Source organism: Triturus cristatus, chromosome 5_2, assembly GCF_964204655.1.
Source record: "Triturus cristatus chromosome 5_2, aTriCri1.1, whole genome shotgun sequence".
NCBI lineage: Eukaryota > Metazoa > Chordata > Amphibia > Caudata > Salamandridae > Triturus > Triturus cristatus.
This window is the reverse complement of record NC_140588.1, coordinates 578,074,509-578,146,597: the sequence shown is the minus strand read 5'-3', so window position 1 is coordinate 578,146,597 and position 72,089 is coordinate 578,074,509. Positions and strand designations below refer to the sequence as shown.

Genomic DNA, 72,089 nt, shown 5'->3' with positions numbered 1-72,089 from the left:
AAACATTTCTGAAAGTTCCCACATTTAAATGTCAGATACCTCGCTGCGATTGGTTGAGGCTTGTCAGCAGGCAGGGGGTGATTGACAAGGACTCGGGACTACCAAATCCGCAAGAAGCAGGCACACAACGTCAGTACTTTCCAAGTGGGCGGTGTCTGCTTCGTCCCTCTACCCGCCTGGATCTCACTGTGGAAACAACGATTTCCAGGACCTTCATCTCGCCGCAGAAACTCCCGTGATGTCCCTGGAAGCGTCACTTAGGAAAGCGCGCTACCTCTGTCTAATTCACAGTCCAAACATTATCAGCAGGATCAAATTACAGGGTTGTGGCGGTTCGGCGTTACCAAAACGTTTTTAGTTAACCAGCAGTGCCACTACACACGCCGAACAGCTTCGAGATGGAGGCTCTAGTGTGCTTGTGGCTGCACACAACATAACCAACCACACTCCTTCCTCTTCTGGAAAAAGTCGAGCCCACACATGTCCTTAAGGATAACCAAAACTTCGGGACGTACCCCTCTTTGAGGATGCCCTCCTCCCCTCATGTGCGGAAGAACTTTGGGGCTCGAACGGAGGACACTCATAACCTGCTTGGTACATCGCTCCCAACACTCCCTTCGAAGCGAGTTCCCATCCCTTTCTCCTTTCTCTCCCCTGCTCTAGGGCCTTTTTGTCTTCATAGACCAGTATATAGCTTCTGTATTAAACCGATCAATTTAGCCATATGGTTTAAAAGTTTTAGACCACATACAGTGTGCTTATTACTTACCAACAGTGTGGAATGTGGTATTGTCAAATTGACCAGACACATAACAAATGCACATTTTGGATTACAAAGCTGCGATCGATTGGGCTTTTTTGATTTGCCTTCACTCTCGCCACTCTTTTTTATGTTTATTACCGTTTTTTATAATACAATTTCAATAAAAAGATTTGAAAGAAAACCACCGCTCGCACACTGTACTGTGCATGATGACATCGAAAAGTATCAATGCCTGAGACGTGCATTCGCCTGCTCCGTCAAATGTGTTTTAGAGGAGACCGGGACAGGAGTGTACACATGTTCAATGATATTGGATTTGAGGTCATGGAACCTGAAGTGTTAGCCCACAAACTTAATTTATACAAATACATCTCCGCCTGCTCGCAGAACTCTGAATACTTTGGTGGAGAGTCAGTAACTAGGCGGAATTCCGTGGAGTGACACTACATAAGCTCTGCCAAGGCCTACAGGAAAGGCAAGGTACTTGTGATCTTCAAAGGCCTCTTTGATGTCTCCCCCACTTCAAAGGCACCTTTTGGTAGAAGTACTAGACTCCTGACATCATCAAATCAGAACTTTGGTGGAATCAATGACATTCTGCCTGGACGAAGAGCTGCTGTGCTGTAGGAAGAACTTCCACTTTGCTACCTGCATTGCCTGGTTGGCCTGCTGCCTGCTTATTGCTGTGCTAGGGAAGGGACTGTCACTTTGCAACTTGATCTGCTGTGTTGCCTGCTGGCTGCTGCTTCTTGCCTGGGAGTGAGAGGGACTGGACCTGCTCTCTACATCCTTGGACCCAAGATTCTCCAAGGGCTTGCTGGCTTGCCTTTCGTTTTCTAAACTCTCAGGGACACAAACGACTTCTTGCAACTCTGCTGGTCTCTGCCATTTGTGAGTTCTACACTTTCCTGAAGTGCCTTCTCCAGTCCTCTACCTCATAACTGGGTTCTGCAGCTATTTTCCTGCAAAAACCGACGCATCGACCCGACTGCGTGAGAAAAACGGAATCACCGCCGACTTCAAAGCACTGTTTTCACATTTAATATTTAAAAATGTATGTCTCGAGTTCTACTTATAGAATCTTCGTTTTGGTATTGTTTTACTCAGGTAACTATTCTCTATTTTCCTAAACTGGTGAGGGGTCTTTTGTGGTGTTTTCACTGTGTTATTGTAATTAAAGTGTTCACAAATACTTTGCACATTGCCTCTTAAGTTAATCCTGACTGCTCTGTGCCAAGCGACCAGAGGGTGAGCACAGGTTAATTTAGGTTGTGTATCTGACTTACCCTGACTAAGATTGTCGCTCCTGCTTGGACAGGGTGTATACTCTGCCATCCAGAGGCCTCAATTTCTAACATTAGCCAATGGAGGATACAATATCAGAGTCCAGGATTGTGAGACACCTGGCACATCTGGCACCCACGGCCCAAATGTACTAAGAGGGATCTTGGACCACCATTAATGCTTTGTCTCTTAGCACAGAGAGAGGGTAGTCGCCCAATGTGGCAACGTAATCATCGTGCCTATTTAACAACAACTGCAAAACAGTTCTTGTTACAGATGTGAAAGCTTACCTAGGCTACCAGGAAGGCCTGCATAAGGGGGATTGCCAAGACCTATCTGAGAGCCCGGTAGAGAGATAAAAGCAGCTGCACATAACACCATAGAATCCCAAATCCTCATGCTTGAACATGAGATTGTGAAGGTACAGATGATCAAGTGAACTGACAATTAGCAATCCATAGGGCTTCCCTGCCACAACTCTGCCTCATGAAGCACAACAATGTTGGATCGCTTCTACCAGGCGGTTATATGAGTGGGCGGACAAGCCCGGGAAATTACTATACTGCTTGGTGATACAAGATGCTGCCTCTAGGGTGATACCTGAACTAACTGACTTCTTGGGCTGAGGTGTCACTGGTTCCCTTGCCATAGCAGCCACATTTGCGGAATACTACCAATCCCTATACACAAAATGTGAGAGACCTTTGACGGAGTCTACTATGCCTCTTATCTTGGATTTAACTCTGCCCTGAAGTGCTTAAAGCATTGTAAGACCTGGGTCCCGATAAGTTTCCCGTTGAATATTATTATTATTTGCTTTTTTATTTTACAAACAGTAAAGGCCAATATAGGGCCGTAACGATAAATGTTACATTTGGGTGAGACTGGATGAAAAACAGTTACGATTTAACAAATGTGGATTAAAATAAACAAAACTTGGAGAAGATTGGATGAATTGGTGGCATTTTTTGATGTGCCCATTTGAACGCTGTGCGACCGTAGTGGGGTGGAGTTCCGCCCGACATATCTTTACATTTGGGTGAGAACCACGACAAAGTGCAAAGATGTATATGCAGTAAATGATCGCTGCCAGCTTAAACCGTTATCTAACAAGCTTAAGCTCATCATGAAAGCTTCAGGATAACATCACTCATCTCCTGCAGTTGAACATCCACTAGTATCTGAGTAATGCCGATCACTTGAGATCACCTGAGGATTCAAGAAACCTCTGCATAGCTCCCTCCCAATTCCAAGGTCCTTATCTAGCTTCTAATCTCTTATGCTAGACTTCATATGTACTTCCTCACCAGGGACCACTCCTGCACATCTCTCAACCATGCATCCAGGGAGGGGGAAAGCTTCCCCCATCCAAGTTATCGCCACCCTGCGCTTTGCTAGGACCAGGAGGCGTTGTAGTAGCTCTTACTCTATCTTGCACTTCTTGGGCTTTGGAACATGCCCAAGTAAACAGTGCAGCGGGTTAACCTGTACCCTGAATCCTCTACCCCCTTTATCCAACTCCACCACCCGGGTTCAGAAACGGAGCACCTCAGGGCAGTTCCACGCGAGGTGCAGAAAGTGTGCACCTACAGCTCCGCATCGAGGGCACGCATCGGTGCGGTCCGGGTCAAAGTGGCAAAGCCTCTTTGGAGTCATATATGTGCGGTGTAAGTAATCAAAGTGAATCAGCTTGAAGCGTGCATTGCAGGACACTGTGCGCGTAAGTGTATTTATCGCTTTCCATTTCAACTCAGTCAGAGGCTCTGTCAGGTCCCCGTCTCAAGCTGCTCCGGCCCTAGGGATGGGACCCGCTGAATCGACCCTCATGGCACTGTACAGGAGAGATATAAGCCGACAGCCGGAGCCACCGGTAAGCATTATGTCCAATGTTTGCATTGTTAGTGTGGCATTTGGGTATGTGAGCCAATTTGCCCTAGTTAAGTCCAAGAGTACGGCATACTGGAGAAACTGTCCCTGTCCAAAACAGGCGGAAGCCTGCTCATAGGAAATTAAGGTTTCGTTTGGAAACAAGTTGGCCAGTACATGACAACCTCCCTCCATGCCCGAAAAGACATCACATCCATCATTTTTCTCACTGGGGCGAGAATCCATATCAGGAGCTACCTGCGTAACATCAGTATGCGTTCTAGAAATGCTTGCCAGATTTTTGCGGTCTGTTGGACCACATAATGCATGTTTCCCAATATACCCGCAAACTCAACCAAAGCCGTTTGGAGCCCACCCGGTTGGACACTACACCTCAAAAGACTTTTTTCCCAGTTGTCTCTATCATCCAACCACTGGGCCGTATGCCGCAGATGGGCCGAATAGTAGTATAAGTCTATCCTGAGGGCTTCAAGCTCCCCCCTCCACATACCTCCTTGTCAATGTATGGATCACAACCCTACTATGACAACCCGCCCAAAACGGAGACACCAACACTGAGTTCAGTTGCTTAAAGACCAACCTGGCAATATCACACATCGAGTTCTGGAGCACATACAAGCAGCATGGTAGTACCACCATCTTAGAGACCGCCAGCCTACCCATAAGGGAGCGCGGCAGAGAACTCCAGAAAGCCACCGAGCCCTTAAGCACTTCTACCACCCTAGAGACGTTGAAGCAATATTATTACGTTCCTGTTGAATATTATCAGAAATTTCAAAAGGTCCTCCTGCCACCCTTGCTATCCATCTATAATAAGGCTATCAAGAAGGGCTGCTTCCCACATAACTTGGACTTAGCCACTATTGTTGTCTTATTCAAATAGGGCCGTCCTCCAGACTGCTGTTCATCCTACGGACCTATTACCCTTAAAACAAGCATTTGCAACGCAATCCTTTCGCATTTGGGACCTTATATGTTTTTAGCTATGCAGCTCATTAGCCTGGGTGCTGAAACATCTACTGTTCTTTAACATGGAGGGAAAGTAAGCACCAAACTGCGTGACACGCCAGGTATGGGAACACATGGAGAGAAATATTGTCTTTCTGCCGCAAATGGTATAGTCCAAAGCTCTGTTTTTTAATATAAAATCAAGGCCTTCGGTGGTCAGATCACTGAAAATACAAGATTTGATAAAAATATTATTGTCTACGGTGCTCGTGGAAGACAATTTCTATGGACAAGAATCTAAAGAATGCTAAAGTGATTCTGATATTTTACTGACCTCTGCTGGTCGTTTTCTATCAAGAAAGTTAAATAGAGGCAGCTGAACAGAAAAAAACGTCTCTAAGCAGAAGGAGACACGTCCTAGGGCTGATCTCCAGAGCCCACAAAGTACGTACACATATAAGTATATACTAAAGTATATAAAAGAGGTCACTAATGTTCGACTTAAAAAGGGCTTCTGTTTCATAACCTTAAATCTAACGGTTTTGCATCATTATATTGTCTGTCAGCGCATTTCTTTCTAGATGGATTTTGATGCCTTACCCCTTGTTGCCCAATAAGTTGGGGGCCTTGATTGGCATTGAGCTAATTATTTTTTAAATACATTTTTGTGCATCGCCCATGAACATGGTTATGACCTGTAGTGTTTGTGGACCATTCTATGACCTGCATTGCAATTCTTTTTATTTTCTGGAGCACAGCCAATTCTAAGATGTTGTGCCTCTTTTACTGTTTACTTCATTAGCAGTAACAACTAACTCACTTCAGTACAACTGGTAAATTAACTGTCAATTTTAACAGCCACAAACGGACCAGCCTAAGATTAAATTTCCAGTGTTAAGAGCAATGTTTCTGGTGCAGCAGTTCTTTCTTCCTTTCTGTAGGCTGGTTTGTGACCAAGGCCAGTTAACAGTGTACACAGTTTGCTTTCCATCTTGTAACATGGGAGTATTTTATAGGGAATTATTTACTATATTGGTCATGGACATTCTTCTAAGCATTTCTTCCAAATCACCTGATACACAGAACTGTCAAATTAAAGAGTTCCAAAACAGAGATATCTATAGCTCTATTTTAATCTCTGCCAATTTCTTTGAGATTATCCTGTCCTCCACCAACTTGTAGATCTTCCTCTGGTCCCCTGGTTCAGCTAGTTGGGCAAGTTTTCAGATGCTTTACTCTAGCCAACCTTATAAGCCCTGACAAAGTACCTTATGCTAACTTGGCATTGTGGAAAAGTGGATCACCGCAAAGGATGCCATTTAGCATTGATGTAGGAGGCTGCCTTAGTATGTGGTGCACACTTATTTAATTGAAGCATCTTGCACTAATACAGACAATCCTTAGGGTGATTTTTGGGTTAGAACAACCATAGAAAGCTCTCTAAGTGGTAGCTGTGGAGAGCAGCCTCCAGGGTTACTCTGGAAGGAGTGTTAAGCAGCTTGTTTTACCAGAACTAATATAGTGTAGGTTAATCGAAAAAGAACCACGTAGTGTAGTTATAAAAATAGTTAAAATTATACACACTCACTAACACATTAGTAAATCTCTTACCCGGAGATATCAACACAATACACACACTACTTTAAATGTAAACAGGTAAGTAAGCACAAATACATAGTGGTCTCCAGGGGGAGACCAAACCATGTGCTGAAGAAGTGGAATGCAAACTGTGAGTGAAGTCGGGACTTGGACCAGAAGATATAGAAGAGCTGGGGACACAAGCAACCACCCAAGGTAAGTACCCAGGAACCCCACAGACTCTGTGTGCAGAGTGGAAACAGTCACGTACTTAATGCAAGTTGCAGTTTTTAAGAAGGACCCTTCCCAGTGGCCTCTGAAAAAACCATGTGGAAGATTGGAGAGTCACCGCAAGTAGAGGGGACAGTCTATGCCACTCAGAAGTGACCAGGAGGTACGAGAGACCAATGACCACCGATGATGGACGATGCAGGAGTGATGACGGTTACCTTGTCGCAGCAGCTGTGAGGTCCAAACCAACTCAACATATGCCATCTTGTGACCATGACCTCACCTATGGTGCTCTCTACCCAGTTCACATTTTGACTGATAAGTCGGTAGTCTCTTGCATATCCCAAAAATAGGAGTTTAGAGTTCATACTGCCCCATGCCTTCATGCTCTCCTACCTGTGCAAAGGTGGCCTCCGTGGCTTCCCAGCAGTATGTGTGATTTGCCGAGATATTTGAAAGGCAACTAGTCTGGCTACCCTGCATGCCTTTGTAAGGACTGTCCCCTAAATGGCTCTCATAAATATGCAGGTTTTAGCTGAGGTAATTTTGTCAATTAATTTGTACGAAGTCTAGTTGGGCACGTGCAGTCTCTCCCTTCCTAGCGTTTTTTGGGCCTATGTTAAGATTGTTCTAGCGGGGATCCTTTTCCACCTTCTTAAAAGGGTGGATTACTAAATCCTTCTAAGTATTGAGCAGGTTTGGGAAGTCTCTGCTAAAAGGCCAGTGTTCTTCTTAATGTATGCATGGGGGCATCATCTCTCAAACATGGCTCTTTAGTTTGATTGCAACACGTATGACATCCCTTGGAAACATTACAATATAATTTCTAAACTTCTGCCTAGAGAACATTGAGATCAACATTGATGCGATCCATAAAGCTCGTTAATAACCGCCCCCCTCCTCTTGAATTTCAGCATTTGGGTGTTCGTTGTTTGGTAGAGAGAGACTAAGCACCAATCCATCACACTTTTCTGGGGAAATTAAACCAATAGATAAATCACTTCTAGGTGGACTAAGTCTTTATATAACATTAACAAGTTCTTGAGTGTAACCATGAGCACTGTCAATGAGGCCATAAACAAAATTAGCTGCCATTGTTGTCTTTTTGAATAGATATGAGAATGCTTTTTGCAGGCTTACACCTCGGAATCAGACTTAGATTTGCACCAGCACCTTTCCAGCTGACGGCTCTTTGGCTTTAAATTAGTAAACGCTGCAACTAATAGGCATGCGTTATAAGTAATACATACGTAAATAAACGTCAGGCAATATATTTTATGAAGCAACAATGTGCCTCATGGTCAACGGAGGGTGTGTGGAGATCTCGTACACTTGTACGTGGACACCCACACTCTTGTACACCTATTGGAGCCAAACCTCACGGACCGCATATGAGTATACTTATAACGCATGCCTATTAGTTGCAGCGTCTCACTTTTGCACCTTAATCAGGTCGACTAGGAGTGGTTTTCACACTGGGCTGGTCCCGGTGTAGTCCTGAGGAAGAGCTGGGGGAAGTTCGAAACTAGTTGACTATATGCTAGGTACACCTATCCATTATAGTTAGGGCCTTTAGCATATCACCCCGTTTTTAATCCTATTAGCTAGGAGCAAGAATAAAATGTATTTGGCCCACTAGCTGATTATTTTAATTCACTTTATCCCACTCCACTACACTTTCACTTGCACTACACATAATCTGTACCTTTTAGTGCTCCTACGTAATCCGCAAGTTGCAGCACGCCTCAGCCCGTAGAGGACTGGGAGGACCCCAATGATGAAGCATGTCACCGTGGGGAAACCCTGGTGAGTGAGGGGACTCAAGAAAGAAAAACTCTTTTTCTTTCTCTCTTTTTGGTGGACTTCAGAATCCAATAGATTTCTGACACCTCTCTCTCTCTTAGGTTAGGTTCTTTTACCTGATAAATTCAGGTTGTTTATTATATATGTACTGTTGGAGGGTGAACCTAGCCTTGAACCTCTACTTCCCCCCATTTTTTTGATGACAACTGTTAAGTGACTGGTCCTCACCGCCAGAGTTTGTCTGAACTGAGGAGGCGCTAGTAAAACACGCGCCGCATTAAAGTTTGCGTGGCTGTTGTCTGTCGGCGATCTAGCCAGTGGAGGTTTAAAACTAGGCTACAGGTTATGGTTACTTCATTAATAGAGTGAGCCTTATCTGGGGTGTAGGCGTTACAGTAACACATAAGAATCGAGCTTTAATCTGCAGTTCCAGTGTGTTCTTGGTTTTTCAATGAGCTTTCAGTTTGATTTGCAACTGAAGAGGGCTAGTTGGGGGATGCCTACTGAGGTACTGTAGGGAGGGGCCGGCCGTGGTGCTTAGTATTAAAGAGACTCAGTGTGACCTTGAAGTGGAAGTGGTGCGCTCTGGACGGGAGGGGCTATCCATCATTCAGTGCACATAACCTCAAGCTCTGAGCTGTAGTCTTGGGTTTTGTTGACAAACGCTCCTAGCACCCATTGCTCTTCAAGGGAAGTGTCCATTCGCAGGCTGGCGAGCGGCAGGGTGTGGGCAGGATTATACGCACACTGGATGCTGTATTTGGGCAGGTCAGTAAACCCTTGTTTGTCGTTCTATCTTTACTACAGATCAGAACATTTGCAGCACTAAAATATACAGGAGACACACACACGCACGACTCTCCAGCACGCTTTCCACTTCTTACTACACTGGTTATTTAGAAAGCCTCTCATGCCAGTAGCTTGTAACCGTTCTTGCAAACTAAACAAGCATTGGCAATGCAATAGGACTCGCATTTACGCAAGACCTATAGGATTTGAAACAGAAGTATGGGTGGGAAAGAAGGCACGAATGGGAGTGCGGTGGGGGGATTTTGGACGGCACGGGCTGAGAAGTCACTGACTGCTTGGCAGGGGAAGAAAATAATGTTAGAAGTAAAGAGCCCAGTAACCATGGAAGGATACATATGAGGAGGGACTAACAAGCTTCAAACCAATTGGAAGGCAGCACTTAAGACACAAGCCAATGGAAATGATGGGTGGAGCTTCCACAGAGCTTCATGCCATACTGAATACTGCATGCCTCTCAAAGCGAGCAGCGCATTCGCTGCAACGCTAGGCTTGACCTAAAAATGGAACTCAAACTATATGCCAAGGTCTTATAAACATGCCCGAGCACACATAATACAGTTGTCAATTTTCTTAATTAGAGATTATAAACATCGCACAGTAATGGTTATACAAAAATTCTTGTGATTTATTTTCTTTCTCTGGTTGATCCAGCCAACAGGTGTTTTGCTGTCCGGGAGTAAAACACACGACTTCATCAGGGCTGAACTGCTGCAAAAGAATCGATAAGCCTCTCTGCCGGTTATAATTCCGTCCCGGTCGTTATTAGGCAGGGAAAATAATATTTGCTTCAAGTTTCTAGTCCTCAGTAAGCTCTGCAAACTGACACCCACGTAGAATCGCGTGGTGTCAGTAACCAAGTGTAAGATGAGCATCCGGTATTAGCTAGTTTGTTGTACTTTTTCGTGCACTGACATGATAGCGTCCAACACTGGCTCCTTGTATGGCCACTGCAAGGTCTTGGTAAACAAACTCCTTCGGCTCCTACCCACCTAGGTCTTCCCCAACCAGTGCAGATTGATCTCTCACTGCAGCATCCAGCATTGCATTTGTAGGATTCATACTGCACTGGCACATTTGCATCACCTTCCTGACCCCTGCGCTCTTATGCTTATTGACTTAAAAAAAGCATTCAAATCTATTGATTGGGAATTCTTGATGGAAGTGTTGGGCTGCATAGGGTTTGGGCCTCGTTTCTTTTCGTATGTCCGGATACTTTATGCCCAGCCTTGGTCGCAAGTAAGAGTCAACGGTATCCGTTTGCACCCTTTTCTGAGTCAGATGGGTACTAGGTAGGGGTTATCCCCTATGTCACCTCCCACTTGCCCTGGCTATAGAACCCTTAGCAGTTAGGATACAATGTGATGCCCATGTGTGGTGGTTTCACTGGGGGGGGAGGGAGAAATATGGGGGATCGTATTGCCCTGTACACGGATGACATGCTGTTGTTTCTTTCACGCTCTGCGATCATGGGCCACAGCTTTCTCCGCATATTGGATCTATATGGGCAGGCCTCCAGTATCTAGGTGAACTTGCTTAAATCTTAAATCTCTCCTGGTTCCCCATAAGGGTGATGGAAGGTGGTGGACTGGCAGATCCAACTCCCAATTTGACGTCTTAACTTTCTTCATCTTGGGATACTTTTCTTCTTACTTACTAACCTCATGTGGAGTCTTAAGCTCACCTTCCTTCTACCCAAAATGAAAAAAGACCTTCAGAGATAGTCCACACTGCCACCAATATCTTAGGTAGAGTTTCTCTGTTTAAGATGATTATCCTGCTGTGGTTGCTCTATGTTCTCCAGAACTTTCGCTGATGATCACACATTAGGTATGGGCGCTGCAAGCTAAACTACGCCCAGTCCTATGGGCTAACCAAACGCCTTGCAATATATTTGGAAAATGTGTTCACTCAACCTACGAAGGGGTATGGGAATGGCTGATTTTCTCTAGTATTATTTGGCTTTTCAAGCCTTGGTATTAAATGATTGACTCTCAGGGGGATGGCAAGACCCTGCATTCTGGACTGAGGTTTCCCTTATGAATTTCAGCAGCATGCTGGGGATGCTGTACGGGTCTCCTATTCTGCACTCACTCCCTGAACTCTCTAGGGTGGAGATCTTGGCTTGGAGATTATCACTGAGAAGGATTGGGTGGGACCTAAGATTATTTTGGAGAACCCTCTGTGGTGAGGCTGGTGGCTTGAACAAGTGGCATAGCTGGGGGGCTTTAACACATTAAACTTTATCAGGATCTCAAGATTAGGGGATGTCTGGCAGGGATCCAACATGAAATCCTTTCGGGGGCTACAGGAAGTATTTGAACTGCAAAATTCTCAATTATATAGATACCTACAACTCTGTCATGCTTTACTACCTCACTGGACCTTCCTCCAAGAGCCCCCGTAATATAATCAGATGGACGCTAAAATCCTAATAGGCCCATTGTAGAAAGACAGTATCTCGTGTATTTACAAATCTATAGGCATTAACTCATGGGTAGGCCCCCATAACAACAGCGATTGGATTGACGCAAGAATGGTCCCACGACAACTTGACATATCCTTTTGGCTAATGGTCATACAATTAAAATACTTACACATTACTTACCTGACACCACTAAGGCTCTGGCGAGCACACAAACGTCCAACACCCTCCTGCTTTCGTTTTCCTGAGGAAACTAGTGATTTCTGTCATATGGTAAGGTCATGCCCCATGATCATCTGCTCTTTACAACACCATAGCTCATATACTGGGGATGTCTGGCGACATATCACACCAAAAAGCATTATTGGAACACCTAGAAGAAATGAGAGAAGCAAGGGAAATCTCACCTTGATTGATGTGAACACTGTGATTGCTAAAAGAAGCTGGCACATCATGAAACTCTGATGCCACTTCTTTTTTTTTGTTTGATCTGTTTATTAAAGATTTTGTGGTTCTGAACAAGAATATACAACACTATATCATCAATAATTACATCCTACAGAGCTAGTAGATAAGTCACACATCCAAATCATCTGTACAACGGCATAGATACATCCATCCATTTTTGCGTGACTGGTGTTGATACATGGCGTTTCCCGCTTATCATATGACCCCTCCCCCTGTCAAAAATTGCTGCCCAATCATGTTATAGTACAATAAAAACTGTAACTTTGCATTACTTGTCGATTACAGAAGTACAATGCTTATGGCTTCACTCCGCCACATCACAATAATCTGTTCAGTAAGTCAAACAACTTTATTAAAAATTTTTTTTTAAAAACACAACGTGGGAGGAACTATCAGGAAAGGGGGTGGGAAGGGAAATAGGGGCCGCAAAGAGGTGAGGGAGGGAATACAGATCCCAGCTACCATAGAGGGGGATCCCCATCGACTATCTCATGGGTGCAAAACCGAATTGCTTGAAGAAATGATCAACTCTAATGCCACTTCTTGTTTTGCGGCATGACGCTCTTCTATGGATTGATGTGCAAAGCAGGAGGAACCTATCTATTTGGTATGAGTTTGTCACCTCAAATTTCTCAAGGTAATGGGGAAGTGGTGGAGCAACTATGGATTGGAGTGATTGATGTAATAAAGGGTGTTGTTGATTTCATTTTGATGCAATATAAGGCTTTCACTGTCTTATCTTTGTTACATTACGTTGTGATAAAGCAAAATAAATTGGTGTATAAAAAAGTAGAACATGTAAAAGTTTAATGTTACAGGTCCTTAGAGTGAAAAAAACTTCCAAAAGATATTAATACTATAGCAAGGCTGGCTATTCTATAGGACAGCATTGGGATGCAGTATTTAATTTAATCATGATATGTACAGCTAGGAAATAACTACAAATTTAATTCATGGACTTTTTGTAATATTTATGACTAATTGGATTTGCAGTAAATATTTTGGTATAATTACTTTTAGAAAGTTACCTTTTCCTGCCTCAAGCCTTTGGCAGAGATGCATTTACATGAGCTTCAACTATTAACTGGGAGCTGAATAGCTTCTTTGACACAGTGTGATAGCTGCTTCCAGAGCGGTATGAAGGCCTTAGGTGTGGGAATGTGTTTCTGTCCCTCTGGCAGGATGACCATCAGGGCTGTGTTTAGGAACTTAATTGACCTCAAAGAGGCCTACTGTCAGGGTTTACTATCGTGCCCATGCCCACACTAGTATGTTCTTGTTCAATACCATGCCCGTGACCACACTAGTCTGTTAACTGTTACGGTTCACCATCATGTCCATCCCTATTACATGTACCATACTTTTAGGCCATGGGAAGACAGGAACACCTTGGGATGGGTGTCGCCATTACACTGCACTGTTTTGTTGAAGCTCTTGAAATCTCCTTGTGTCCAATGCCAAGTCCACCTGTATGGCTATTCCTGAAAGAAAAAGAAACACGGTTAGAGAAAACATTTTGCAACGACTTGAAAATCAAGCATAAGATACCTTTTTTTGATAAAATGTTAAAAGCATAGCTGTGCATACAGAAAATAACAATACAAAGGATTACTTAAACCCCTGCCTCACTCGCATGCCCCCATAGCCACCACAGCAGCAGCGGGGGCCGCTCCTTCTCCTACAGTGCCACCAAGGCCTGGAACGCCCACCCCTCCACCTCCGAACAGCTCCTTTCCTGGCGGAGTTCAGAAAGAAGCTCAAGACTTGGCTTTTCAACAGAGTCACAGCACCACAGTGCCCAGAGGCCCTTAGGGGTGACAGTGTGCACTCACCAAATACTGATTGATTACTAATTGTTTGGCAGGCATTGGATTGCATAAAGCCGGTTACTCAAAAAATTGGAAGAAGAAAAGGCAAGAAACTCCTATCTGTGTCATTTAATGGTATAAGGAACTACACCATCAACAGAACTGAGACTTAAGAAACACTACTTGAACTGAATTGTATTAAGTTCTGTAAGGAAGAATAATATTGATGTAACATGCGTATGAGAAGAGATACAAGGTCTATATGTCAAGTGTATTGAATAATATGATATGTATATTTCAAAAGGGAAGACCCAAGAGGTTTTTTGCTGCCGGAAGAAATCATAGTCTAAGACGTTGTATTGAGAACCATTCCCTGCAAAGAATTCCCTGCAAGATCAAGCGATTGCAGGTAATTAGTAACATATCTTTGTTCCTTCCAGTCAGGCAGGCACCACTCCCAGTGGGAGGAGAGCTGCCCCCAGAACTGGTTTGAAGGCACTAAAGGGAAAGACTGCTTATTTTCCTGGACACACGTCTTGGTAGGCACAGGAGCTCCTCACAAGAGAAGATGTGTTCTGGCAACTTGGTTTTAGGTAGAGAGCGGCACTCAGGAAATGCTGCAAAAGTGGGTAGAATTACCTCAGGGAAACTTTACCCCATTGGTTAGGGAGTGGCCAGGAGTTTCCCCCACCCAAACTCTGGTGCCTGGAGTTAATGTGGCATCCCCAGTACTGCCCTCAGAACACTTTCTGGACCTGTGGAAGAACAAAAAAGGACTGGGCCTGCTGTCTGTTATCAAAGAAGAGCCTAATAGACTGGACCTGCACTCCCTCTTGTACCAAGGACAAAGAAGTGGACTCTAAAGGTCGTAAGTCTAAACTCCTGTTAAAGCTACAGGGACACAACAAGCTATAAGAGGCCTTTTTCTGCAACTGCCTAGCTCACCAGTTCCCATTGGACCTATCCTGGACCCTGCTGCTGTCTTCTTCTGGAGTGAATCTTCACCTCTAAGAGCTGTGTCCAAAGCCCTGGACTCTTGGCTGGTGTCAAAGTGTACTCTTAACATATCCTGAAATCTGGGACTTAGAAATGTTTTGGGCCCGGAGACCTCTGGAGGACTGGGATCCCCTTGCGAAGCTAATTTGACCATGGTGCATTGCTTCTGGCCTAAAGATATAGGTTGCTCTTGCTCAAAACCTTACTGCAGCAGCAAATCTGATTTAGCAGGACCCCACAGGGAAGGTATCTAGTCTCATGGAGCCTTCTTAAGTTAAAGTCTGCAGCCTGGCCCCGCTGAAAGTATCCAAGTCCCAGAAAAATGATGATGGGCCTAATTTAGATCTCGCAGGATAGATTACAATGTCACAATGGTGACGGATATCCCATCCACCTAAATATAAATCCCATTATATCCTATGGGAATTTCAGCAGAGGGGATATCCATCACCGTTCTGAGTAAGTAACCTGTCTGCTAAGATCTAAATCACGCCCTAAGTCAGAAAGTAGAAATCTTACAAGGCAAAGGTGAGAAAAATATCCTACTAGCAAGCGACCTTCTCTGGGAGAGAAAGTCAAATTTCTTCTGCTCAAGCAATCCCGCCAAAAGTTAGCGTCTTTACCGAAACCTCATTCAACTGCTATCTGACGAGGTGGAGTTTTCCTCACTGAGGATTTTTAACTTCCATTTAAAAAACTAAGCCCAAAGGTAAAATACGTGATTACTGTATCTGACCTGTGCTTCATCACGGTAATCCCTAACTTGCACCTAGGTACCGGTCAATAGCAATTTCATAAAAGCGATTGGCATTTAACACTTTTTGGCGCAATTTTGAACCTGTATTTTTCTTCTAAATTGGTTTGCGATTATCTTTTTGTTGTGTTTTGAATTTATTTTTGTTATGGTACTGCATAAATAATTTACACATTGCCTCAAGGTTAAGCCTGTCTGTCCGTGCAGTAGCCACCGAGAGGTTGAGTTCAGGTTAATTTAGTGACTTTATTGACTCTCCCTAACAAAGATTGTGTCTATTACTTGAGGTGGGTACTCCCCTCAACTAATAGTCAATTTCTTACAATATTGATGGGGGGCGTGTGTGTCTTAAACTGGAGCACCAAAAACATGAGAACAATCCTATGTGAATACCTTGCATCGGACAGCTATCAGCCTTTGAGAGTAGCACCTAGGTGAGAAATATAGGAACCGGTTTTGCCTGGATGATTCCCTCTGCACAATGAAGGCGACTACTTTGTCAATCCCCCCCACACGCAATCCAGCAAAATGGTAATGCTTAGGAAATTACAATTACCAGCCCTCTGGTGAAACGGTTTCTACTTCTCTACTTCATAATTAAAGCAGCCATGTCTCCATCCTCCCACATCGTACTGGCTGATACTAAACCTAGAGCCTAGAATGCCAGCAATGCACCTTTCCAGATTGGGGTGGCTGTCCCTCTACTTCCATCTTGCATTATGCTTTACCAGTTAAGATCCAGATGGATTCTAACAGCCTCGCAGTCATACACTTGCATTCAACATAGAGTCGCACTACCAGTCACCATACACACACAACTCAGGGATGTCAGCGCTGGATTTGTGCACATCATAGTAGTGGAAATTATGCATGTGAGACTAGTAGGAATCTCAGTCTTCATAAACAGGAAAAGGATCTGTCCTGTACTACAGATAAGAACAATGGTACGCTGCCACAACCACTCCATGATTATGTCCCATGGCATGACAGTAATCCCCTGGTGCACTCCTCCATGCACAGACCCACATTCTGGGTATCAGAACTTTTCACACAGCCTAGGACTCAGCGAGCACGATTGTTTTGCGCTGAGCAACAGCAGCAGGATGCAACGGTGCATGTCTGTAAAATTATGCATGATTGTTTAACAATCGTTTTTGTGGCGCCACAGTACTCCTGCAGGGCCACAAAACAATTGTATTTTTAAAAAGAGCTGGGCACCCTTTTTCATTAAATACCACCCAGGGTGGGCTAGGACCTGAGGGGTCAACACAATATATTTATACATTTGAAATATTTATTTAAATTGGGAGGGGGACATGTGCGTCCCCCTAGCTGAGCCAAGTAATTGCTCCTGGGACCCCATTCCCTGGGGCCCAACGTGAGTGTGAGGCTCACCTGGATTTACTGCAGGGACAAAATGGATGGAATAGATGCTAGGTCCCAACTTCTCTCACCTACCTCCTTCATCCAAATAGGTCAAAGCAAAAGAGGGAAGATGGGGAAGGAGGGAAACAAAACAAGGGAAGGAAGAGGGGGGTGACTTCCATTGGTTCTTCTGTTGGGTGGTCACCAAGAATCCTAAAGGAAAAAACACAAGGTAAGTACTATTCTAGTGTCTCTCGGGCCGACAAGCAATTCCTTGGGACTGCAGTGGCGGTGGCGAAACGTGACATTGCGGCACTCTGGTCTCAGGCCAAGTCCCCTACGGTGCAGCAGTGGAGACGGGGGGTAAAGTGGTGCGGACCTCAAGGGGAACCCCTCTTTGAAGCCCGGGGCTGCCCTGGACTATTCAAAAAGATTTGGGGTAAATGGTTCAATCTATTGTCCTGAGGGGTGTGCGTGTTCATATGAATCATGATAACTTTGCCAAGACTCTATTCTAATGCATGATTTGCAGGTCTCTGTCATATATTACCCAGACACTGTGCCTGATTTTGCAGCCAATGTATATTTGTGATTTGTTTTAAAAATCAATAAACTTGATTATCAAAAAAAAAGTACTATTCTAGTGTACGATTAACTGGCTGTACATTTACACCCTACTTTTAATGAGATACCTGTGAATAAATATGCTAAGCATGTGTGGGGGACAACTCCCGTGGACTGTAGAACACTCACAGTGTCTGAAATAGGAAATACAATGTTAAGTATGTATAAGGACTGCGAGACTTTGGCAACAAACAAGAGATGAACAATAATATACTAACCTATGTTAGAAGCACCATAAGAGTATATTAGACCTTTTAAATAATAATCATCCGTTACACCTGAATTTGGGAAAAAACAAAAACTAATTTCCCAGGACAGGAGAGAGCACGGATAAAAATAGGGCAAAAAGCGCAGGGTCACTTTAAACAAAAAAAAGTGGATTACCTATTAATAGTATAATCTCTCTTTTTCCATTGCAGCAAGAAGAGACTTCACAGAATCAAAAGACCACCAGAGTCACATTTCTAACATTATAGCCATCAGATAAGTGTGACCTTCCTTCTACTTAAATAAGAAAATAAACACTAGAAACTAAGAAACTGCGATTGTTTACAACCCCTGCTTTCTTTGCATTTCAGAGGCAAGCTGCCCGGGAAGCCAAGATTTAGGAACTTTAGGCTCCAAGGAAACAATGTTACCGGCCGGCAAGAAGCTACGTAATGAATTGCTCCGGATGAGCACCAGAGCACCCAGGAAGGAGAAGGTATTACGAAGAGTCTCTGCAATCTAGGACCGGAGCGACGACCAACAGCCAACTACTGCTGAAGGATTCAGGTAAGTGTAGCAGTAAATTGGTGGGAGGCCTGGCGGGATGCCTGCTGGAACGTGAATCGCGTTACTAATGCGGGCTCCTCCCTTAAGTTTGCCTCTGGCACCACCCTCGCTGGCTGACAGAAAACAGTGGGCGGGGCTCGCGTCAGCGTTCTCGAGCAGGAGAAAGAACGCTGCCGCAGGTAGCATGCCCCATAGAGCCTGACAGCCAGTATCGGGTCCCAGAGCCCTATCCCAGGGACACAAAGAGGCTTCTTTTTTACTGCCCACACATAAACAAGCAGGGTACTCTTGTAGGAGCAGAAATAAAAATTCCTCTGGTCAGGAGGGAATGCATTTTATGGCCAGCTCCCACCAGCACTCAAGCATGGGTGCTGGCCAAGGAACTACTGGGGCCTCGGGGCTCCCCTGCAGTCCCCAATAGGGAGCTGATTTGTGGGTTCCCTGCGTGGGACTGGGGACACCAGAAAAATGGCCCAAAAAAGTGCAGCTGGCTCCCATCTGCACCCCCAGGATGGATGCAAGTTTGGGTGCCAGCAAGGCCGTGGGGCCTTTGGACTTCCCGTGGTCCCCAACAGAATGGCAATCTATGTTTGTCCCAGGTGGGACTGGGACAATGAAAAAGGAATGTAAAAGAAATAAAAAATGAGTGACAAGAGCTGTTCATTTTCTATTCACTGCTCCTGGCAAGTAGCCACCCATAATGCCCTTCGTAGGCTAATTTGCTTATGTTTTTCTGCTTTGAGATGCTCCAATCTGGACCGGGACACCACCAACACGTTACAAAAATCTGGGGACTGCAGGGAGTACAGCAGCCCCCCCAAATATCATTTATTATAATTAACCCTATTTTTCCTTGGGTGCATACAGCTTCATCCCCAAGAACTGTTTATGGTGTTGATAAGCTTTCCTGTAGCTGGAACGTTTGATCTTCTGATGAGGATTGCAGGGGCCCCTTGTGGTTGGTTTAATGGTTCCATTATGTGGGCTGAGGAGTGTAAAGGAAAGGCTCTAAAATGTGTTTAATATTGTTGACAAACGGTATCACACATACAAAAAGCTGGTAAGCAACTCTCCGGACTGTCTGGGTTCCCTGCAGAAGGCCTGGGAATCGGACATGGTACTGTTGGAGGATGATGATTGGGCAGAGGCCCTTCAGAGCCCCAGAGAAATAGCTATCAGAGCGCACTTTAGGCTTGTTCAACTTCGCATCCTTCACAGGTCTTATGCCTCGAGGATGGTGCAGTTTCAGATTAATGGGAGTGGTTCCGAGTTATGTGCCAGGGGTTGTGGTGAGCAGGGGTAATTCTTTTATATACTATGGGTGTGTCCCAGGTTTCAGAAGTACTGGAGGGGCATAATTCGCATAATGGAGGCTGTAGTGGGCGAGCAGGTCCCAATGGAGTCCAGGTGGCATATCCTCGGGGTTACAGGAGAGTTCACATGGCCACAGTGGGCCCGGCTGTGGCTGGCCTTAGCTGGGGGGTAGCAAAAAGGAACATTGCACGTGCATGGGGGCGGCGGAGCCTCTGACAGTAGCAGCATGGCTGTGCGATATGGACTGGTGTCATAATGCAGAGCAGGTGGTCTATCAAAGTCGTGGATGCCCTCGCAAGTGGTACGCCTTATAATATTCGGATGGTAGGCCATCTGGTCCAGGCGTTTTCCCAGATGCCATGGACTTGAGAGCCTCCCCGATCTCCTCTAAGGTGAGGGGGCCATCAAGCATCTCTTGATGCTCCTCCGAGGTCGTGGGTAGTTGGACCGAGTCCAAGAATCTCTCCAAAACATGCCCAGGGGCACGTCCCCTGGATCGGTATAGTTGGGCGTAGTGGTCTGTCTTTGCTCTGTGTATCTCACGTTGTATGTACACCAGGGTCCCCTCTGCCGTGCGTATTGCTCCAATCAGGACTTGGCTGCCCTCCTGCCGCAGCAGCCAGGCAAGCAACCGGCCCGCTCTATCGGCCGTAGCATGAGTGCAGGCCGTATGGGCCGTGTAATTGTGGCACCTCAGGCGCTCAAGGAGCTCTGCGTGTTAGGCGCGCAGCTCCTCCAGTCGGCTCGAGTGCCTGCCGCTCCCTTCCCCATAACGCTCATATTGTAACAGCTGGGATTCCAATTGCGTGAGCGAGGTGGATAACTGTTTACGTATGTTCCACGTGGCCCCTAGGCAGTGTCCCCTAATCGCCTCTTTTAGGGCATCCCACTCCCCTAGTGCGTTGCTGGCCGTTCCCTCATTAATGTAAAAATATGTGAGGATTGCCGTCCCTAGTGAGGAGCGAAACTCCGGGTCCTCTAATGGACTCGTTTGGAGTCGCCATGTGGGCACGGGGGGCGGTCTGCTTCCCAGCTAAATAGGAACCACAGAGGGTTATGATCGGAGTGCGTCCGCCCTAAATATTCTGATTTCGCAACCAGTGGGAGCAGTGATTGGGAACCCACCACCCTGTCGAGCCGCACATGGAGATCGTGCACTGCAGAATAATAGTAGGTTCGGTCAATGGGGTTGAGGAAACGCCACATATCCAGCAATGCCCAATTTAAGAGCGCCTGCGCGTTTGACACAGCCGTTGTCTTGCGGAGAGGAGGGAATGCTCTGTCCATGTGAACGTCGAGTACCGAGTTAAGATCCCCGCCCAGCAGCCAGGGGAGCCCAGTTTAGGGGGTCAGGACTTGTGATAGCTGTGCTAGGAATGACAGTTGGTCTACATTTGGGGCATATATCGATCCCAGTAGCATCGTTTGGCCATTTAGCTTCCCACGCACGAAGGTTTACCTGCCCTCTCTGTCTGTTACCACGTCTTCACAGATAAATCGGGTGCCCGCCCGTACCCAGACCAACGTGCCTCTCACATGTGCTGAAAATGTGGTGCCGTAGACCTGCCCTCTCAATCGCCTGCACAGTCTGTCGAGCTCTGAGTTTCCTGTAAGAGGGCGATACCCACCAGGTGTCTCTGGAGGTAGGAGAATATAGAATAGTGCCTCGTGGGTGTATGCATGCCACGTATAGTCCATGTTATTATGTCAGTTTGTGTCATCGCTGGGGTAGTTAATCACCTATAGTGCTGGGTGTAGGGGCCGCATTGGTGGGCGGGTGCCATGGGTAGGTGGGGGTGTATGGGTTTGCTGCAATGAAAACTAGTCAACTGCAAACATCATTACAAGCAGGGCGAATCCCGTGGGGATATCCGTCCAAACGTCTGTAACAGATAATAATTACGAACTAGTCCAGTGAGATGCCTAGCGAGGTTGGGTGCACAAGCGGTGTCTTGTCGTTGCTATCTCAACCTATTGTCCCCGCCTCGTGCTTAGGAGGTGCGCTATCCTGCTGTTTGTGTAGGGCAACATGCAGGTCTGGTGTGGGTTGTGGTGGAGCGACCCCTTATATGCACCTAGTTGCCTCAGTGTTGTACGTGGTGCGGTCAGACCCGTGTGTGGTGGTCGCCTGACTATCTGGCGATGTCTTGTGAGTGCTCGCTGGCGCCTTAGTGGCATCCCTCAGCTATGGTGCGCTCTAATACTATATATAAAACAAGCAAACAAAGCTCTACTTGCGTAAGTTGGCTACGGCGGAGTCCAGCTCGACATTGTGACATCATATGATGCCATCGGCAGTCTGTGAGGTTACCACTGGTAGACTCATGTCTTCAGATTCTGCAATTGACGGAGATGATGGGCCGCTAGCTCCTGGCGAGTCACACATGTAGGCTTCCACGCGCTCTCTGCTATGTGCAGCGCCAAGAGTTGCCACCGCCTCTAAAACCACTTGTCGCTCCAGACTAATTTTCTCCGGGCTGGGTGCTACTGGTCCTGGTTTCGCGTTCCGTGGTGCCCCACGTCTTCTCCGTTGGCGAGTTCTCCGTCCTGTTGGGTTGCCAGTATCCAGGCCCGGATGGAGCGTTGCTGTCCACAGCCCGTCTCTTCCAACCAGTCCCACGTCTCCGCGGGGGAATCAAAGAAGCGGGTCCTCTGTTTCGTCACCACTCTCAGCCTGGCGGGGAATAGCAGGGAGAAGGGCAGCTCCAGCTCCCGAAGTTGGCGTTTCACCACTATTTAATTGCTTCTGCGTTGTTGCATGAGTGCGGTGTAGACCGGAAATAGCATGACTTGGCTGCCGCCCACTGTAAGGTCACCTAACTTCCGGGTTTCGCACAGTACCACATATCTGTCCCTATAATTGAGAAGTTTAAAGAGAAACAGGCGGGGGCCTGGCTCCTGGTTGAGGCTTCTGTGCCAGTACCCGGTGCGCCCACTCTACGAAATATTGCGGTGACAGCGTTCCCTGGGGCAGCAGGTCTCGTAGCCAGTGCTCAACATATTGCTACGGTTCCTACCTTCCTCTCTCTCTGGAAGGCCCACTGCGCAAATGTTGTTGCGCCGGGAGCACCCTTCTGCATCTTCTACTTTGTCTTCGAGCGCATGCACGCGGTCCATCATGTCTTGCAGTGCAGCAGCATGACTCTGGGTGACAGGCTGGAGTTCTTTGAGGGTCTGGCCTTGGGCTGTGACCGCTTCGGCTAATTTACGGTGTTCGGCATGTAGGAGGGTGAAGTCTGAAGTGACTTTATCAGTCCGCGCTTCCAGAGACGTTTTAGTTTGCTCTAGGGTGGTGCCGATTTTTTTCCACCGCTGCGAGCACTGAGTCCATTTTGGCCGCCAGGATCGTTGCCTGTGATTCCATCTCTCCTTCGGTTCTCACGCGGGGCGGGGGGGGGGGTCCAGGCTTCCCATGCGTAGTGATCCTTGCTGCGTCTTATCTCGTCGACGGCCCATTACAAGTTACAAAAACTTGTATTGTGATTGCACCACTATTAATCAGTATATTCAAGAGGTCCACAGTAAGTCAATCAAATGTTTAGTTGTCCATCTTTATTACTGATTTGAAATCTTCTTGTTTTTAGGAAACAAACAGCCAACGCGTTTCGTTCTCGACAGAGAACTTCTTCAGGGCATTCCTGATTTCCACGAAAAAGCCGAGTTAGTGTTTATGACCATGTCGTCCTAGTCCAAAACGTCCTATCTGCCCGTTAGATTTTGGTGAACTTCTAGGTTGAGAGGAATATTATAGCCACATTCCAAATTTTCATTATTTTGACGTCGTCCAAAGCAAGTGTGATATGAAAGTCACCATACATTTCTCATTTCATGATTATGGTAGAAATATCGCGGTATTACCTATCGTAGAAGTAATATAGTGGCATTCGTGAGGAGCTCTTGAAGTGATTCGTCTCGACTGCTGGCGGGCCACTAATCTAGACCTAAGGGTCTCTGGATATGAGGCACTCGTGCTGTGTATCTGGGTTTGTGTGCTGTAGGCAGTCTTGTTTTGTGAGGCGTCTTGGTGCAGAGGCAGGTCCTGCGGCATGTGAGTCTCGTGTCTGTGGGCCATCAGCAGCGGGGAAAGCCTGCGCGCCGTGCGTGGCGGCCGGTGGGAATGTCTCTAGTGGGCTGCGTAGCCATGTCCGCTCCTCTGCTTCCGCGCTGGGAGCCGCTTCTTGCCCTGAGGCGTCACTGTAGATCCGCCCTGTGCTCTAGCCATTCACTGCATCATGGTCGCAGCAGTCATTGCTGCCGTTAACATGCATGGCGCCTGCCTAGTCTGACTTTTGCCACCCTAGCAGTCCCAAATCCTCCGTGGCAGCTTAGCGTCGCTGCTGTGAGAGTTCGCGGTAATTCAGGTCACAATGAGGCCTGCCGCCCAGTAGGTATCCGCCTCTCCTTTTAGTTGCAGGGCTGTGCAGGAATTTTATCCTCCCAAGCGGTCCGGTAATGTAGGCTGCCTCCACTGTGGTAGACTACCACGGCTGCTCTTTCCTGGGCCCTGCGCTCACTCCAGCATCGTCCTGGCCAACTCATGCCGCTCAACGTCCACCCGTCGCCGCTCGTATCCGCTGATCTGCACCGCAGAACTGCCTCTCGGGGGTACGTCGCTTAGGCGGTCTCCACCGCAGCAGGCGATTTTGGGGAGTTTTCCTCTCAGCGCTGTTCTCTCTCACGCTACATGGCCGCACTCACTGCGATGTAATCTCGCCAGGAATCCGCCACTCCTACGCTACTGCGGGACGCCTCGTTGGGTTCAGGCCACTGCTCCAGTCCAGGCTGTTTCCTCCCATGCTGTGCCGCTGCTGCTGGCCCGTGCCTCGTGCGGGCCACACTCCTCACCTCGGCTACACAATATGGCGTTCGTCAGGTCCTCCCAGCGCCTCCTCTCAGCCCGCTGCCATCAGCTACCGCAGGTACCGCCTGCAGCTCGCAGCCGCCGCCAAGGAATCACCGCCTTCAGGGGACCCGCCTTCCGTCAGCAGGCTTTAGGGATCCACCACACCAGGGATTCGCCTTTCCGGTCGGCCTCTCTGGCACCGGTGCCCTGTATGTGTCGCTGGAAATGCAGCCGTAGACGCTGGCTTCAACCTCATGCCGCGCTCCACCTTCCCGCGCATACACACTTCGTAGGCCTCACTGTTCCTCGGGACCGCGGCTGCAGTCCCGTATGATGAGATGGCAGTCCGTTGGGCCTCCCGGATGCCTCTCCACAGGCCTCACCAGTCCCTTATGTTTTTTAAGTCCGGATGGCACCTCATCAGGATAGTTTGTCGGATAATTAGGGGATGTCGGCAGGAGCGCTAGAGATTCGCGTCCGCCATGTTGGCTGGCTAGCCTTCGATCAACTTTCACAAAGGGAAAGGAGTCCCACGGGGACCCCTTCCCATTTGCGAATGGTCACCACCACCCTTGAGGTGTCCGTAAAAAAGGAGAGTTTTGCGACCGTAATTGGGTTGCAAAACATTCATACATGCCACTACCAATGGGTATTAGGAAGGGATGCCCTAAACAAGCCCCTTCCAAATACGGATTCACAAACCCAAATTGCAATTCGGTAAAGGTTTACCGAATCACAACTTGGCTTTTGTACTTTTAAAAACCTCAAAAAAGGTTTTGTACAAGTGCACCTAAATACCTTTCAGTGTCAGAAGCATTGAGCAAGCTGTCACACTCAGCAAATAATGTCATCAATGATTTAATTCAACATGTCATTACTAATGTAATGTGTGAGGTTATTAAGCAGTTAATGGGAGGGTACCAGTTATAGTTAGCTCAGTAAACTATACCTGATAAATGTCACTGTTTTTCTATTTTAAAATGGTATTTTTAACTGACGCTACAGTTACATGTTGAAATAAGGTAAACACTAATGTTTAGAAATCAAAAATCCTCTGAAATTCATCAGTTATTATGTACTAAAATAACTTTAACATGTGCCCCACCATACACTGCTTACAACCTCAGAGATTACATCATTGATGACATGTTAAATGACATCTCAAATGACATCATTGATAACATCACTTATGACCTCATTCAATTGTTGTGACACCATCTTATAGGGTTTGTGGGCTTGAAGTGATTCAAAACACCACCTCTTTGGACAATGTGTTATTCACCATAATGGGATAATCCTCTTAAGACTTCACATGACCTGCAATGTTAGGTAAAAAGGTGCGCAGGTTGTTCAGGTTGGACACTTACCCATAATCCGGTCCTGGTCTTCCGATGTAATGGTGACTGGCTCTATAAGCCACAGTATCACCACACACTGGAATATGTGATAGGCAAGTGCATTTGAGAAGCTAACACATTTTCAGGAGTTAAAACCAAAATCCGCAAAAAGCCTCCTTGCTGGACGAAGTCTTCAGATAATTGAAGAAAACAAGAATTCCGGAATCCAATTGTCGAATTCTTCAGGCACAAGGAGTCTGGATCAGCACCTAGAGGGAGTGCGGAAACAAGTGAAGGAACGCAGCTTTGTTGCCTCCAACCAGACTGAGGCCTTTAAATAGTAAAAGTACAGGAAAAGGAAATGACATCAAACACCACATGTCGGAACACATAATGTGTTGAGAAAGTGAGGAAGAAAACCAGGGAAAAGTTATGAGGAAACCAAGGGAAAGGTAAAAAAAAAAAAAAGAAAACTACGGAAAACCTGAAGTGGACTAGCTGCGGAGTCTCCTTGGAAGGTAGCTGCAAACCCTGAAGAAGCTGATTGCCATATTGGAGTTGAAGGGAGAAGTAGCAGCAGCCAAGTGCCTAAGAACACAAGGGGAAACAGGCGCAGCTGAGAGACTCCCTCAGCCTGCAGCTGCAGGCTGAATACGGTGTCTTCTGAGGTCCATGAACCATCGAACTTAGCAAAGTACAGCAGGTCTTGGGCACCCAGGTAGGTAAGAAGCTGCAGACTCTACAGTAAATCCCCTTCCAAGGCCCCAGGTTTGTCAGGAAAGGGAGAAAAAAAATGCTGAATCATTTTTGAGGCATGGACTGAAGAGGCAGGAAATCAAGAATGCTCACTAGCAGGATAACCTTTCCAGGGAATTAGGAACTCCCTCAGATCTCAGGAGTCACAAATCTTGCTGATCTTGTATTCTGGATTCCCATTTACCATGACAGGAGGAGGAGGAAAGATTTGACTGAAAGGATCAGGTACCAAATGCTTTACCTGGGACACATGAAAGATAGGGTGAATCTTTAGAGGGTGAGAAAAATTGAGCCTAAATGTGACTGGATTGATTTGTTTGGTTGTAGCAAAGGGCTCAAAGATTCAAAGACAACATTGGACTGATAACATTTGAGTGAGCAAGAACCTGGAAGAAATACCAAACCTTCTCTCCACCTTAAAGTTTGGAAGTGTTCTTCTTAGATTGTAAGCTCTTGCATTCATATTCGTCTTTGAATCCTGAAGATTCGGAGCTGTTGCTCTCTTTTCAGAGTTAAGTTTCTCTAAAGAATCTGTGGCAGCAAGCAAAAGAAATGTAGACAGCAGAAATGAGGGAAAGGAATGAGGATGTAAGCCCTGGAAGCAATAGTATGTGGGAGCTTTAGTAGTAGAGTGAACAGAGTTGTTGTAGAGAACTCTGCTAAGGATAGGTATTCTGCCCTGTTGTTTTGAGTGCCATTACAAAACACCTCAGATATTGCTCTAGACTGTGCCCCTTTCTGTCTGACCATTTGACTGGGTATTGTAACCTGAAGACAGAGCTTGATGAATACCCAGGGTAGAACAGATTGAGTGCCAGAACCTAGAAAAGTATTGACAGCCCCTGTCAGAGATAATGGTGTGCAGGCAAAATATATTAGTCCGGAATTTCCTGCCCATCATGCTGGCTGTCAGAAACCTCTGAAATAGGAACAAGTGAGCCATCTTGGAAAAATTATCTACTGTGACCATGATAATTCGGTTTCCACCTGACGGGGGTAAGACCACAATAAAGTTGGTGGAAATGTTGTGATAAGGAAGAGGAGGAACAGGTAGACGGTTTAACTTAAGAAAATGTGTAAAGTATTTAGAAGTACTAAAACAGAAAAATAGCCAAAAACACAACTCAATCAAAATCTCACTACAATGTAAAAGAAACAGAGAATACTTTAATGAAAGAAATGACACCAAAAATAAAAAATCCAATTAGGGATATGATTTTTTTTAAATGCATATGGAAATAGCACTAAAAACCATAAAGCACAAACTGTGGTGATTTCATTGTGTTTGAACAGTACTTAGGCACAATTTAAAACTGACTGCGATGGAGTGTGTGTCAGATACAGAGACCAGGTTCTACCTGGTCAAAAATGTTACCTTCTGATGTAGACTCTGAAATGGAAGTCAAAAATACTTAGCGGGACAAGGCAGCAGGCTTTGACTGAAATGAGTTTAAAAAAGCTGGATGACCACTATTATTTCTTTTTAATCTATTTTCATTAACCTTTTCAATTTAACATGAGATATGGAATTTTAACAGGTTGTTGCATATTATAGTTACTTGTTACATAGATCTCATGGCGAGCATCTCAGCCTCATACCTACATTTATCAGGTTTATCTTTAGTTTGCCATTTTATTGCTGTCCCGTTATACATCACTCAATATCATCTGTAGATGGTGAACTACCGCACAGTGTCTTAGTTATAACAACCCTTCTGATGTTATTGAAGTGTGTGTTTTGCTTCAATGTTTTAATCGCGTAGTGCTCAGAACAGCATGAACTAAGGAGTGGGGTTATAATAAAACAGTGACAAATTAACACATAATAGGGTATAAAACTGAACTGCGAAGCTGGCGCCTGGACACCACGACTGTTATCCACCTCGGATGGGTGCAGTAGGCTGGCGTTTTGGCCATGGTTATGATCTACTGTGGAGTGGGCATGCATGACTAAGCTGGATAGCCATGGAAATAAATCCAAGTGAAGGTGTTGATTTTTGGTGGAAAATCTCAGGACTACAAGAAATTCATAATTTGCACCCCAGGAAGGTCCCTCTCTGGCTGGATACTTTTGGCAGCTTTGCCCAGTTGGTGAAGATTTCTATCTTCAAACTTGGTCATTTTTCCAGGGCTTTATTCCTCCAGCAGAGTAACCTAAGAGTTGTTGACAAACAAGGCTCCACAAGGCCATATACTTTCTCTGTGATGCCCGCTAAAAGTGACTTACTGCTGTGAAAAGGCTCTAAGAGGGAGGATAGGATAGGATAGTCACTTGTAAAGCGCGAACAAATGCCGAGGCGTCTTGGCGCTGGTCCATAGAAAGAGATTACTCCACTAAGAGTGGGTGACCTCAAAAAGACATGTTTTTATCAATTTTCTAAAAACTTGATGACTGTCAGTACGTTTAACAAAGCCTGGGAGATCATTCCATCGGCTAACCGCCTGATACGAAAATGCTCTACCTCCCCATCTAGCTTTTTTCACACGGTTAAGTTTAAGCAGACTTTGGGTGGAAGATCTGAGTGTCCGACCCGGGCGGTAAGGAGTAAAGAGCTTCTCCACTTCCTTAGCTCCCCCCCCCCAAATACTGCCTTATGAACTAGGCATAACGCCTTGAACTCTATCCGCTGTTGGACAGGGAGCCAGTGCAATGCCTTAATTCCCTCAGCAACAGACTGGTCTCTAGGTACATCCAGCAGAAGTCTGGCTGCTGCATTCTGCAGAACCTGCAGTCTCTTCAGCAGGGACTTATTCAGTCCCAGGAGAAGTGCATTGCAGTAGTCCATTTTGGACAGCACTAAGGCCACCACCACATTCTTGCGGAGGTCAGGGTTGATGAAAGGGAAAATCTTCCGCAGTATCCTAATTAGATACGAGCAGGAAGAGGCGAGATTGCTGACATGTGCCGAGAAATTGAGCTGGTCATCGAACACCACTCCCAGATTTCTGACCTTGCGTACAGGGATAGGACATTTGCCTGCCTCGGCCGGCCACCAGGAGCTATTCCATGCGGGCTTTCCCGGGCCAAATTCAATTATCTCGGTTTTCTCTGTGTTGATTTTGAGGAAATTCTCTCGCATCCATTCCATAATTTCTGACATACAGCTATGAAACTTAGTAGCTGAGTCATTTGATTCTTGCCCAGCAGAGACTATAAGCTGTGAGTCATCTGGGAGCAACTTCAATCTTTGACCAGTGGCAAAGCACCTTCGTCGGATTAACTTGGCACATTTCTCCTGGTCTTCTGTCAGTTCTACAGGCAAAACGTATTGAAAAAGAATCTAAGCCCCAGGTTTTGGGGTTAGGCAGGAGGAGTACACTCTGACATCAGTTTAAGGTTCCAGGACCTCAGGAACGGCACTTGGGGGTCAGGACTCATTCCAACCGAAGCCACCAGCGTACTCCAGGGCTGCTCCAGTTGGAACTGGTCAGCTGAGCTCTTCCAGTAAAGGGGACGTCTTGAACCATTTGTGTCTCTGTAGCTTAATAGATCAGCCAACTGACCTTTGTTCTGTGTACTTCTTAGTTCTGTGTACAAGTTTAAGCAGTTACAGCCCTAAGTGTTTTCCTCACAGGTGTAACATCAGGTGCAGTCCTTCTTTTGTCTTCCACAGATCCAGTAGTGAAATGAAGAAGATGCCCAGGGGTGCTATATTTATGCCTGGCACTATTCTGTGGTAGTTGTGACTCCTGGCCCATTCCTGACCAATAAGGAAAACATTCCCAATGGTAATCCTACCGACTTTTGCAACAGTTCCTGAATGCCCTACTGAAAACAAGCCCACAGTGCCCCTCCCTACCTAAAACTAAGATGGCAGAACCGTTCTTCCCTTATACAGAGTTCCTGTGTCCACCCTAGATGTGTGGCCAGGAAAATAAGCAAACCCTCCCCTGTGGTCGCCCAAAACCGGTTCTGGGATCAGCTCCTTCCCCATTGGGAGTGGTGCCTGGCTGGGTAGGAAAACAAAAAGAAAGCAGGCCCAAGTGTGAGTTACATCTGCCAGTGACAGGTTAGGCATCCTGTCAGAGGAAGGTCAACCTCTCCCCTAGTCCCAAGGCCTTTGTCTCAGCTCTGGGATCCAATTCACACCTACTCAATGAGCTATTCAGCTCCTGGATGACAATCAGAAGCTCAGGCAAATGGGCTTCTATAGGCCTTGGGCATGCGAATGGTAACTACTAAAGTACCTTTTATGAAATTTATGTTGCAAATGTGACTTTGCCAATGTTGAATTTCCAACAAATATTTTAAAAAGTCCAAGAATTAATTTTTTTATTTAGTTCGTAGGCAGATATAACTTTATTAACTGTAACAAGTATCACAATGCTTTCCTATGCAATAGCTAACACTTCTACAGTGAAAGTATCTTTTAAGGCATTATCACTGTAAGGACATGTTTAACATTACACTTTTACATGTCCTGCTTTTACACATCATGCACCCTACATATGGGCACTTAAGGGTAATTTAAAGGTGACTTAATATTTAAAAGGGAGGTTTACACCTGTCAAAAGGGGCTACTTTGACAGGTCGAATTTGCAGTTTAAACTTGTGGCAGGCCTGCAGTCATGTTTTGAATTGTCACTTTAGTGGTGACACAATATGGACTGCGGTCTGTTTTATCTTTAAAGCTGTTCATTTTAAATAAGCTGTACTTTTTAAATAAGAAGATTTCATTTTTTCTTTGAGGTTTTAAGATTGGGAATGCTGTGTGGGGCTTGTTATTATATGGTCACAGTAGTGCCTTCATAAAAAACGTGTTTGTGAATCTACTAAGGGGCGTGGAAAAATTGTTTGGGAAAGTGCTTTAGCTCTTTGGAGCTCGGAGTGTGTTAAACTCCGTTCTTCCTTTCTTTTTTCATCTTTTTGAGGCCACTTTGCGTCTCAGCGGCCATTTTGTGGTGCCGTTTGACTTCGGCGGTTAGCGCTCTAGTCTCGGCACGCTACACGCCGCCCTGCGCAACGTTACTTAATGGCCTCTGCTCGGACGCGCAGCGGATGCGCCGGCGGCGCGCCAAAGGCAAGCCCGTCTGCGCCCGTCCGCACCGAGTCAGCGGCCAGGGCCAGGTATGCTAGCCGATTAGGGCCCTCAATAGCTAATTGCCTGCAATTTCAAGGGGACTTTTGTGTCGGTCACTGGGAGGCCTATCCTTGATCTGTCAGTCAGACGCGGTGTGTCCAGAGTGTGGGTTCTCAGTGACGCAGACCTGCTCGCCTAACCAGCAGTCCAAGGGAGCTGCAAGGACCTTACATATTAGTGCGGCCCTTATTAACGCTAGATCCTTAAGGAAGCACTATATGGATGTGTTGGATCTGGTCATTGACAATGACTTGGATCTGCTGTTTGTGACTGAGACCTGGTTGGACTCTGCTTCCAATCCTATTGTGGCGCTGGTTACACCAGCAGGCTATAAACTTTCTCGCGTGGACCGCCCAGCTGGAAGAGGGGGCGGTCTGGCTATTTTATATAGGGACTGCTGGGTGCTACACGGGGAGGCCTCAGTTGTTTGCGTGAGTGTGAGGCATTAGATTTTAGTATACAGTTCTCACCGCACTTCACTCTAGGGGGCTCCCTTATTTACCGTCCACCTGGGCCCGCTGAGGCTTTTCTTAAATCTTGTGGGGATGTGCTGGTAGAGCGAGTACTTCGCTTCTCTCGCTACTTGGTTCTGGGCGATGTTAATCTCCATCTTGACCAATTTGACTTAGGCGACTCAGCTGATTTCCTTAGTTCGCTCCAGTTGGCTCATCTCTCTCAATGGGTCTCCCACCCTACTCATCTGGGGGGCCATATTTTAGACCCGGTTTGTTCTAATTTCCCTATTTTGGTGACTAAGCCTTTACCGGTTTCCTGGTCTGACCATTTTCTTGTTAGTTTTTCTTGGGCTATTACCCAGCAGACTAGACAGGCAGTGCACCATCATCCTCCAACTTTTAGAAAAATTGACCCTATTCAGTTCCCTATGGTTCTGGCTGCATCTCGGCCTACTCCTCAGGAAGATCTTGGGGGTAATCTGTCCAATTTCACGGATTGGATTGCTGCCTCTGTGTCGGCCCTTTCTGTACCAAGCCGGCCTAAGTTGGCCAGAGATTCTCCTTCTAAACCATGGTTTACCCCCGAATTGAAAACTCTGAAACATGAGTATAAAGTACTGGAACGGGCATGGCGCGCTAGCAACTATGGCCTCTCGGAAAAAATATCTCTCAGAGCCAAAGAAAAAAGCTATTACACCGCTATAGCAGCTGCTAAAAGTTGCTATTTTTCTCTATGGATTGATCAAGCCAATAACAACTCTAAAGAAATTTTTTCTATCGTGAAAAGCTTTATGTCTCCGAGTGCCCAAGCTTGAGCTGCACCAATTTCAGAAACTTGGTGCAAAACACTCTTGCTAAGTTTTTCTTGGTTAAGATCTGTACTATACAAGCTAGTTTTCCGCCTGGCACTCCGGCCCTCTCGGGTTGTCTGTTGGGTGGGTTGGCCGCCACTCCTACTAACACTCTTTCTGTTTTTTGAGCCTATTGATCCAGCTTGCTCACTCAAATTTCTTAAAGCCTTGAAGTCGGGTTCTCCGACCGACCCTTGTGCCGCTAGACTTTTGGCTGCGGTGGTGGACATAATAAATCCCGAAGTTAACAAAATTGTCAATCTGTCATTGTTGGAAGGTCGGGTTCCGTCATCTTGGAAGCAGGCTCAAATCCTTCCCCTTCTTAAGAAGCTGTCCTCTGACCCAATGACACCGGGTAATTATCGGCCCATATCACTGCTTCCAAGCTTGGCCAAGGTGTGTGAGAAGGTTGTCTCCAAGCAATTGACTAACTTTGTTGAGGAGTCAGGCCTGCTGCATCCGGCTCAATCAGGATTCTGTGCGTTGTTTAGCACGGAGTCTGCGCTGTTGGAGGTGACAGAGGCAATTCGCGGGTGTCTGGACGCCGGCGGGAGAGCGGCTTTGGTTATGCTCGATCTGTCGGCGGCCTTTGACACTGTGCCGCATTTTCTGCTTCTGGCCCGCCTTACAGAGATTGGGATTTCGGGCTCGGCTTGGCATTGGGTTAAATCCTTTTTGGAGGACCGCTCACAGCAGATTTGGCTTCCACCCTGTGCTTCTGAGGCTCAGCAGGTAGCTACAGGTGTCCCCCAGGAGTCATCCCTTAGTCCCCTTTTATTTAACATCTATGTGACTCCGCTGATTTATTTGGCGGAGTCCCTAGGGGCTAAGGTGATGGCCTATGCAGATGATACCCAGCTCCTCTTTTCTTGGGATAAGGCGGAAGACTCAGTCCTTGTAGCACAACACTGTCTTCTCGCAGTCTTTGGCTGGCTTGCTCAGGCACAGCTAAAATGTAATGAGGAGAAATCAGAGGTTCTCTTGTTCGGGGTTTTTCCAGATAACTTCCGGGAGAGGCTTTGGCCCCCTGGCTGTCCCATGCCTAAGGCTATGGGTACGGCTGCTAAAAATCTGGGGATCTGGTTCAATGAGAATCTGTCTTTCTCCACTCAGGTTAAAAAGCTGGCAGGGTCTTGTTTTGGCATATTAAAAACCTTGAGGAAGTGTTTGCCTTTTCTACCCAGACATGCCAAAGAAACGGTGGTCCGCGCTCTGATTTTGTCTCGCTTGGATTATGCCAATGCCCTCTATGTCGGCATCCCTGGTTTCCTTCTGAACGAATTACAGATTGTTCAGAATGCGGCTGCCAGACTTCTGCTGGGTTTATGTCACAGGTGTAGTATGCGCGCTCATTTGCGCTCTTTGCATTGGCTTCCAGTGGAGGCACAAATTAAATTAAAAACCCTGGTGATTGCCCACAGGGCCTTATACGGGCTGGGTCCTGTTTACCTCCAGAAGAGGTTTGTTTTTGATAAACCAGGGAGAGAGTTGCGGCCCTCCTCTCTGTTCCTGATGCTGACACCGAGATTCAAACGCCAGAGGCTGGGTGGGAGCTCCTTCGTGCGTATTGCTGCTCTGGCATGGAATGCCTTACCCCCGACTCTACGTAGTATTCCTGATCCTCTGATCTTTAGAAAGAAGCTTAAAACCTTGTTTTGAAAAGTTCTTTAGCTAGTGGTCCCGTTCCTTGGAGTTTGCGCCGGGACACTCTGCTGAGTATCTGTGCGTGGTACAAATGGATTTAACATAACATACAGGCCCTGGGTACATGTTGTCCCACATGCTAGAGAGTTATAGGTAAGTTAAATATGCCAATTAGGGTTATACCAATTCAACAATTCATCGGCAGATTTCCTCGTATTATGCCGCCATCTTGGAAAGGATCTAAGAATCTCTCTTGGCGCCATCGCGCTGAGCACTCTAGTGCGGAGGTGAGGGGAGGCTCTATTTAAGATGAGCATTGGGTCACTGTGTCCGGAGAGAAAGGTAGACTCACTGATCGCGGCGTCTTGTACTTAGCCTGCGCTTAAGCGAGCTCTGTTTGTGAATTTGAAGCTTATTTTTTAACTGTTCCCTATTTTGGTATTTTAGTTGGTTAATTTAGTTTTCCCCTCTTTTTAACTTTAGATACTGGCCACACTCTTGCACTATAATCTGTGCTCTCACCGCTGTTTTAGCGGGCTCAATCGGCAGATTTCCTCGCATTTTGCCGCCATCTTGGAAAGGATCTAAGAATCTCTCTTGGCGCCATCGCGCTGAGCGCTCTAGTGCTCAGGCGGAGGTGAGGGGAGGCTCTATTTAAATCTCGCTTTGGTCGCGCAGCGGTGACGCGCAGCGGTGGTGCCTGACTCGTGCCTGAGTCGGGCCGGAGTCTTGCCCGTCTGCGCTCGTCCGCGATAAGGAGGCGTGAAGGCGGAAGACGCTGTAGTGTAGAAGGTAAGAGTAAGTATTAATCATACTCTATATCAGGGATGCCTTCTGCCCCTGCAGTATCATGTTGCGGATCGCTTCCTGAATGCCATGTAGCAGCACGCCTTCATAATCGGCTTGTCCCCGTGTGTTGTAATCAAAACATGATGGTATCCTCTACCAATCCTATATTAAAGTCTCCGTCTACCACTTCGGTTTTGCGAGGTGGTCTTATTAATGCCCGCTTGCTTTGTAAAAACGCCCAAAATATACATGATCTCATTGACAATGAGCTCGATTGGCTCCTGATTACCGAAACTTGGCTTAAGCCTTGGTGTAATCCAGATTTAGCCATAGCCCTCCCGCAAACCTTTACTATCCAGCGTTTGAATAGAGTAGAACAACGGGGAGGGGGCCTTGCCATTATCTTTCGTAGCTCATTAAAATGTTCTTCACATGAGCCGGCTGATATCAAAGGAGCGGAAGCATTATTTTTCTCGTTGGGTATTCGTGACTCATTTACATTTTCAGGTGCACTCATTTACTGGCCTCCAGGCCCCCCGAAGGAGTTCTTAGATACTGTGGGAGAAGTCTTAAGTGATCTATCGCTCAGATTCTCTAACTTTACTATACTGGGCGACCTGAATTTACATCTTGACACCCCTAATGCCCCAGGAGTGGACTATTTTATGGACACCATTAATATACTAGGACTCACCCTTTTGACGCATCAACACACACACTCGGGAGGACACTTATTGGACTGCGTCTGTTCCAACTTCATTGGGCTTGCAGTTCAATCCCCTTGTCCCCAGATCTGGTCCGATCATTTTTTTTATTCCATTCCATATTCCTTTACACCAAAAAAATTTGGGTGTTACTACAAATAACTCTTTAACATCTAATTTGATATATAAACCTAATTGGAAACAACTATCTAGTCGATCCGATGTGTTGGATACTTGTGTAACTTGTATTCCAGTGCTAACAGGTAACACCTCTATAGACTATCAAAACTTTTGTGATTGGTTAACCATGGTAGGTCAGAAATTAGGCCCTACTAGCCTTAAAAATCCTACTTCGACCAAAATTAAAAGGAAGGCCCCCTGGTTTACACCGGAGTTGAGAATAGAAGTAGGTAAATTAAGAAGATTAGAACGACGGTGGCGTAGACATTATGAAGCCACTGCCCGTGAGACATACAAACATGCTAGGAGAAAGTATCATGCAGGCATAAAATCAGCTAAAAAAGCATATTATTTTAAGGCCATAACGATGGCCGACCAAGAGCAAAAAGAAATCTTTCAGATAGTTAGAGATTTCATGAACCCATCAGCCCTCCTGCAGGAAATTCCACCATCTTTAAATCTCTGTAATGCAATCTCAGATTATTTTGAGAATAAAATTCTCAATATTGTGAATGGTTTTCCTCCAGTGTCTTCTACCTTAGGAGATGTAGAAAGAGTGGAGAGGGTGAGCTCTCTAATCTGCCTGGATACCTTTGCTACCGTCTCTCTTGAAGACTCCTCTAAAGCTATCTTAGCCTGCAAATCAGGATCCCTTTTCGATCCATGTCCTCCCCTGGTACTACAAACCCTGGTAGAAACTATGAATCCTATTATCAATAGCATCATTAATTCATCCCTAGCCACGGCAGATGTTCCTAATGACTGGAAGCTTGCCGCTGTTAAGCCGCTTCAAAAAAAAGCCCTTGCCGACCCTACCACTCTTTCTAATCTACGCCCGATCTCCTTACTGCCGGTGATGTCCAAGCTGACTGAGAGATTCGTGAATAAACAACTTACGAGTTTCTTGGAAGTAAATAATATCTTACATCCAAATCAGTCAGGGTTTCGGTCAAATCACTCCACCGAGTCCGCCCTGCTGTTTACAGCAGAGACCCTCCGCATGGCCATGGACCAAGGAAAGGAGGCGGTCTTAATTTTACTTGACCTGTCGGCAGCCTTCGATACGGTTTCACATTACATCTTAGTGGACCGGTTGGCTGCCGCAGGAGTGGCTGGGACGGCTCTGGCTTGGCTGAGAAACTTTCTCAGAGACAGGCGTCAAATTACAGTGCTGGGCCCCTATCATTCTGAAGCTAAGGCTCTCAGTTCCGGAGTCCCCCAGGGATCAAGCTTGAGCCCTATACTTTTTAACTTGGATATGGTTCCCCTGGTAAAACTGATCGCCTCCTTTCAGATCAGTACTATTTCGTATGCTGATGACACTCAGCTTATTTTAGTACTGGATAGGGAGCATCCTGGTGCGGAGGAAAATCTCAAAGAGTGTCTAGCAGCAACATTTAAGTGGATGACTGACAATCACCTCAAATGTAATGCTGATAAGACCGAAATCTTGCCATTTGGAAAGCATAATTTGTTTTCCCCGAAAATCTGTTGGCCTGAGGATGCAGTAGCCCCCCCTAATACCATCACCTCAGCTCGGAATTTAGGCATCAAATTTGACAACCAACTGTCTTTTAAACAGCAAGCGGTTGCCGTAGCTGGCACTTGTTTCCACATAATAAAAGCTTTGAGAAAATTCTTTGACCTCCTGCCTTTGTCAGCTAGGAAAACAGTCGCTGTGGCATTAATCACCTCCAGGTTGGATTATTGCAATAGTTTATATGCTGGAGCAAACAAATCGGTTCTCCACAGATTGCAAATAGTCCAACATGCAGCGGCCCGCCTAGTATTACGTCTGCCGCGTAGGTCATCAGCCTCAGCAGCATTGAATGCGCTTCACTGGCTTCCCATTGCCAAGAGGATTCTTTTTAAGATCCTCTTAATTACTTTTAGGGCCTTCCACCACCAAGGACCCAAATACCTACAGAGTGGATTTAAACGTTATCATCCGGTACGCTGCCTAAGGTCTGTGGGGCAGAATTTGCTTGTAACGCCCAGATTCAAGCTAACAACTAAAGGTGGTAAATCCCTTTTTGTGTTGGGTACCAAGGCGTGGAACAAACTTCCCCTCTTTTTACGCTCGATGTCTCACGAAACCCAATACAGGAAGGCATTAAAAACTTGGCTATTCTCGATGACTGATGCTGCATGCATAGCAATGGTTTAAGTATGTAGTGTTTAGCGTGAAGTGTGTCTTCTCCCACCAACCCCGCCCATCTGGGTTGGGTGAGCGCCATGATACTCCTTGGAGTGATAATAGCGCTATAGAAATACATTTTACATTACATTTACATTACATTACATGTTTTTAACAGTCAGAGTGCATACACTGAGTACTGGACCGCAGTGTCCCAATGTGCAGAGTCCCAAAACCAGCAATAAAATCTAGCAAAAAGTGGCCATTTTGTTATAGAGTTCTACATCCTGATGAACAGCCACCACCAAGAATGCAAGAAAAGTTCTAAGGTTGATTTAACTCTACTATATCCTGCTACTACTCATGAGTCATGACACATTTCTAAAACCTTGAATTGAAGACTCTTAGATGGAACCAATAAGGCCTACTTTAAAAAGTGTTGGTAGGCCAGTGGCACTTGACTCTGCAGAGCAGCAAGGTCTTCAAGTGAAATTGGAACATGAGCATCCCTATATATTGTAAGAAGACCTTGATAGACTGATAACTTTGCCAGGAACAAAAGGGAGGTGTCTCAGAATCCTCTACCACAATGTCCTGTTTCGACAAGGCATCAGCAAGAATGGTCTGTGCGTCTGGGATGTGAGTTACAAAAAAATTATATATTTTTAAAAGAAATAGGCCGAGCAGGCTTGTCTGCTATTTCTACATTGCATGCTCTGCAGAAACTGGAGGTTTCACTAGTTTGCCCCAACTGGAAAAGGTTCACCTGCTCCTATTAAAAGATGCCGCCACTCCATGCTGGCATTTTTAAAAGAGCTAAGCTCTCAGGGTACAGAAAGGTAAACCTTTGTTCACAAGGGTTCAAGACATGAAAGAGGTACAAAATGGGATGCAGCTGATTGTCTTCCTCCTGGAGATGAAGCAGAACGGCTCCCACTGCACAATTAGAGGCATTGTCTACTACAGTTCATTTCTTGGACGCATATGAGTGCTTGAGAATAGGGACTTGGGTGAAAGTCTTCTTGAGCTTGTCAAAGACCTCTTGTGAACCTTTTGAGTCCAAGAAAATCTTTTAGTTAGGTACTCCTTTTTCAGAATGGCAAAAATTTGACTTGTCATTTCAGCAAAGTTTTAAATAAACTGTATAAAATTTAGCTAGTCCCATAAAACTCTGGGTCTCCTTATAGATTTGGTGGGTTCATAATTAATCTATCCTCTCAGAGTAGATACCCTTGATACTTCACTTATGTTCTCTCAAATTCACCGTTCTACTTGCAGAATAGATGTTTTTCCTTAAGACAACGAAGGACTGAATGAACATGGACTTGATGCTCTGGGATGGAAGCAGAGAAGATCAGAATATCATCCAAGTGTACCACAAGAAATTAGTTTAGGATGTCGGAGAATGTGCTAATGATGAACCTCTGAAAAACCACTGGAGTATTTGTAAGTCATGCACAGGACTTGATATTCATGGTGTCCAAAAGGCCGTCTTCGACTCATCACTTTCCTTAATCTAGAGCAGATGATAAGCCCCACGGAGATCTAACTTTGTGAAATATTTTGCACCATGGAAGGACTCAAGTATTTCTTTGAGTGGACGCCGGTAACCGGCCTTAATTGTGATCTTATTTAACCCACAATTGTCAATGCAAGTTCTTAACTCTTTGGACTTCCAAGTTACAAGAAAAGTGGAGCTCCAATAGGTGATGTAGACTGGACAATCACACCTTTCCGAAGATTTTTGTCCAAATAGTCCCTCAGAACCTGTTTCTTAAGCTGGGACAGAAAGCACATTCAACCATAGGGAACTATGGCTCACGTATTTTAAGAATGGCTGTTAGAAATTATGTTTTTGGTTGGCTAGTGTAAGCACCTAAGTCAGGCAAAATCCACCACTGTAGCCAGGGCAAGTAAGTTACACACCAAAGATAATCTGTGCCCACCCTCTGGTAGCTTGGCACAGAACAGTCAGTCTTATAATCAGAAGCAATGTGCAAAGTGTTAGCGCAACACACTCGCACTAGTAACACAATAAATACACCACAAAAGAGAATCCACATGTGATTATATATGAATATGTTTCTGCATTGTATATAAACTTAAACCAACATGACATGAACCAATATTTACTCTGCTAACTAGGCAATTGTCAAATATCACAATGGGTGCAATAAGGGAAAGACTTATATGTTGCAAACACCATGAAACAACATTACTGTACATACTATACAGTAACATTATGTAGTACTCGTCATCCTAAACAAGGCAAGGCAAAACAACATACATCAATATATTAGTGCCTGTAATGCAACGGATAATGCCTAAAGCACATAAATCATAACTACTGCGTTTACTTATGTCCACCTGTGATAGTACTCGTTATCCTGTTCTTGCAAGAACCAAAATTGCATACTTGATAATAACATGGCATGAAAGACAGCAGTTAGGTAAGAGCAAGAAAACATCTGGGTCACCATTTACTACCAAAAGCACGTAGGGCTCAGCACCCCAAGTCTCCTATTAATTTTTGCCTGGTAACTGTCACAACAAAGTAGGCACAGAAGCACCTGGGTGCATATTATACTTATTACTGCAATCTGGTAGGAGTATGTAAGGGTAATACCTCGTTATCTGAAATACACACTTGAAATACCACCATGAATGCCAGCAAGACACAGGAATCACAATAATTAAATATTAGACACCGGAGCTCCTATGTTCCTATTAAGTTTCATACGGTAATTCAATGTGAGCCAAGTTCCCATCCATGAGCTCTGTCGAGGTCTCACCCTGTCATGCTGAAAACAACCAGTGGCCCAATGCGAGACATGGCCACCTGGGACAGCCCGGTTTTACTGACAGAAAAATAACTTAAATACAGAGCCAATCACGAAGGGAGTGTGGGATGGCTTCAGAACTTTCCCCGGGCTTGACTCACCCTCCAACTTCCTGGTGGGGATGGGCCTCCTCGGGGAACGTGCTCTCCGGTCCCTGGGCACCTTAAGTGAGTAGAGGGTCCCCCCTTCCTTGGGGATCCACTCCTTCTCCTAGCCAGCGGTGGCTGCAACATGTGAATCTCGGTCTCAAGATGGGCCGGGGCGAGGCGGCGTCAAAGGCAAGGTAAAGGCCTCACTGGGGCGGGGGGGGTGAGGGGAGGAGGATCTTGAACGGCTGGCCCGGTCTGTTTATTGGGATAGTTGGTTCCAATGGGCAGCAGTGCTCCTCATCAGGTTGCCCGTTGTGGTTCCCTCAGCTGGGAGGACCGTACTGCAGATGACAAGGGCTTTGCTGCGTTGCATGCTAGGGCAAAAAGAACATAAAGGCCTCACCAGGTACTTCTTAGGAAAAATAAAATCCCAAATGAAGACCTCTGCACGCACTTCTCCGGGAGCAAAGTGCTGGGGCCCACAGTGAATCAAGGAGCCACAAAGCAACATCAGCCTCACACTGGCCACTGGAGAACACTGGTGGGGAAAACACAAGGCAGGCAGCAGTAGGCAGGGAGACCAGCAAAATAAAGTCAATTAATGGCGGTTCCTCCTGGCAATCCAGCAGTGTCTGGTGAAGCCCAAGTCAAAGAGCAGACGGCAGGAGAGCAACAAACAGAAAAGCAATCCAGTGAGTCCTTGATTCCACACAGCTAGTAGCAGGCAGCAGGGCAACAACAGAAGAGCAGTCCAGATGAGTCCTTGAGGCAGCGCAGCAGTCCTTCTGACAGCGGTTCAGTCCTGGTTCCAATAGTGCTCTGCCAACATGGGGTAAGAGCCCCTGTACCTATACTCAAAATGTCTTTGATCTAGGGGACACTTCAAAAGAAACCTTAGAAGTGCACAACACTCCCTTTCAACCCCAGCCCTTATCAGATATTAGTATTGGGTAAATCAGCTCTTTGTATGAGGGCAGGACACAGTCTACACAAATGTAAGTGTGCCCCACCTCCCTGTCTTCCAGCCCAGGAAGACTATCAGAATACAGATCTAACCCTGTGTGATCCACCTTCCTACACCCTGTCCCACCCAACCCTTCCTGTATGATGGCTGTATGTAAAGTATGCGCAACGTGTAGCTGTCAACCAGGCCCAGACGTGGATTGGAGTCAGGTTGTAAAGCACACCAGTAAGCATGATTTATCAACACTATTCCAAACATACCAAACATGGTAATGCTACTCCTTTCAGATCAGGAATTACCAATTCGAGCCGTCACAAGGACCTCCTTCAAGGAACGTATCGGCAACAACGCACACAACAGTAAAGACCTCTTCAACATTGTGAAGGAACTCGCCAACCCCAGCTCCAGCACTAACGACATCCCGCCGTCACAAGACCTATGCCACTCTTGCCACCTTCTTCCACCGCAAGATCAGAGACATCCACGACAGCTTCAACACTCAGACCCCCTGACAGCCACCGACACCCCAGACCCACCGCCCCCCAGCCTCCTACTCTCCTGGAACCACGTCAACGACGAAGACACCATCAAAACCATGAACACCATCCACTCTGGTGCACTGTCAGACCCCTGCCCTCACCACATCTTCAACAAAGCAAGCTCCATCATCGCACCCCAACTCCGGAAGATCTTCAACAGCTCCTTCGAGATCACCACCTTCCCGGAGAGCTGGAAACACGCCAAGATCAACGCCCTACTCAAGAAATCCAAGGCAGACCCAAAGGACCTCAAGAACTTCCGGGCAATCTCCCTGCTCCCGTTCCTGGTGAAAGTCATCGAGAAGATCGTCAACAGACAACTGACCCGCTTCCTCGAAGAGAACAACACCCTGGACTCATCCCAATCCGGATTCCGCAGGAATCACAGCACCGAAACCGCCCTCATCACCGCCACCAACGACATCAGGACCCTGCTGGACAACAGCAAAACCGTGGCTCTCATCCTCCTAGACCTACAGGCCGCCTTCCACACTGTCTGCCACTACACCATACGCATACACCTCCACAACGCAGGGATCCGCGACATAGACCTGGACTGGATCACCTCCTTCCTCACCGACAGAACTCAGAGAGTCCGCCTCCCTCCATGCCGATCCGAAGTCACCAAGATCTCCTGCGGCGTACCCCAAGGATCATCCCTCAGCCGGACCCTTTTCAACGTCTACATGGCACCTTTCGCCAACATCGTCCGATCTTATGACCTCAACATCATCTCATACGCCGACACCCAGCTGATCCTCTCCCTCACCTAGGACCCCGCCACCACCAAAACCAACTTCCACGAAGGAATGAAGGCCGTCGCCGAATGGATGAAGAACAGTCGCCTGAAACTGAACTCGGATAAGACGGAGGCCCTCAGCCCCACCCCCTCCGCGTGGGACAACTCCTGGTGGCCAGCCTCGCTGGGAGTTGCGCCGACACCCACCGACCACGCACGCAACCTGGGGTTCATCCTGGACTCATCACTGTCAATGACCCAGCAAGTCAATGCCGTCTCCTCCTCTTGCTTCTACACCCTCCGCATACTTCGCAAGATCTACAGATGGATCCCCACCGGAACCAGAAGGACGGTCACCCAGGCCCTCGTCAGCAGCAGGCTGGACTACGGCAACACCCTCTACGCAGGAACCACAGCCAAACTCCAGAAAATAATTCAACGCATACATAACGCCTCCGCATGCCTAGTGTTCGACATACCCCACCACAGCCACATCACTGCCCACCTGAGAGACCTGCAGTGGCTCCCCGTCAACAAGAGGATCACCTTCAAGCTCTTCACCCACGCTCACAAAGCACTCCACGACGCCGGACCTACATACCTCAACAAACGACTCACCTTCTACACTCCCAACCGCCAGCTTCGCTCCACTGACCTCGCCCTCGCCACCGTTCCATGCATACAGCGAACGACCACCGGCGGCAGATCCTTCTTTCACCTCGCCGCCAAGACATGGAACACCCTCCCCATCCATCTGTGACAGACCCAGGACCTGCTGACCTTCAGGAGACTTCTCAAGACCTGGATGTTCTAGCAGTAGCAGCTCCCTCCCCCCTCCCCTTTAGCGCCTTGAGATCCTTGTGGGTGAGTAGTGCACTCTACAAATGCTTGATTGAATTAAGCAGATATTAGAGGAAACCCCAATGCTAGCCTATGAGAGGAGGAGGTCTCAATAGTGAGAAACTGTGGCACTGTAAATTTCGGAACCATGTTGGTAGCATGGACCTACCCTGCCGATTTTGGTATGAGCGAACCGCAAATGACTCATGCGGTATGTATGAGTGTTTTCGTCATGTTTCACCGATGAATTCACCGCATACACGATACTACACGTCGGACCCTCGGGTTCCATTTTAAAACGGTAACCATTTTGTGGTTGCCCTCACATAGGCTGCACATTGAGGCCATGCCTAGGCCTAAAGGACACGCAATCTTTCCTTGACTTCTGTGTGACCTATGCAAACTGACTCCGCTGCCCGGGGTCAGTCCTGCCCGGCCGGTTCCCTTTACTGCGGCCTTATGGGATTAGCATCAGGGCCCAGCACATCATAAAGTCGTGTATCCCACGCGCCTCCTGACTAATCCCTTTCACACCTCACTCTGTTTCCTACTTTATGGCTTGTTTTACGAGTGGGAGGTGTCCGTTTTATTGGGGTCTGCTGATATCTGATGAGGGTTCTGAGCCTCGCTGGGTAAATAATTATGTGCCGACCGAGCTGAAATGTGGGATTATCATCATGACTATGCTCTTTCTTTGAAGCGAAAATATGTGAACGACCACTTGTAAAATAGGGGCGGTGTTGCCCAGAGCATAATATTCTGTATATAAGAAAAGACTGTTTTTTGGTTAGTGGCAGTCTCCTGAGAACATACATCGTGTTGTACTTCTCAGATACCTGTGATTGGTCTGCAGCCAATAAATACGATCTTTGACTTCACCTAGAAGACTCTGTGTTTCTGTGGTCCGAAACAGGAAGAACTCGAAGTCTTCGGGTGTGTCCCCTGGCACCGCTGGGTTGGTTCTGAAAAACCCAGTACTTCAGTTGGCGCCCAACTTGGGGCGATTTCAGCGGTATCGGTCCAAGCCAGAGGTTCGTGAGGAACTTTGTGTGAAAATTCTGGAGGAAGGCCACCACCTCATCGACCCCTGCATGTCGACGTGGTCCGAAAGTCTTTACTGCGAGGATCTCTGCGTCCCGACGGCTACAAAGGACTGCGGCCCTGTCTATCGCCTTGTTTTGGACCCTTGATGATTTGGTAGAGCGAAACAAATTAACGAGTCTTCTGGTGACGTCATCGATACCTCAGTTAAGTATAAGTGGAGCGTCTCCCAGTCCTTAGTTTGGTTTGGTATCCCTTCGGGATCGCTCTGATTTGGAACTTGCAAGTGCCAAAGCCGAAGGACTCGTGTATTCACGAGACTATCGTATTCGATAATCCTTTGAAGTTTGAAACTAGACTAGTGAGCGAAGATGCCTGGTTCTAGTATATTTGGAAATTTGTTTTGTTTGGGTTGTAATAGGGATTCTCGATTAGAGGATTCGTGTCCGGTTCCTCCAATTGGAACTCCAACGTATGAGCTTTATGTGAAAAATGGCATGGGCCCCATTGCGTATAATGAAGTATGGATCCGATACACCAGGAAGGATGGTGTTTTAAAATGGCCCCAAAATGGTAGTTTCGACACAGAAATCCTGGATGACCTAGAAGTTAAATTATTTAAAAAGAAAGCCCGGCCGGCGATGTTGGATTCTTTCCGCCTATGGCGAAAGGAAGCCAAACAGAAAGAAATTAAACTAGCGTAGAAAAATAAAAGAGAGAAAGGTATATCGATAATGCAAGCAGCCTTACAGTTTAAAGATAAAGAACAAATGAATGAGCAGCTGCACAGGCAACGTAAACTAGTGATTGATAAATGCTACCCAGCTTTGCCGCCCCTTCAGCAAGATGCGTCAAAAGAAAAGGAGAAAGATCCCTTAATGTCACATTTGCTGAGTTCACCACCCCGTATGTGCAGAGTGCTACAGCACCTCCGCAGCCTTTAAATGTACAGCCTCTAGTTAATTTGCCACAAGCCTTCCCGCAGCCGCCAGCTCCCCCATAGCCGGCTCCTATGCCTACGACTCAGCCCTCTCAAGGGCCGTCGGTTTCACTTCCTATCTCTTCTGCGCTCCCTGCGACTTTACCTAGTACATCAGCTGCCTCCCTCGGCGCTCTTCCCGATACGACCCCTGTACCTGTATCTGCACCCGTTTTTCTTCCCTCTGTCTTTCCCCCTGTTCTTGCCTCAACTTCTCCTTCTACACGACAACGAATAGCTAGTGCGGTCACTAGTGTTATGTCACCTCTCTTCGGGTCATGTAGTACGACCCCTGGTTCACAACGTACGCAGTTGCGTAGTCAGCTGCCAGGTTCTGAAGAGAAAGAAGTATTAGACCGCATGGCACATAGATGGGTTGTTTTTCCTTCAAGATATGATGTGGAATCGGTTGTAAATGTTTTTCATCAGTGGGAAGCACCAAAACAGAGATACGTTTGAGAAAATGTGTGAATTCCTCTGTGAGGAATTGGAAGATCATGGTCTAGATTCAAGCCCGCAGGAGTTGAGTCATGTACGGTTCGATTTTGAGAAAGGCACGATTGTGGGACGCGATGTTGATAGAGCAGTTGCGACATTGTTGTCCTTCAGGAATGGGGATTGTCATCAGTCGTTGTTCGAACAGGAGTTCCCTGTAGGGAAAAAGGTAAAAGCGCGCCAATATCCGATGCGTGAGGTTCCTCCAGTTTGGAGACCTGGTGATGCAAATGCTAATCCACCTGTTCTGCCACATTTTCAGCGTGTTTGGGTACACGTGCCATGGAAGCGAGGTGAAGTGATAGCGCTTAAGCAGACATTGCCTGACCCCCGTAAAAACCCTGCAGGATATTATAAGGAGCTATCACAAACCGCAGAACCGTGTGTCATGAATTTAGCTGACATTGATATGTTGTTCGGGAATGTTGTTCCGCAGCCTTTGTGGGGATTGATTCGTAATACAGATCATGCTGCAGAACTAGGGGGCACATGGGCTAATATCATTGCTACAGACACTAGACAAGTTGGTGGTGCGAAACCTGAGCCCTTAATAGCAGAGCTCCCTGGTAGAATTATTACCTACATGAAGACTTTAATGCCGGCGATGCGTGTGAATTGGGATAAATTATCCGCATGCAAACAAAAGAAAGACGAAACAGTGTCTGATTTCTTTACCAGGTTTGAAGAAACATTTATCAACCACAGTGGTCAAGACATGAGTACGGAAGGTGGTCAACGGTTATTTGTTGATATTGTGCATAATTTGCTCCCCGAGTTGTGTAAGAAATTAAAAGATTCAGAGAGTTCTTGGGCTATTTCTTCATCAGCGCAAATACTGGCTACTGCACAGTATTACGAAAATAGGGATAAAGATGAGAAGGATAGAGCAGACAAGAAAACAAAAGAATTAAAGACGAAGGTTCTTTTACAGCAGGCTTACCCGCCACGTGGAGATCAGAATAACTATAAGCAAAATCAGAGTAACTATCAACAACCCCAACAGTTTCAGAGTAACATGCAAAGGTTCGGGTATTCCCAACCGCGTGTTCCTGTGGGTCCCAATCAGTGTTCGTATTGCAAACAAGAAGGTCATTTTAAGTATAGTTGTCCTATATTGTTGCAGCGCACAAATAATGCTTATGGCGCGAGAGGTAGAGGTGGTCAGCAAGCTCCTAGGGGTAGAGGGCGTGGGAATGTTCCCCAGAACGCACGTCCTCTTCCGCCTCAAAATACGATGAACAGTTTTGATCAGCAGGCCAATGTAACTGGTGGGACAGCTCAGTACTATAATAACGACTATTATGCAGAAGATGGAAATGCGGAAGGTAATGATTACTAGGACAGCCGTAGACAAAGAGAGGGAGTTGTTTCAGTGCCAGTGGATCAGAGTGGACCGTATGTTAAGGTGACTACAGCGGGTGTGTCAGAGCCTTTTCTGTTGGATACTGGTGCTGCAAAGAGTTCAATTATGCACTCAAAACTCCCTGGCGCGCCTTTGTCTGGCGAAATGAATGTTTCAGTAGGTTTTTCTGGCGCCCCGGTTAGGAACCCGATCTCTAGTCCTATGCCCCTTTCTGTTGGACCTTGTGAGCTGAAAGCACCCCTTATCCTAACGACAGGATGTGGCGAAAATCTGTTAGGATTGGATTTGTTAAAGAGATTACATGCGACATTATATTGTTCCCCCTCGGGAGTACAACTTACACTGGGTAGGGAAGTGACTTCTCCAATGTATTTGTCGAAGAATAAACTGCCAGCTGAATTGTCGTCTCTTCCGGATGTCCTTTGGGCTACTGGTCCTAACGATGTGGGTCTCTTGGAAATACCGCCATATGTGGTCACTCTGAAAGCCAATGTTAAATTGCCACGCATTCCCCAGTACAAGATCTCTAATGAAGGTGAGAAAGCGTTGTTAGCGATCATCTATGACTTGATTGAAAAGGATGTAATCGAAGAGACAAGAGGCAACGTTTGCAATAGTCCGGTTCTGCCTGTTTTAAAACGTATTGACTCTTCTCAGCCACCTGTTTACAGATTTGTGATCGATCTTAGAGAGGTCAATAAGATAGTTGTGCCACAGTTTCCAGTTGTCCCTGATATAACTGCCTTGTTAACTATGATCCCAGCTTCCGCTGCCTGGTTCTCAGTGATTGATTTAAAGAATGCTTTCTTTAGCATTCCGATTGCAGAGGAAAGCAGGGATATTTTTGGTTTTAGTTTAGGAGGTCGCAGCTTCCGCTTTAAACGCGCTCCGCAGGGCTACTGTGAAAGTCCATCAATATACAGTCAGGCTTTAAAGGCGCAGCTTGATACAATTGTCTTACCTAGTGGTGCTACCCTTATTCAGTATGTGGACGATTTACTAATCGCCACGGATACTGAAGACATTTGTAAAGAAGCTACATTGTCATTGTTGTGTCATTTGTTTGCCTGTCATCACAAAGTGTCTCTCTCAAAACTACAATATTGTCGACAAGAAGTAACCTACTTAGGTCATCTCTTGTTGAAAGAGGGAAGGAAACTGACCCCAGAAAGAATTCAGGCCATTGCACAATTGAGCGTGCCAAGAACACAGAGAGAAGTGTGTGCTTTCTTGGGTATTACTTCCTACTGTAGGCAGTGCATCCCGAGTTTTTCTTTGCTGGCAAAACCTTTGATAGCATTAACATGCAAAGATACACCGAATCCCGTCCCATGGTCTGAAGAGTGCCAGGAAAGTTTTTCAGAATTGCGTAATGCATTATGTTCAGCTCCTGTGTTGGGTACCCCCGACTACAGTAAACCTTTTACATTGTATGTGCACGAGAAAGAAGGTTGTGCGTTGTCGGTGCTGACACAGTCTTTTTGAGACAAACAGCGTCCATGCGCGTATTTTTCGTCGATTTTGGATCCGGTAGCTAAGGCATTGCCAAGTTGCTTGAGAGCCACAGCGGCAGCAGCTGTGTCTATTCGACAGTCTGCTGGGTTAGTAATGAATAACACGTTGATTGTAATGGTTCCACATGCAGTGGACACGTTGTTGAACAGGACCAAGACACAGCACTTAACTAGTGCTCGATTGTCAGGTTATGAATTAACACTGTTAGCGAGTCATGTGCACATAAAGAGGTGCAACACGTTGAATCCAGCTACATTATTACCGATTTCGGCAGACACAGATGAGATTGAACAGCATGATTGTCTGTTCAGAACAGAAGAAGAAACAAAAGGGAGAGTGGATCTTAAAGATACTCCCCTGGTTGAGTGCGATGGTACTTTATGGGTGGATGGTTCGTGCTTCAAGCTTCCGAATGGTGATACGACTGCTGCATATGCTGTCACGACTTTGCACACGATTTTTGAAACTTCACGTATACCACATAATTCGGCTCAAGCAGCAGAATTAATTGCACTTACAAAAGCATGCGTGTTGTCGAAAGGAATGAAAGTGAACATATATACTGACAGTCAGTATGCCTTTGGCGTGGCCCATAGTTTTGGTCGCTTGTGGAAAGAACGTGGGTTCCTGACTTCACATGGAACTAAGATTCAGAATGGTCAGTTGGTGAATGATCTTGAATCACTGACCTTACCGTTACAAGTCGCGATTGTGAAATGCAGTGCACACAAGAAGATTGTTGATGATATTGGTCGTGGTAATGCGTTTGCTGACGAAATCACGAAAGAAACAGCAAAAGATGTGACGAATCGAATGTATGTTACAGGCCCTGCAAGATGGGTTGGTGATGTTGGAATGTGTGAAGACACGATAGAGAGCGTGAAGTCCCTTCAAGCTGAAGCCACAGAGAAATAATTGAGCATGTGGAGAGAAAGTAAGGGAAAATTGGATGAAAATGGTTGTTGGATTGATTTGTCAGAGCACCGGCGATGGTTGTTACCTGATGCATATGTGCTTCCAGTGGTCACGATGGCACATGGAATGGCGCATATCAGTGTGAAAGGGATTTGTAAGTTGTTGGCTCCAGTTTGGCAGAATGCTGGAATTCCCAAGTGTGCAGAGAATGTGGTCAAAAATTGCATGGTATGTTTGAAATACAATCCTGGTAGGGGAACCCCAACTCCAGCTGGTCATTTTGCGCCTCCAACGTATCCGTTTGAGGTTTTGCAGCTAGATTTCATCCACATGGAAAGGTGCAATAATTTGAAATATGTACTTGTTGTTGTCTGCGCTTTTTCAAGATGGATAGAAGCATATCCCCTAAAAGACAATACTGCCTTATCGACAGCTAAAGCCCTTGTCAAGGAATTTTTCCCTAGGTTTGGAATGCCAAGAATGGTATGGAGTGATAATGGGAGTGAATTTGTGGGACGAGTGATGAAGAATGTATGTGAGGGACTAGGTATAAGGCAGAAATTCCACACTGCAAATCACCCCCAATCAGCTGGACTAGTAGAATGCTATAATGGCACATTGAAGCTCAAATTAGCCAAGATCCAAGCGAGTTCTGGTCCTAAATGGCCTGACGCTCTGCCCTTAGCACTCCTATCAACAAGAATGACTGTGCATTCACGAGTGGGACTTAGCCCCTACGAAATCGTGTTTGGCCGCCCGGCCAATATATGGGGAGTGCCAAGGCCGACAAAATTCAGTGAGATCGAACATCCAGTACTGCTTGATTATTTGTATGAATTGACGGCTAAATTGCGTGTTTTACACCAACAGGTGCATGATACTGCCTCAGGTCTCTGAAGCTCCGGGACACCCCATCAATCCTGGATCATGGGTGCTGGTCAAAAATTTTCAGCGGACAACAAATGATAAGCCCCGCTGGACCGGCCCCCCATCTCGTCCTTCTCTCGACGAGATCAGCTGTTCGAGTGAAGGGGAAAAAGAACTGGATACACGGCATCCACTGCAAGAGGGTCCCTTTGCCTTACGACCAGTGGGTCCAGGAAGGGATCGCTGACTCAGAGACTGAGAATGTGCCCCGTTTTCTGCCGTTTAGTGATGCACGAGTAAAAGGAACGCTTTCTGAGAAGGAAAGCGATGACATCTTGCAAGAAACTGTGCCACCGTCAATTCAATTGGACACTACAGAGCCTGAACTCTTGTTTCAAGACCAAACAGTACCTACAAGAAGTCGGTACAATTTGAGGCCGAGAACTATGGACAAATAAAAATTCTTTTTCTTTGATATTTTTGAGTAGTGCAACTCTCTCTTCCATCTGAGAAACTTTCTTATTTTTGCTTTTTCGAACCGCCATCCGGGTTCAGCTGTAGGGTCGCGGTGCCAAGACTTTGGAGTACAATCCAGAGACGTTAGGTCAACGGTCTGGTTGGTTTAGGGCGTTCCCTGGACTGACAGGTGTACTCCTTAGCAGAAGACACTCATCCGCCGCGGACAGCACGATTAGAGGATGGAGTTTTTCCAGATGAAGAGACCCGCTGAGGAAATAAATTTTAAGAACAGAATATGTAAAGTAATGAATAGCAAACATTTTGTTATATTATGTCTGTTTGTCCTATTTAGCATGATGATGTTTTCTGTAGGTTATGTATTATTGTCTTTTCAAGTACCGTTTACACCCACTACACAGCCCATACCTCCCCCTACTGTTTCCTCACACTCTTTCCACCCTCTGCCTGAACACGAACAAGCTAGACGTGGTGAGTTCGTAAACAATTCGTTTATTCAACTCCTGCACCAGCACCAACTAGTTATGAATACGACAAATTGCTGGGTGTGTGGTTTGATGCCACATACCATTAATAAGGGTATCCCATATCTAGTGCTGCCGTTTTGCTATAATGGGTCATCATGGGCATTCCAGACTATGTTCCTTTTTGCGCTTGAAACCTACTCCCTGCGACCACCGCGTTCCACTAGGCCTAGCACGAACAATAAGGCCTTGATGAAAGGAGTTGCTGATATGAGCAGAGATATCGATGCATATTCATCTATTCCCAAGGATGAGTTGCGAGCTTCTGTGGGTTGGAACGCGACGGGGTATAGCATTAGTCTGTGCGAGAAACAGCGTAAAAGTTCATCCCCGATTTGGGTCATACCCCACATAGGTCGGTTCTGTTTACAAGGTAATGGTCAGAATCCAAGAGCTCAATTAGGGAAGAGTGACTGTGCTGAAACGTACACTTTCCCAGCACAGTTTTCCCCTGCGTTTTTGGCTGCCAAGGGTACATACTTTGTTTGTAATGATCGAGCATATACATGGTTGCCCCCTGATTTCTCGGGCACGTGTTATGTTGCAAATTTGCTACCGCCGACATTTACTGCCGCCTCTGATTATCACAAGACCAGAGTTGTGAGAGGCGTTGTTAGTAAGGAGGATACTGCCGGTCAGGAAGCGGGAGACTTTTTCCTGGGTTTCCTGCCGTTTTGGGGACCAATGGTCAATAGTAGGAACCTGGACAACTGACTCGTGTAGTTGAAACCACTGTTAATGTAACGGCTGGTGCCCTTGGTAACTTGACAGCTGAGCTCCAAGCGGATTGCCTCATGACGTTGCAGAACCATATGGTTCTAGATGTCATACTTGCAGACCGTGGTGGGGTATGCAAGGTTATCCAATCAAGCTGTTGTATTTTCATACCAGATAGCGCTCCGACAGTCTATCAAGCCATCTCCAAACTACATAAGATTTCCGAATCCATTCATGTGGATAAAGGAGACTGGTCGATGACGGGGTGGTTCTGGGGTCTGATATCAGCTTGGGGATGGAAGATTCTAATAGTCACTGGGACGATCTTAGCCATTCTTTTCCTGTTCTGTCTATGTATACAGTGTGCTCCTGTAATATGTAGCCTCTGTGTTACATCATGTGTAAGGAAACCTGTATCAAGGGACGAACTAAGCAATAGGATGATGCTACAGCAGCATCTTCATGACTTTATGAATATAGACCTGGACTCAGATTAGTATGAGTATAGTCATTGCCTATGTAAGGGCAAAAGGAGGGTCTGTGGTACTGTAAATTTCGGAACCATGTTGGTAGCATGGACCTACCCTGCCGATTTTGGTATGAGCGAACCGCAAATGACTAATGCGGTATGTATGAGTGTTTTCGTCATGTTTCACCGATGAATTCACCGCGTACACGATACTACACGTCGGACCCTCGGGTTCCATTTTAAAAGGGTAACCATTTTGTGGTTGCCCTCACATAGGCTGCGCATTGAGGCCATGCCTAGGCCTAAAGGACACGCAATCTTTCCTTGACTTCTGTGTGACCTATGCAAACTGACTCCGCTGCCCGGGGTCAGTCCTGCCCGGCCGGTTCCCTTTACTGCGGCCTTATGGGATTAGCATCAGGGCCCAGCACATCATAAAGTCGTGTATCCCACGCGACTCCTGACTAACCCCTTTCACACCTGACTCTGTTTCCTACTTTATGGCTTGTTTTACGAGTGGGAGGTGTCTGTTTTATTGGGGTCTGCTGATATCTGATGAGGGTTCTGAGCCTCGCTGGGTAAATAATTATGTGCCGACCGAGCTGAAATGTGGGATTATTTTCATGACTATGCTCTTTCTTTGAAGCGAAAATATGTGAACGACCACTTGTAAAATAGGGGCGGTGTTGCCCAGAGCATAATATTCTGTATATAAGAAAAGACTGTTTTTTGGTTAGTGGCAGTCTCCTGAGAACATACATCGTGTTGTACTTCTCGGATACCTGTGATTGGTCTGCAGCCAATAAATACGATCTTTGACTTCACCTAGAAGACTCTGTGTTTCTGTGGTCCGAAACAGGAAGAACTCGAAGTCTTCGGGTGTGTCCCCTGGCACCGCTGGGTTGGTTCTGAAAAACCCAGTACTTCAAAACAAAAATCGGTCGTTTGTCACTACCAGGTCCTGCCACACAATAAATGTCGTACTTTACTCTTCGGAACCGCGTAGGAGACCAGGCCCTACCCCTGTCTATCTTGGTATTAGCGAACCGCAAATGGTAAATGCGGCATGTACGAGTGCTTTACTCGTCGTTCTAGCCCCGAATGCACTGCGTACACGTTATCTTGCTGCACTACGCGGGTTCCATTTTGGAAGCAGTGGCCATCTTGTCATTGCCCTCACACAGGCTATAATGGAGCAAATACGGGCCTCTCAGTACATGTGCTTTCCCGTGACTTCTCGGTGACCTGGGCAGCTGGCTCCGCTGCCCCGGGTCAAACCGGTCTCACGAGCTCCCCTTCCTCCGTCCACCTGTGATTAGCATCAGGGCTCGACCCATCACAAAACCCTTCTCATCCTACACAAACCCCCGGCTAATCTCTTCCACACCTGCTTGTTCTTGCTTTATGACTTGTTTCCCAAAACAGGAGATGCTCATGTTTATTGGGGGGTCTACTGACATCTAACGTGGGATCGCAACCTTATTGTGTAAATCATTGTGAGTTGGCCGAACTGGAATGTGGGATGGTCATCATGACTCTGCCTTTTCTTTGTAATGTACACTGTTATATTGCCGTTTCATAAAACTCAGGAATGTATGCTTGAGGCCGAAAAAGGCCTATTTAAGATGTAGTCCGTTCCTATGATTTTCAGCAGTCTCCTGAGAACATACACGTTGTTGTACTTCTAGGATACCTGTCATTGGTCTGCAGCCAATAAACGATTCTTTGACTTCACCCAGAAGACTCTGTTTCTGTAGGTCCGGAACAGGGTGAAACCCCGAAGTCATAGGGTGTGTGCCCCTGCACCGCTGGGTCTAAAATACCCGGTACTTCAGTTTGGCGCCCAACGTGGGGCCGATTTCAGCGGTACCAGTCCAAGCCAGAGGTTCGTGAGGAGCTTCGTGTGGAAATTCCGGAGGAAGGCCGCCACTTCATCGACCCCTGCATGTCGACGTGGTCCGAAAGTCTTTTCTGCGAGGTTCTCCGCGTCCCGACGGCTACGAAGGACTGCTGCCCCGATTAATCGACCTGTTTTGGACCCTTGACGAGTTTGAGAGAGCGAAACAATCGAGAGAGTCTTCTGGTGACGTCATCGATCAGCAATATTCAGTTAAGTATAAGTGGAGCGTCTCCCATTTGTTTTGGTATCCCTCGGGATCGTTTGGTTTGATTTGGTAATTTGGTGTTTGCAAACCCCAAAGCCAGAGGATTCGTGTATTCACGAGACTATCGTAATCGATAATCCTTTGATGTTTGGATCTAGACTAGTGAGCGAAGATGCCTGGTTCTAAAATATTTGGTAGATCATTCTGTTTGGGTTGTGGAAAAGATTTCCAGCTGGAAGAATCATGTCCGGTTCCTCCGGTTGGAACTCCAACTTATGAGCTCTATGTAAAACATGGCGTAGGCCCTATTGCATATAACGAAGTGTGGATCCACTACACCAGGAAGGACGGTGTTTTAAAATGGCCCCAAAATGGTAGTTTCGATACCGATATTCTAGATAATTTGGAAATTAAATTGTTTAAGAAGAAAGCCCGGCCGGCGATGTTTGACTCTTTCCGCTTATGGCGGAAGGAAGCCAAACAGAAGGAAATTAAGCTAGCGAAAAAGAATAAAAGAGAGAAAGGTATGTCAGTAATGCAAGCAGCTGTACAATTTAGAGATAATGAGGAGGAGCAGATGAACGAGCAATTGCACAGGCAGCGTAAGTTAGGGATTGACAAATGTTACCCGGCTTTACCGCACTCTAAGCAAAATGAGTCCGAAGACAAGGAGAAAGATCCCCTAATGTCACACTTGTTGAGTTCGCCACCCCCATATGCGCAAAATGCTACGGCGCCTCCTCAGCTTGTGAATATGCCACCTCCAGTTAATGTATTGCAGGCTTTGCCGCAGCCACCAGCTGCCGCACAACCGGCTCTTATTAATGTAACGCAGCCCCCTCAGGGGCCGCCAGTTGTGCTTCCAACTGCCCCCGCGCTTCCTGTAACCTTGCCTAATTCACCAGCGGCCTCTCCCAACACTTTTCCTTGCACCACTTCGGTACCTGTTTCTACGTCCTCTTTTCTTCCCTCTGTTTTCCCCCCTGTTTCTGCCTCAGCTTCTCCTTCAGCGCGACAGCGTTTAGCTAATGTGGTTGCGTCATTAATGTCGCCTCTCTTTGAGTTGTCTGGTGCGACTCCTGGTTTGCAGCGTAAGCAATTGCGTAGTCAGTTGCCTACCTCTGACGAGAAGAACGTAATAGACAGCATGGCGCGCAGATGGATTGTTTTCCCTTCATTGTATGATATGGAATCAATTGTTAATGTCTTCCATCAGTGGGATGCCCCGAAGCAGAGATATGTGTTTGAGAAGATGTGCGAAATTCTCTGTGAGGAATTGGAGGATAGTGGTAGAAATCCGAGGCCACGAGAATTGTGTAGAGTAAGGTCCGATTTTGGAGCTGGTATGATTGTAGACCGCGATATAGATAAAGCAGTTGCGGTTGTACTAACCTTCAGGAATGATGAATGTCAACAGTCATTGTTCGAACAAGATGTCCCTGTGGGGAGAAAGGAAAAGGTGCGACAATACCCCATGAGAGAAGTGCCCCCGGTATGGAAGGAAGCGGTTGCAGCTGTCGGTGCTAACCCCGCTGTGGCAGCACATTTCCAGCGTGTTTGGGTGCATGTTCCATGGAAGCGTTCTGAGGTGTTAACGCTTAAACAGTCCTTGCCTGATCCCCGTAAAAATCCGGCAGGTTATTATAAAGAATTGTCACAAACGGCAGGATCATGTATTATGAATCTGGCCGACATAGACATGTTGTTTGGTAATGTTGTTCCACAGCCCCTATGGGGGTCAATCCGTAATGCGGATCATGACCAAGAGCTGGGGGATACATGGGCTAACATTATTGCTGCCGATGCAAGACAAACTGGTGGCGCGAAACCTGAGCCTTTAGTGGCTGAACTGCCTGGTAGAATCATCACGTATATGAAGACATTAATGCCAGCAATGCGCGTAAATTGGGACAAGTTATCTGCATGCAAGCAGAAAAAGGATGAGACAGTGTCAGACTTCTTTACTAGGTTTGAGGAAACGTTCATTGATCACAGTGGGCAGGATATGAGTACGGAGGGTGGCCAACGGTCGTTTGTGGATAAGTTTGTGCAGAATTTACTCCCTGACCTATGTAAAAAGTTGAAAGATTCAGAGAGTTCTTGGGCCGTTTCCTCTTCAGCGCAAATACTGGCTACCGCACAGTATTATGAAAATAGAGATAAAGACGAGAAAGATAGAACAGAGAAGAAAACGAAGGAATTAAAGACAAAGGTCCTTTTACAGCAGGCCTATCCGCCACGTGGAGGTGGTAATAATTATAGGCAACCCCAAGGTGTCTATCACCAACCCCAACAATTTCAGAACAATCAGCAAATGAATGGGTATTATCAACCACGTGTCCCGGTAGGTCCCAACCAATGTTCATACTGCAAAGAGGAAGGTCATTTTAAATATAGTTGCCCTAAGTTAATGCAGCGGAATGGTAATATGTATGGCGCAAGAGGTAGAGGTGGTCAGCAAGCTCGTAGAGGGCGTGGAAGTGTTCCCCAAAATGCGCGTCCTCTGCCGCCTCAGAATACCATTAATAGCTTTGATCAGCAAGCTAACGCGATCGGTAATACGGCACAGTATTATAATAATGATTATTATGCAGAAGATGGTGATGCAGAAAATGCTGATTACTAGGACAGCCGTAGACAGAGAGAGGGAGTTGTTTCAGTGCCAGTGGATCAGAGTGGACCGTATGTTGAGGTGACTACAGCAAATGTAACGGAGCCTTTTCTGCTAGACACTGGTGCTGCAAAGAGTTCAATTATGCATTCCAAACTCCCTGGCGCACCTTTGTCTGGCGACATAAATGTTTCCGTAGGTTTTTCTGGCGCCCCTGTTAGGAACCCAATTTCTAGTCCCATGTCACTTTCTATTGGACCTTGCGAGCTGAAAGCACCTCTGATTCGGACTACAGGTTGTGGTGAGAATTTGCTGGGACTGGATTTGTTAAAAAGATTGCATGCCACGTTGTATTGTTCTCCTTCGGGAGTACAACTTACATTAGGCAAGAAAGTAATTTCCCCAATGTACTTGTCCAAAAATACAATGCCGCCTGAATTGTCATCCCTTCCGGATGCCCTTTGGGCTACTGGTCCCAATGATGTGGGCCTCTTGGAGATACCGCCATACGTGGTGACTTTAAAGGCCAATGTCAGACTGCCACGTATTCCCCAGTACAAGATCTCTAATGAAGGCCAAAAAGCATTGTTAGATATTGTCCACGACTTTATTGATAAGGGTGTGATCGAGGAAACAAGAGGCAACGTTTGCAATAGCCCGATTTTGCCTGTCTTAAAGCGAACGGACCTTTCACAGCCACCTGTTTACAGATTCGTGATTGATCTTAGAGAGGTTAATAAGATTGTTGTGCCACAGTTTCCAGTTGTCCCTGATATAACTGCCTTATTAACGATGATTCCAGCCTCTGCTGAATGGTTTTCAGTGATCGATTTAAAGAATGCTTTCTTTAGCATTCCAATTGCAGAGGAGAGTAGACATTTTTGGTTTTAGTCTGGGAGGCCGAAGCTTCCGCTTCAAACGCGCTCCCCAGGGCTACTGTGAGAGTCCATCTATATACAGTCAAGCTTTGAAAGCACAGCTTGATGCACTTGTTTTACCTAGTGGCGCTATCCTGATTCAGTACGTAGACGATTTACTGATCGCTGCGGATACTGAGGAGATCTGTAAAGAAGCCACATTATCATTGTTGCGCCATTTATCCGCTTTCCATCACAAAGTGTCTCTCTCTAAGCTGCAATATTGTCGACAAGAAGTGACCTACTTAGGTCATCTCTTATCGAAGGAGGGAAGGAGACTGACCCCAGAGAGAATTCGAGCCATTGCACAGTTGAGTGTGCCAAAGACACAGAGAGAAGTACGTGCTTTCTTGGGCATTACCTCATACTGTAGGCATTGGATCCCTAGTTTCTCCTTGCTGGCAAAACCTTTGTTAGCCTTAACATGCAAAGACACACCGAATCCTATCCCATGGTCTGAAGAGTGCCAGAAAAGTTTTGTGGAATTGCGTAATGCATTATGTTCAGCACCTGTGTTGGGTACTCCCGACTACAGTAAACCTTTTACATTGTATGTGCACGAGAAAGATGGTTGTGCGTTGTCAGTGTTAACACAGCCTTTTGGCGACAGACCGCGCCCATGCGCGTATTTCTCATCCACCTTGGACCCTGTAGCGAGGGCATTGCCAAGCTGTCTGAGAGCGACAGCTGCTGCAGCGATGTCTATCCGACAATCTGCTGGTCTGGTAATGGATAACACATTGATCGTTATGGTTCCACATGCTGTAGACACATTATTGAATAGAACCAAGACACAACACTTGACTAGTGCACGCCTATCGGGTTACGAACTTACACTGTTAGCGAATCACATACACATAAAACGATGCAATACACTGAATCCAGCTACGTTGTTGCCGATTCCAGCAGACTCAGATGAGATTGAGCAACATGACTGTCTGTTTAGAACGGAAGAAGAGACGAAAGGGAGAGTGGATCTGAAAGATACTCCCCTGACTGAGTGTGATGGTACTTGTGGGTAGATGGTTCATGCTTTAAGCTCCCTAATGGTGACACGACTGCTGCATATGCTATCACGACTTTACATACGGTTGTGGAAACTGCACGAGTGCCACATAATTCGGCCCAAGCAGCCGAATTAATCGCCCTCACGAGAGCATGTGTGTTATCTGAAGGAATGAGAGTGAATATATATACAGATAGCCAGTACGCCTTTGGCGTGGCTCATAATTTTGGGCGACTGTGGAAAGAGCGTGGGTTCCTGACGTCACATGGAGCTAAAATTCAGAATGGCAAGTTGGTGAATGATCTCCTTGAGTCACTGACCCTACCGTTGCAAGTTGCGATCATGAAATGCAGTGCGCACAGGAAAGTCACAGACGATGTTGGTCGTGGGAATGCGTTTGCTGATGAGACCGCGAGAGAAACCGCACAGAATGTGAAGACTAGAATGTATGTTGCAGGCCCCGCAAGATGGGTTAATGATGTAGGAATATGTGAGAACACAATAGAGAGTGTGAAGTCGCTTCAAGCTGAAGCCACAGAGGAAGAGTTAAGCAAGTGGAGAGAGAGTATGGGTAAGTTGGATGAGAATGGTTGCTGGACTGATCTGACAGAACATAGGCGATGGTTGTTGCCTGACGCGTATGTGCTTCCAGTAGTTACTATGGCGCATGGAATGGCACACATCAGTATGAAAGGTTTATGCAAGTTGTTGGCTCCAGTATGGCAGAACGCTGGGATTTCCAAGTGTGCAGAGAATGTGGTCAAGAATTGTATGGTATGTTTGAAGTACAACCCCGGTAGGGGAACCCCAACTCCGGCCGGTCACTTTGCGCCCCCATCATGTCCATTCGAAGTTTTGCAGCTGGACTTTATTCACATGGAAAGATGCAACAACCTGAAATATGTGTTGGTGGTTGTTTGTGCTTTCTCAAAATGGTTAGAGGCTTATCCTCTAAAAGATAACACTGCCCTGTCCACAGCCAAAGTCCTTGTGAAAGAGTTCTTCCCCAGGTTTGGAATGCCGAGAGTGGTATGGTGTGATAATGGGAGTGAGTTCGTGGGTAAAGTGATGAAGAATGTATGTGAAGGTTTAGGCATCCAGCAGAAGTTTCACGCTGCAAATCACCCCCAATCAGCTGGATTGGTAGAGCGCTACAATGGAGCCTTAAAGCTCAAGTTGGCTAAAATTCAGGCGAGCACTGGTCTTAAATGGCCTGATGCCCTGCCTCTAGCACTCCTGTCCACCAGAATGACAATACACTCACGAGTGGGACTTAGTCCCTACGAGGTGGTCTTTGGCCGCCCGGCTAATGTATGGGGTGTGCCAAGGCCCACGAAATTCAGTGAGATAGAGCATCCAGTGCTGCTCGATTACCTGTATGATTTGACTGTTAAACTAAATGTTTTGCACCAACAGGTACATGATACTCTTCCCCAAGCTTCCGAAACTCCTGGACACCCTATCAACCCTGGTACGTGGGTGCTCGTCCGGAACTTCCAGCGCAAGAGCAACGACGAGCCCCGCTGGCTTGGCCCTCATCTTGTTCTGCTATCGACAAGGTCAGCGGTGCGAGTGAAAGGGAAGAAGCACTGGGTTCATGGTACCCACTGCAAGGTAGTCCCCTTGCCTTTGCCATATGACCGGTGGGTCAAAGAGGGTATCACCGACTCTGAGACAGACACTGTACTCCGTTTCACACCATTCAGTGATGCACGCCTAAGAAACACAGCTTCAGACCAAGAGAGTGACAATATTCTGCAGGAAGCTGTGCCACCATCGAGTCGATTGGACACCACTGAGCCTGAACTTTTGTTCCGAGACCAGACAGCACCTGGCCGTCTACGTTATAATTTGAGACCTAGGCCCATGGACAAATAAAGATTTCCTCACTATTTCCTTTTTGACATTTTTCACTCTCCCATCTGAAAGACTTTCTTGATTTTTTGTTTTTCGAACCACCATCCGGGTTCTGCCGCAGGGTCGCGGTGTCAATACTTTGGGGTACAGGCCGAAGACGCTAGGTCGACGGTTCTGGTTGGTCTAGGGCGTTTTTCCTGGACTGACAGGCGTACTCCTCAGCAGAAGAAACTCACCCGCCGCGAGCGGCCCGAGTAGAGGATGGAGTTTTTTAAGATGGAGAGACCCGTTGAGGAAATGAGCTTTAAAACCAGGATGTGTAGAGTTGTAAAAAGTAAATGTTTTGTCTTTTTGTGCCTTTTTATACTGTGTAGTATTATGATGTTTATTGTAGGACTTGTGTTCTTCTCCGCTCAAAAGCCTATTGCACCCACTCAACAGCCTATATTCCTTTCTACTGCCTCCTCTCACTCTTTTCACCCCCTGCCTGAGCACGAACAGACCAGACGATTGGAGTTCGTAAATAACTCGTTTATCCAGCTCTTGCACCAGCACCAGCTAGTAGTGAATACGACCAATTGCTGGGTCTGTGGGTTAATGCCACATACCATTAACAAGGGTATTCCCTACCTGGTGTTGCCGTATAGTTCAAATGGATCATCATGGGCATTCCAGACCATGTTTCTCTATGCTCTGGAGACGTACTCCCCTCGCCAACCGCGTTCCATCAGACCCATCACCAACAATAAGGCTTTGATGAAAGGAGTTGCCGATATGAGTAGGGATATTGATGCATACTCGTCCATTCCCAAAGAAGAGTTGAGACCTTATGTAGGATGGAACGCGACGGGGTATAGTATTAGTCTGGGTGAAAGACAGCGACAAATCTCATCTCCAATCTGGGTCGTACCCCACATGGGTCGGTTCTGCTTACAGGGTAATGGTCAGAACCCTAGGGCTCAACTGGGTAGAAGTGACTGTACTGAAACGTACACTTTCCCGTCACAGTTTTCCCCAGCGTTTCTAGCTGCCAAGGGTACCTATTTCATCTGTAATGACCGAGCATATACATGGTTGCCCCCTGATTTCTCGGGCACATGTTATATTGCGAATCTGCTACCGCCTACATTTACTGCTGCCTCTGATTATCACAAGACGAGAGTCGTGAGAGGTGTAATTAGTAAGGAGGACACTGCCGGTCAGGAAGCAGGAGACTTCTTCTTGGGTTTCCTGCCGTTTTGGGGACCTATGGTCAATAGTAGGAACCTGAGACAGCTGACGCGTGTGGTTGAATCCACTATAAATGTAACGGCTGGTGCCCTTAGTAATCTGACAGCTGAGCTCCAAGCGGATCGCCTTATGACTCTGCAGAACCGCATGGTCCTAGACGTTATTCTTGCAGACCGCGGTGGGGTATGCAAGGTCATCCAATCCAGTTGCTGCATTTTCATACCAGACAATGATCCAACGGTGTATCAAGCCATCTCCAGACTCCACAAAATATCTGAATCCATACACGTGGATAAGGGAGATTGGTCATTGATGGGATGGTTCTGGGAACTGATATCTGCCTGGGGTTGGAAAGTCCTGATGGTCATTGGAGTGATTTTAGCCATTCTCTTCCTGTTCTGTCTGTGCATACAGTGTGCTCCTGCGATGTGTGGCCTCTGTGCTACCTTATGTGTAAGGAAAACTGTATCGAGAGACGAGCTAAGTAATAGGATGATGCTGCAGCAACATCTCCATGACTTTGCGGACATTGACCTAGACTCGGATTAAGACGAGTATAGTGATTGCCTATGTAAGGGCAAAAGGAGGGTCTGTCGTACTTTACTCTTCGGAACCGCGTAGGGGACCAGGCCCTACCCCTGTCTATCTTGGTATTAGCGAACCGCAAATGGTAAATGCGGCATGTACGAGTGCTTTACTCGTCGTTCTAGCCCCGAATGCACTGCGTACACGTTATCTTGCTGCACTACGCGGGTTCCATTTTGGAAGCAGTGGCCATCTTGTCATTGCCCTCACACAGGCTATAATGGAGCAAATACGGGCCTCTCAGTACATGTGCTTTCCCGTGACTTCTCGGTGACCTGGGCAGCTGGCTCCGCTGCCCCGGGTCAAACCGGTCTCACGAGCTCCCCTTCCTCCGTCCACCTGTGATTAGCATCAGGGCTCGACCCATCATAAAACCCTTCTCATCCTACACAAACCCCCGGCTAATCTCTTCCACACCTGCTTGTTCTTGCTTTATGACTTGTTTCCCAAAACAGGAGATGCTCATGTTTATTGGGGGGTCTACTGACATCTAACGTGGGATCGCAACCTTATTGTGTAAATCATTGTGAGTTGGCCGAACTGGAATGTGGGATGGTCATCATGACTCTGCCTTTTCTTTGTAATGTACACTGTTATATTGCCGTTTCATAAAACTCAGGAATGTATGCTTGAGGCCGAAAAAGGCCTATTTAAGATGTAGTCCGTTCCTATGATTTTCAGCAGTCTCCTGAGAACATACACGTTGTTGTACTTCTAGGATACCTGTCATTGGTCTGCAGCCAATAAACGATTCTGTGACTTCACCCAGAAGACTCTGTGTTTCTGTAGGTCCGGAACAGGGTGAAACCCCGAAGTCATAGGGTGTGTGCCCCTGCACCGCTGGGTCTAAAATACCCGGTACTTCATAAAGGAACATGTCCTACCTTTTACTTATACAACAACCTGCCCATAAGGCTACTTAGGGCTTACCTTAGGGGTGACCTATGTGTAGTAAAAGGGGAAATTAAGACTTGGCAAGTAGTTTTAAATTTCAAGTCAAAGTGGCAGTAAACTGCACACGCAAGCTTTGCAGTGGGAAGCCCAAGATAGTTTTGAAAGACTATTTCTGTGTGTGGTGCAATCAGCGCTGCAGGCCCACTGGTAGCATTTAATTTACAGGCCCTGGGTAAATGGGATACCACTGTACAAGGGACTTACAGATACATTAAATATACCAAACCGGTGTAAACCAATCATACCATGTTTAAAGGGAAGAGCACTTGCACGTTAGCACGGATTAGCAGTGGTAAAGTGCCCAGAGTCCTAGAGCCAACAAAAAGAGGGTCAGAAAAAAGGAGGAAGAAGGCAAAAGGATTGGGGATGGCTCTCCAGAAAGGGCCAGGTCCAACAATGGCACAATCCAAACCTCTATGGGTAGGGAGAGACTAACAGATTAGCAGTATGTTGTACCTTACCTTTAGGAAGCAGTGCCGCAGAGACGATAGAGTCCACCTCCTCTATTCCCTACCGGTCCTCTAGTGAATGGGGTAACAACGAGAAGATTGGTCAGTCTGAGGGAGGAGGGCCTGGTTGTCGGAGTTCCTTGTTCGTCTGCTAGACTCCTTTGTCGAACCTTGGTAGAGAAAGAAGCGACTGATTACATAGATCCAGCCTAATGCTTTCAAATCCCTCCACTCTCCCCCTGGTTGTGTTTTTGTTGTTATTTTCCCTTTATTCCTGTGCCTGCGATCAACCAGAGTAGGGGTTGTTCTAAAAAAGAAGGCATCAGATATCTCCTTGATTCTCTTTGTCTGATTACTTTCTTGGAGAGTTGGGTGGAGGCCTCTTTGAAGAGTGACTATGAAAGCAAGAACATATGTTTACAAACATACACAAACTCAGCAAGATGACAAATGTACACAAAATCAGCAGGACCTACTATTTTGCAGCATTATTAAAGAGCTTCCACAGGTTTTCTGCTTCTTACCTATAGACACAAAAAATGGTTTACAACAACTGGTCTGATGATGTTCAATCACACCGTCATGATTCAGTTTTAAATATTGTAGGTGAACGATCAGCGCTGTTCTTTAGTGGCACTCACTTTTGAATTGTATACACTTAATCTTAAGTCTCTAGTGATAGGGTTCAGCGTACCTTGCTTGGTTCTTTGTGTTGGTAAGCACTTACTTGATATTCTGTTCTTTCCCTTTGCTTTGCAGGTGCTGCCGGCAAGTTTTCAACGTTGAGTTGGCAGCTGGTGGGGTGATGTTGTACAGGTGAGTTTGCTCAGTTGTCCAGTCCAAGACGCGGTTGAGGAATGGGATCTTGGCACTGAGTGACCAATCACATTGGCAGTCTGGAGGTAAAGCGCTGCTTTGAGCCTGGGTGCCATGCCGAAAATGGCCACCGGGATTCGACAAGCTCTTGCGAGAGCTCGGCAGATCTCATTATTACATTAGTAAATGCACCGGATCTCGGGCAACAGTATGAAGCAAAGAACATACATTTATAAACAGCGCAAAAAGCTACTGTTCAAAGCAAAAGCACTTTCTAAAAGTAGTACTGCTTAAACTTAGTTGGTTCCATATACAATGTGAATACACACCCAGTGCTGGGGGGCAGAGAACAGTGCTAAGGGGGCTGAGATCCTTAAAATACACACCCAACCCAACAAATCCATAATACTGGGAACTGTGAGCATTCCTTATGTAGGCACAACGAGTAGGTGGTCCATGTGAGAGGGATGGGCGGAAAATAAAATGAGGAGGTTTTATAGGCTGTTGAATGATGGCTTCATTTATTGACACAGGTCAAGAACAGAAAATAATTCAAGAGGTGAGGGAGTCAGGATGAGAATCTGATGTCGTCTTAGCCTGGGATGCTGGTGGTTGTGTCTCTTCTCGTCTTCTTCACAGGGTGACGGTGGCACAGCCCCGGCTAAAACAAAGGAGAGAAGACGCTCAATGCGACTGTCCCTTTAGGGAAGGTTAACGTAAAGTGAAGAACGTTTCGTCACCATGATAATAGAAACCATGAAAGAGTGAGAGGGAAGGTTCAGGGAAAATAAACCTAGGTACAGCCCTGGTAAGGGCTGAAAGGACCGTGAAATAAAGGAAAGGTATGACCTTTTTTCTTCAGGTCTTTTACGCACACTGAACCCCTTTTATCAGGAGATTAACTTGAAGCCGTTTTAGTTCTGGTTGCGAGGTTTGTTGCTTCTAGTGCTATACAAGTCAGTTTCAGGATGTGAGCAGGGAATGAGGGTAAATGAAAACAGGAATAAAGTGTGACCACCACACTGTCCCGTGTACCCTGAGTCCCTTAGACTCTCCCCCCTCCCGTATTTACAGAGACCCTTGCCCTGGTTCACGTACCGTAGGGTCAGCAACACTCCTGAGCTGCGGCGGCATTAAAGCATCCTCCGGGGGTGTCCACCACTCCTCGGACCACTCCTCCCACTCGACACCGCCTCTTTCCACGCTTCATTGGGGATCCTCGTCTGCTTCTCGTCCTTGCTCCTCGAAAGGCTTGTCTGCTTCTCGTCCTTGCTCCTGGAAAGGCTCGTCTGCTTCTCGTCCTCGATCTTCCGTTGCACTCTGAGCTTCTTCTTCCGAATCTCGCCTTCCGAAAACGCACACCTCGGCGTCTTCCTGGATCTCCCTTTCTGCTGATTACTCCGCCCCTTGTCTCCATGAAGTTCTCTGGGAAAGGAGCGTGGAAAGCCCGAACTAGACTGGGGTAATTTTTTACATGGGAGAGGAGTTTCCAAGACCAGTTTTCCAGACCGTAGCCCTTCCAATCCACAAGTGGAGTCTCACCCGGATTCTTTTAGATTCTAGAATGGCAAGGACTACCATTGTCCAGTTACTTCCACCAGAAGTGGTAGGAGGGATATTCTAGTGTTTGGGCTCCATAGCTTCAGTAGGGAGATGTGAAATACTGGATATATCTTGAGTGAGGGGGTAGATGAAGTTTCATAGCTACTGAATTTAGCACCTTGGAAATCTCGAATGGACCTATAAAACAGGTTAGCACTTTTTTACGTCGAGCCTGGGCAGCACGCATGCGCTGTCTGCGAGACCTATTGTATTCAGTAAAGGACTTGGCTCACACCTGCTACTTACCATTAGTTCAGTGCAATGTTGCTGTTTTTTGCTATCTCGTAACTGATTTAGGGAGTGATACGTCACTACAGTTTTTTGCAGCGGAGCACTGAACAAGTAAAGTTTAATTAGGGGGGGATGATGTGGCCTTACGGCTACAGCGGTCAACCTCGATTTCTTTTTGTGTGTGATCTGTTTATTAAAGCTTTTGTATCTGAATAGAAAACAGTATGCCTACATAAAAATTTTCATATGTAACCAGGAGGGAAATTATCAATTCTAACTTGTAAGTCAGTATCTCAATGACATGAGTACATCATCATTATTAGTCACAACCAGCAACAATTATTGGCATATTCCAACCTCTTCCCGCCTACAACATAAACGTTTAATCCCGGTGCAGTACAGTATAACCCTAATATGCGTGTATAAACAGTTACATATATACGACTCGAATGGCTACACTCCGCCATATCACAATAATTTATTTATGCAGCCAAACAGTCTTAATGCTAATAACATCAAATGAAAAACCCCATCGGGGCGGGGGGTTATGAGGGGAAGTAGGGGCCCTCTAGGGACAGGTGAGGAAATATGAATCTCAGGTGTTGTGAGACGAAATCCCATCAACGTTCACACCGGTGAACTTCAGGACTGTTGACATAATAGACATCACACTATGGGGTATAAGGGACTTTCTCTACAAATCAGGGTATAGTTCGGGTCAAAAGTCAGCAAATTGATGGCACACCTTCAGTCAAGGGTAGGAATGTCCGGGGGGTCATCCGGTGCCAGCAGCCCCTGAAATGTACACAGCATGCATTCCACGCAGCAGAAATAGGGAATTTACAGAGACCCAGTGTGTCTTCACGCACTAAAGAAACAGCTTCCGCCTCCGCCTTCACCCAGTTCAACATTGAGAGAGACCAAGCCTTCTGCAATGGGGGCTCCTCTGACTTCCACCGGCGTGTAATCAATCTTTTGGCCACAATAAGACCCAAATCTAGAAACCTAGAGGATGCCTTATTTGTCTTGCTCCTAAGAAAAACACCTATAATGCATGCCTCCCATGTCCGCGGTACTTCCGTGTCAGTGCTAGTGGCCAACACTCTAATCACCCCGCTCCAGTATGAAGGCAGATCGGTGCACAACCAGAGCATATGTATAAGGTTTGGATCTACCAATCGGCAGCGCAGGCAGCATGCATCCAGTCTGTGAAAATACCTACTGATCTTGTCTGGGGAAAGATACACCCTGTGGACAATGTAGAATTGGATTAACCTAAAATGGGCATTCCTGGGGATCTGTTTAGGGCTTTCCAAGACAGCGGACCACTCCTTCTCAAAATAAGGTTTCCCCCAATCTGCCTCCCATTTAACTCGCAGTGGTGTTAAGTTAAGACTCCACAAACCACTTCACCAGATGACGTCCTGTACCCATAACTTGCACATATTGCACGAGGAGATGTGCTGGAGGCTCCTGAGCAATATCACCCCACCAGCACCTCATCATAGCCATCCAGGAGGCGTGGTTCAGGAGTTGGTCCGGGGGGACCCCATCTTCCTCCGTGATGGTAAGGAACGACCGCAATGTGCCCTCCACATAGAAGTCCATTAAGGAAGTTATACCTGCCCCCACCCACTCAGTGAGATCTGTGGAAGAGGTGTGGCGGCGGCAGCAGATCAGTCCAGCACCATGTGACTCTGTGCATTAGCTCGCTTAATCTTCCCGACAGCCCCCAGCGCCTTGACACCTTCGGGTAATTGTTCACGCTTTATAAATACTGGACTTTTACACAGTACTCGCCCCCTTGCCGTCGGCATACCCAATAAGGGTATAACGGGTGCATACGGTGCAATGTGTTTAGTAAGGCACAACGCCCTGCGGAAATATTTCCACGCAATCCGAACCAGTAAAGGAAGAGGTTCTTTTGATCCATTGCAAGGGCGGAATAAAGAAAGAATCCTGTCCAGGGTATATGGAGGATCACGCTCCGCTGAGTCTGACAATTGTAGTTCGTCCACCCACAGTATTTGAGAAGCCAGGAAATAATGCTCCAAATTGGGTAGAGCCAGCCCACCCCTCGACCTTTGTAAGTAAAGCTTCACTAAAGCCACCCTGCACCGCGAGTTACTCCAAAGGAAATCCCCAACAATCCCCTCCAGGGAGCGAAAAAACAACACCGGTAGGTAAAGCAGTAAATTGGAAAAAAAAAGGAGACGCAGCAGCATAACCATTTTGATTAATTCCACGCTACCTATAACCGAGAGGTGAAGCGTCTTCCAGAACTCAATCTGAGATTTGAGTGCTGTAACCGCCCTAGTGATGTTGCCATCCATAAGATCTCGATTGTTATGAAAGATGCATATGCCCAGATATCTGAACGCCACCGGTTGCCAGTGCAGTACCATCCTGTCCACTTCCCAACCCGGATCCCCCGTACTGGGATTAAAGGGGTATAAGCAAGACTTATCCCAGTGCACCCCCAGCACAGATAGAGACGCAAAGGATCTCAACGTGTCAGGAATAACCTGAGGAATCGTTAGGATATCTTGAACATACAGCAAGATGTTGTCCGCATACAGTGATACCGCATGTATGCCATCTACCAGACGTATCCCCCATTCCGATGCCGAGTTCCGTAGCGCCATCGCTAGTGGTTCTATCACCAGGGCAAAAAATCTGTGGGGAACGAGGGGAACCCCTGGCGAGTCCCCAATTCAATCAGTATAGGGTCAGAAAAGAGAGTATGCAGCCGTACCCTGACCATGGGAGCCCCGTACAGCAGTGTAATAAGGCTTAGGATGTATGGTCCAAATCCAAATTAATGGAGCACCGCAAACAGGAAGGGCCACTGAACTGTGTTGAAAGCCTTCTCCAAGTCCAACATAACACAACCGGCTGATGGCCAGTCTGTTGTAGCACAACGCATCACCCGGAACAGCCGTTGTATGTTAAGCGACGTATTACAGGTCGGTACAAACCCGTTTTGGTCATGATGGACCAATTGCGGAATCATAGGTCCTAATTTATTTGCCAGAATGCTCGCAAGGATCTTATAATCTCCATTCAGGAGCGCCAAGGGGCGGTATGCACCTGTGGAAGTGGGATCCCTACCTGGCTTGGGGAGTGTGAGCAGCGTAGCCTCCACCATTGTTGCGGGAGGGCGAGGGTTTCGAGCGCTGCCTCGTATACCTTGAGTAGGTGCGGGCTCAATAGGTCAGCATACGACTTATAAAATTCATGGGGAAAACCATCAGGGCCCGGAGCTTTCCCAGAAGGCATAGCCCTCATTGTACCTCTAACTTCGTCAAAAGTGAGCGGTGCATCTAGCTCCACTTGCTGTTCCGCTTCTCCATCTCAAGCAGGTCCGACGCCACCTGATGCCGCAGCCCGTAGCCCAGTCCCAGGCATTTTCCCTTCAGAGTGACCTTCATGGCTGCCCATTCCACTAAGCGAGAGGAGGCGGTCCCCGTGTTGAGCTCAAAGTAGTTCTCTATAGCCTCCCCAATCGTCTCCCGGAAGATCAAGTCCTGTAGCATCGCCGGTTGCAATCTCCAGGTAGGATTCCAATCTCCCAGGCCAATTCGACACAGTGAGGATTGTGATTGGAGTGTGTGCGCCCCCAATATTCTGATCTTGGAACACATGGAAGGAGAGAAGAGGATCCGAAGAATCTATCAAGACGAACATGCAGATTAGGAGGTACTGAAAAGAAAGAGTATACCCTCTCCCCTGGACTATGATGCCTCC

The 72,089-nt window shown here is 46.6% G+C and overlaps 1 long non-coding RNA gene across 3 annotated transcripts; it reads right to left on the bottom strand.

The window, feature by feature from the left end:
- Positions 1-12,200: 12,200 nt before the first annotated feature.
- On the bottom strand, positions 12,201-68,125 carry LOC146829022 (uncharacterized). 3 transcript variants are annotated; one of them, XR_014962168.1, is made up of 5 exons: positions 67,608-68,125; positions 66,421-67,170; positions 65,706-65,863; positions 17,148-17,330; positions 12,201-13,675 (listed from the first exon to the last, which is right to left on the bottom strand). It is a non-coding gene; the product is annotated as an uncharacterized LOC146829022 (long non-coding RNA). The 3 variants fall into 3 exon arrangements; XR_014962167.1 differs by having other exon boundaries at positions 17,211-17,330; positions 67,608-68,060; XR_014962170.1 differs by lacking the exon at positions 17,148-17,330 and having other exon boundaries at positions 67,608-68,058.
- Between the last annotated feature and the right edge of the window lie 3,964 nt (positions 68,126-72,089).